The sequence below is a fragment of the Manihot esculenta genome, chromosome 4 (genome assembly GCF_001659605.2).
Source record: "Manihot esculenta cultivar AM560-2 chromosome 4, M.esculenta_v8, whole genome shotgun sequence".
Taxonomy (NCBI): domain Eukaryota; kingdom Viridiplantae; phylum Streptophyta; class Magnoliopsida; order Malpighiales; family Euphorbiaceae; genus Manihot; species Manihot esculenta.
Genome location: NC_035164.2, coordinates 330,002 through 400,132, shown reverse-complemented (window position 1 = coordinate 400,132; position 70,131 = coordinate 330,002). Strand labels below are relative to the sequence as shown.

The window sequence follows — 70,131 nt, the reverse complement described above, 5'->3', positions numbered from 1 at the left end:
TGAAAGATCTAGAGGAAAAACATCAAAGATTGGTGAGGGACGGCGGAGAGCTCACCTTGGCCGAAAATGGGGAAAAGCTCGCCCGTTTTCGGCTAAGGGACCCTTTTATAGTGGCTGTCCAGGCCACGTTCGGGGGCCGAATGTGCCTCCGCATGCATGCCATGTTCGGCGGCCGAACTTGAGGTTCGGCGGCCGAACCTGGACTTCCCTCACTTATGCCTTCGGGGGCCTAAGGCACACCCGAAATGCATGCATGTTCGGCGGCCGAACCTGGGTTTTCCTCCAAGGTTGTTTTCATTCAAAAACTCATTTCCTCTTTACTTAAAATCATCAAAAACATTAAAACATTTTATGAAAACATGTTTCTACCCTACTAGAGGCTTCCGACATCCGAGATTCCACCGGACAGTAGGAATTCCGATACCGGAGTCTAGCCGGGTATTACATTCTCCCCCCCTTAAGAACATTCGTCCCCGAATGTTCCTCAACTAGCACATGCAAGGCATACAACATATCATACACATAAAACACATGAAACATATAAGAAACTAACCTTAGAAAAGATAAGGGTATTGCTGGAGCATGGACTCCCGTGTCTCCCAAGTGCATTCTTCCAAATTGTGGTGGTTCCATAGGACTTTCACCATCGGGATTTCCTTGTTTATTAGCTTTATAATCTGGGTGTCTATGATCCGTACTGGCTGCTCAACATAGGTGACATCCTCTTGGATCTCCATATCAGGCTCACTAAGAACCTTGCCCGGATCTTACACAAATTTCCTCAACATTGAAACATGGAAAACCGGATGGATTCTTGCCATTGAAGCAGGCAAATCTAGCTTGTACGACACATTCCCAATCTTCTGCAAGATTTCAAAGGGTCCGATGTATCGTGGGGCTAGTTTACCTTTCTTCCCAAAGCGAACCACTCCTTTCGTTGGAGACACCTTGAGCAATACCAGATCCCCCTCCTGAAACTCTACCTGTCTTCTGCGGATGTCTGCATAACTCTTATGTCTGCTTGCAGCAGTCTTGATTCTCTCTCTGATTATGGGTACCACCCTGCTGGTGATCTCTACTAGCTTAGGCCCTGCCAAGGCCTTTTCTCCAACTTCCTCCCAGCAAACAGGTGACCTGCACTTCCTCCCATATAAAGCTTCATATGGAGCCATCCCGATACTAGCATGATGGCTGTTATTGTAGGCAAACTCCACCAAAGGTAGATGCTGCCTCCAAGAACCGCCAAAGTCCAACACACACATTCTAAGCATATCCTCGATAGTCTGGATGGTCCTTTCGGACTGTCCGTCCGTCTGGGGGTGGAGGGCAGTACTGAAATCCAATCTAGTACCCATGGCATTCTGCAGACTCCGCCAAAACCTGGAGGTGAATTGGGGCCCTCTATCCGACACTATCGAAACAGGAACCCCATGCAGCCTGACGATCTCATCTACATACACCTGCGTCAACTTGTCCACAGAATAGCCACTCCTGACAGGGATGAAGTGAGCAGATTTGGTGAGTCTGTCCACAATCACCCATATGGAGTCCAATCTGTTGGACGTCGCCGGTAACCCCACTACGAAGTCCATAGCTATATTCTCCCATTTCCACTCTGGAATAGGTAGCGGGTTAAGCATTCCAGTCGGCTTCTGATGTTCCAGCTTCACCCTCTGACACACTTCGCAGGCTGACACAAACTGTGCCACTTCTTTCTTCATCGCTGGCCACCAATAAACTTTTTTCAAATCTTGATACATCTTGGTGGCTCCGGGGTGAACGTTGTATCTTGCATTATGAGCCTCCCTCATAATGTCTCCTTTTAGTCCTATGTCATCTGGTACACACAATCGACTCCCATAGTGGAGGATCCCGTTACTGTCAAATCTGAACTCGCTGTCCGTGCCTGACTGAACAGTCCTGGCAATCTTCACTAACTCTGGATCCTTATGCTGTTTCTGAGCCACTTGCTCCAGAAATTCAGGTGTCACTCTCATCTGGGCCACTAAAGCACCTGTACCAAACAACTCCAACTGTAGACCTTCCTCAACGAGCTTGTAAAACTCCTTCACCACTGGCCTCCTCTCTGCTGATACGTGGGATAAACTGCCTAGTGACTTCCGGCTTAGGGCGTCTGTCACGACGTTCGCCTTACTCGGATGATACTGAATCTTGCAATCATAGTCACTCAGCAGCTCCACCCATCTCCTCTGTCTCAAGTTCAAATCTCTTTGACTCAGGATGTACTGCAGGCTTTTATGATCTGTGAAGATCTCACATTTTACCCCATAGAGGTAGTGCCTCCACATCTTGAGTGCAAAGATTACTGCTGCCATCTCAAGGTCATGTGTGGGGTAATTCAACTCATGCTTCTTTAGCTGCCTAGAAGCATAAGCAATCACCCTCTCATTCTGCATCAGTACACAACCCAGTCCCACACGGGACGCATCACAAAAGACTGTAAAGTCCTCATCACTAGATGGCAGAGCTAAAACTGGTGCTGAAGTCAACCTCTTCTTAAGCTCTTCAAAACTCTCCTCGCACTGGTCGGTCCACAGAAACTTCTGATTCTTCCTGGTTAGTCTGGTAAGAGGAGCTGCTATTTTCGAGAAGTCCTGAACGAACCTCCTGTAGTAACCTGCCAAACCCAAGAAACTTCTAATCTCTGTCACTGAAGTGGGTCTAGGCCAGTTAGCCACAGTTTCTGTCTTCTTGGGGTCCACCTCTATTCCATTTTCTGACACTACATGCCCCAAGAATGAAATGCTCCTCAGCCAGAACTCACACTTGGAGAACTTGGCGTATAAGCCATGTTGCCTCAAGGTCTGCAGTACCAACCTCAGATGATGGGCATGCTCCTCTGCATTCCTGGAATACACTAGGATATCATCTATGAAGACAATAACGAAGTGATCCAGGTACTGGCTAAATACTCTGTTAATGAGATCCATGAATGCTGCAGGGGCGTTGGTTAACTCGAACGGCATTACAAGGAACTCAAAATGCCCATATCTGGTCCTGAAAGCCATCTTTGGCACATCCTCATCTCTGATCCTCAGCTGATGGTACCCAGATCTCAGATCTATTTTTGAGAAACAACCTGCTCCTGCTAGCTGGTCAAATAGATCGTCGATCCTTGGCAAAGGGTACTTGTTCTTGGTAGTGACTTTGTTCAACTGCTTGTAGTCGATACAAAGTCTAAGGGATCCATCCTTCTTTCTGACAAACAAGACTGGAGCACCCCAGGGTGAGGTACTCGGTCGGATGAAGCCCTTGTCTACCAGCTCTTGCAACTGTTCTTTCAATTCCTTCAACTCCGCTGGAGCCATCCTGTAGGGAGGGATAGAGATCGGTCGAGTTCCAGGCATCAGTTCTATCTCGAACTCTATCTCCCTAGCAGGTGGTAAACCTGGCAGCTCGTCTGGGAACACATCCAAAAACTCTCTGACCACCGGCACCGAGGCGGGCTCTCTAACCTGACTGCTAAGCTCTCTCACATGAGCCAAATACCCCTGACATCCCTTCCTAAGCAACCTACGAGCCTGAAGAGCTGATATCAGACCTCTAGGTGTACCCCTCCTGTCTCCTCTGAAGACTACCTCTGACCCATCCTGACCTCTGAACCTGACTATCTTGTCCCTGCAGTCCAAGGTAGCACCATGGGTAGATAACCAGTCCATCCCTAGAATGACGTCAAAATCTGTCAAGTCTAGAACCACAAGGTCGGCGGACAAGCATCTTCCCTCAACAAACACAGGACTACACTGGCAAACTAACTCTGCCACTGATGGATCACACTTGGATCCACTGACCCAGAGAGGACACTCTAACTCAGAGATCATCAACCCTAACCTCTGGACGGCTCTCGGTGCAATAAAAGAATGAGATGCACCAGGGTCCATCAAGGCATACACATCTGAACAACCAATGACTAAGTTACCTGCCACCACGGTGTTAGATGCATCTACCTCCTGCTGTGTCATTGTGAAGATCCATGCTGGAGCTGATGGACCTTCACCTCTGAAACCCGCTGAAGAAGAGGCTGCCCCTCTCCCTCTGCCTCTGCCACTGGCCTGAGTCGTGGCTGGAGCTGCTGGCTGCGCTACACTACCTGAAGCTGTCTACTGGGACTGTGCCATCGGGGCTGCTCTTGGACATTCTCGAGACATATGCCCCTTCTGACCACATCTGTAACAGGCTGTCGTCTCAAACCGACATACTCCCCTGTGTGGCTTACCACACCTTGCACAAACTGCATTATCCGCACCAGAGCTTGAGCCACTCCCTAGTCCCAGACTGGACTTAACCTTGTTCCAGAACTTGTTCTTCTTAGACTTCCTGGGACCTCTGTCCCACTTCTTGCTACCTGAAGCTGCTGCACTCATTGAAGAAGAGCCTGGGGTCTTAGAACCAGAAGGCTGTGCCACTGACTGTTTAACTGTCCCCTGAACGATGGCACTGGCCTCCATTTTCCGGGCCATATCCACTATGGCATGGAAGCTCTCCCTATCTGCTGACTGGATCAAGGAGGAATATCTGGAGTGGAGTTTCATGATATACCTCCTTGACCTTTTCTGGTCTGAGTCAAGGTTTTGCCCTGCAAATGGCAACAACTCCAAAAATCTGTCTGTGAACTCCTCTACACCCATCTCATCAGTCTGCCTCAACTGCTCAAACTCTATCATCTTCAGCTCCCTTGAACTATCTGGGAAAGCCCATCCAGCAAACTTGTTTGCAAATTCCTCCCAAGACATGCTATCCACTTTCGGGTTCACATAATTCTTGAACCACTCTCGTGCCTTCTTGCACTTAAGTGTGAACCCAGCCATCTGAATGGCTCTACTGTCATCAGCCCCAATCTCATCTGTGATCACCTTGACCCTCTCAAGATACACAAACGGGTCATCCCCTTTTTCATACTGGGGAGCACCCAACTTCATGTAGTCAGTCATCTTGGCCTTGCTCCCATTGGCTGAGCTAGGTCTAGAAGGTTGAGCAACTGGGGCTGCTGGTTCTGCTGGAGGAGGAGGAGGTGCAGCATCCCCTGGGGTAGGGTTTGCTGGATTTGGATAGTAAGGTGGGGGTGGATACATTGGGTATTGTGAATATGGTGGATGATAAGGTGGGTATGGCATCTGTGTGGGATAAGGGCTAAAGCTGTGGTAGTCCGATGTGCCTCCCATCGAATACCCAGGGTTTTGTGAGAAGGGTGGGTAGTAAGGTGGCTGAACAAATCCCGAGGCCTGAGTGCCTCCTTGGGATTCTCCCATTCCTTCTTCTGACATGCTAACTTCCAAACTGCCATCCCTCCTCTGCTCTACATCCATATCATCCCCCATGTCCTCTGACGCTTCTCCCTGAACTGTTCCTCTGACTGATCTGCTTCTACCCAGATCCAAAGACCTTCTAGGGTCTCTTACTGCTCTTTCTCTATTAGACCTACTAGACATTGCCCTAGGCAATGCTGGAGGACGGGCGCTCGTGCCTTCATCCTCAGGTGGCACTCCAGTCAATCTTGCTGATCGACGAGTTCCTCTCATCCGTTTTCTGAAAAACAGTACACATCACATAAACATCAGCATCAACTGGTTCATGTGTCAACACATGAACCCGCATCACACATCATAGCATATCTTTAATGCACATGCATATAATCATGGCATTTCACATCATCATGTAAGACAGGACTCCACATCCTATCCTAGTGGACATGACCTTTCCTATTGTGCTTGACCTTCTATAACATCTATGAGCCCGACACTCTAGGTCCGACCATATGAACCTAGGACTCTGATACCATTCTGTAACGATCCAAAAATTCGAACCGCTACCGGCGCTAGGATCCAGATCGGCTTAAGGCCGCCGGGACCCGTAGCAAGCCTGGCATGTAACTTGTAAACCTGTTTAATCCCATACATGATCAACAATCATACATAAAAATTTAAAACTTTTCTTTCATACACCAAACTCAACCTGTGCATGCACTGAACATAGCCATAATTATAAACTTGACCCCTCTGTGGGATCTCATCAATGCCCCCAATGGGTGGCATAACAAGTGTTGAGTTGGCTAAACCTAGTCATCAATAAACATTAAGATCATGTATCAAAAAGGGATTACAATATACTATGGTCAAGCACACTTCTAACCTTAATATCGTTACATTACATATCTATACATCATTATACAATCTGTCATGTCCACATTCTAACTATTACATACATAAGACTTCATTACTCTTCTTGACTTCTCTGTCTAACTCGTACCTGCAAACCTGGGGAAATTGGGAGAGGGGTGAGCTACTAGAGCCCAGTGAGCAGAATCATAAAGCATTTAAAACACATGCTATCATGGAATGCATCACATCACAACTAATTATATCAAGGATGAACTTGTCACCATTTAGCCCTCTACATATTCCAATTATGCCAAGGGCGTAGTGCAGGCCATATCTGGTCTTTCTCTTATACATAACATAACATACATAACGCATGGTGCCGGGGGCGTAGTGCAGGCCACGTCCGGTCTTTCTCTTACATAGTGCCAGGGGCGTAGTGCAGGCCACACCTAGACTTCCATACCATATCATCATGCCATAACATATGAGGGCTAATGGATCATTCAACATTCACCCACATCAACAACATATTATGCAATGCAACATATTCGTGATTTCTAATGCAAACAACCTAAAATATCACATGGCATCCGTGATGCATGAACATGCTCAAAACTGATTTATTTACTTAAGAGCATAAGAATTATTCCACTCACCTCTGGCTAGCTCTGACACTGACTGAAGCAACTGACTCACTGCTGGGGTCCTCGGTTCCTCGGGTCCGAACCTACACAGGTAGAACATAACTCTAAAAAACATCCCCCAAAAACCCCCTAAAATATCATGAAACAACCATAGAAGAACATGCAAAGGAGGCCTGGGAAGGGCACTTTCGGCGGCAGGTTCGGCGGCCGAAAGTCCCTTCAGAGCCGAAAGTCAGGCAGGTTCGGCGGCACCTTCGGCGGCCGAAACTCCCAGACAGAGACGAAACTCATGCATGTTCGGCGGCACTTTCGGCGGCCGAAACTGCCAGACAGAGACGAAAGTCTCCTTTCAGGGGTAGGCTTCGGCAGCCGAAAGGCTTGCCTCCCCAGCCATGTTCGGCGACCGAAAGTCCTTCGGCTGCCGAACCTGGTTTCTGCCAAAGGGCAGAAACTTGGCTCCTTTTGCACATTTCACCTCCAAACCTTCCAAACATGCATCAAACCTATTCTACAACACACAAACACAAGCACACATGTTCCTAGGGGCCACAAATCATCATAAACCCCATCTACAACACATCAAGCACCCACATTGTCCATGAACATACCTTTATACCCATAAACATAACTATAACCTAAACATGCATTCTACCCCCATAGATCTACTTAAAACTTACTTAAAACATATAATAAGCTTAAGATCGGCTCTTACCTCTTGAAGATCGAGAGAGAGACGACCTAAAACTCGGAGGTGGGAGAGATTGGGTTCTTGAACCTCCAAGCTCCAAAACTTTGCTCAAAAGCTCAAATTTTCAAAACAAAGTTAAAACAAATGAAAAACTTGAAAGATCTAGAGGAAAAACATCAAAGATCGGTGAGGGACGGCGGAGAGCTCACCTTGGCCGAAAATGGGGAAAAGCTCTCCCGTTTTCGGCTAAGGGACCCTTCTATAGTGGCTGTCCAGGCCACGTTCGGGGGCCGAATGTGCCTCCGCATGCATGCCATGTTAGGCGGCTGAACTTGAGGTTCGGCGGCCGAACCTGGACTTCCCTCACTTATGCCTTCGGGGGCCTAAGGCACACCCGAAATGCATGCATGTTCGGCGGCCGAACTTGAGGTTCGGCGGCCGAACCTGGGTTTTCCTCCAAGGTTGTTTTCATTCAAAAACTCATTTCCTCTTTACTTAAAATCATCAAAAACATTAAAACATTTTATGAAAACATGTTTCTACCCTACTAGAGGCTTCCGACATCCGAGATTCCACCGGACGGTAGGAATTCCGATACCGGAGTCTAGCCGGGTATTACACCTAACATACATCCTGTTATACCTGATGAAATCCAATACATGATTATACATTTTCATAAAAACTTAAACTTTTCATATACCAAGCATGACCTGTGCATGCATCATAACTGTAAACATAAAAACCCCATACTAGAGCCCTCATCAAATGCTCTGGTAGGGTCAACATCTCATACATCAAGCTTGATTTAACACATCTCATCATAAAAAAAATATTTACATAAAGATCATGTATAAAAGGGATTACAATCTATCAATAGGGCTAAGCACAATACTATCCACAATACATTACATGTCCACTACTAATCTATTACATAGCATATACCATCAACCTTGGTGACTTCATGTGCTATCTCTGACTTGCAAACCTGAGGGTTAGGGGAAATGGGTGAGCTACTAAAGCCCAGTGAGTAGAACAGTAAAAACAATTTAATTAAACATATGCTTTCATGAAATACATCACAACACAAACAATTCACATCACGGATGGACTTGTCACCAGTAACCCTCTACATAATCCAATACATGCCCGGCCCTTGACAGAGCTCCTCAGGACTTCCTCTTAAACATAACATAACATATCCAATTGTGCTAGGGGCGTAGAATGGGCCTCGACCTGGACTTTCTCTTACATCGTGCCAGGGGCGTAGAATGGGTCTCGACCTAGACTTCCATATCATATCATATCATATCATATCATATCGAGGGCTAGTGGTAATCCAATATCCATCCACATCAACAGCAAATTATGCAATGCATCATATTCGTGAATTCTAATGCAAACAACCTATTATATAACATGGTATTCATGATGCGTGAACATGCTTAAAAAATTTAGTACTTAAAAATTTAGAGTTCGGTTCTACTCACCTCTGGCTGACACTGGAACAGCTAACTCACTGCTGGTCTCCTCGGTTCCTCAGGTCCGATCCTACACAGGTGGACTCAAATGAGGGACCAAACATACTCTATCATAACTCTAAACATCTCCCCAACAACCCCCTAAAACATCATAAAACATGCATAGAAAACAGGCAAAGGAAGGCTGGGCAGGGGACTTTTGGCTGCAGGTTCGGCGACCGAAAGTCCCTACAGATCCGAAAGTCATGCACTTTCGGGGGCAAGGTTCGGCGGCCGAAGGCCTTCATAGATCCGAAAGTCACTAACCTTCGGGGGCAGGTTCGGCGGCCGAAACTCCCCTCTAGAGCCGAAAGTCCAACTTTCGGGGGCGAGTTTAGGCGGCCAAAACTGCCTCCCCTGGCAGGTTTGGCGGCCAAACCTTGCTTCGGCGGCCGAACCTGGGTTCTCCATAATGGCAGAACCCGATTCCGCCTCACACATACAGCCTCCAAAACTTCTCAAAACACACATCCAACTATTCTAAAATATGCATATACACTCAACATACATAAGGGATACAAAAAACTAGCCTAAACCCCAACAAACAACAACAAAACATAACATTAAGCATAAAGCTAACATAAACCCTAACATTTTAGATCTAACCAAAACATGCATTATATACTCTTAACCCCCTTTTAAAACTTACTTAAAACATGTAAAAAGGTATGGATCTACACTTACCTCTTGAAGATCGAAGGTAGGTGTGACCCAACTTGGAGATGAGGAGAAAACGAGCTCCGGAGGTCTCCAAGCTTCAAAACTTTGGTCTTAACTTAAAAATCTTCAAAACAAGGTAGAAACTTATAAAAACTTGAAGGATTTGAAGGAAAACATAAAACCAACCATGGAAGAGCAAAATCTCACCTATGCCTGAAAATGGAGAGAGAAAACTCGCCCATTTTCGGACAAGGGGCCTTTTATAGGTGGCTGGCCAGACCACCTTCGGAGGCCAAAGGAGCTTCCGCAACTCCACCATGTTTGGCGGCCGAACATGAGGTTCGACGGCCGAACCTGGACTTTTCCTCCATGGTGTTTTCTTTCAAAACTCAATTTTCTTTCTTTGATTAAAACCATAAAAACATTAAAACATTTTATGAAAACCTTTATTTTCACCCTTCTAAGGGATTTCGACCTCAGGATTCCAACCTCGGGATTCCGGATTCCAATGGAGATTCCGCCGAAAGGTTGGAATTTAGATGCCGGAGCTTAGCCGGGTGTTACAAGTAGAAAAGGCGGATATACCAACCCCCGAAAAGACAAAGGATGAAGACGTCAAACAAAGAACTAGATTGGGTGAAAGATCCTTATTCTTAAATCCACCTAATGTGTTTTACGACAGAAGGATGACAGTCTGCCGGCCACAGGCCTAGGTATCAATCCTATTTTTCAGTAACTATTTTATGACTAAACGGGCATTAAAGAAGATACGCCTTAGGCCTCTTCGTTGACAAAAATGATAGCAACAAAGGAAGCACACAAAAGCATACGAAACAATTAAAAAAAGTTATAAGGAGTTAAGAAAGGGACTTAAATAAAGTCTCCATTATATCAAAAGTCTCTATTACATCAAAATCCTTAAAATATATCTCATCCTATGAGAGAAAGTTGTCTGAAAGGCCATGAGAAGAGCTATCTCTCCGACTCCTTCTTTTCCTTGCCCTCGGAATCAATCTCGCAAAATCCAATCTCCCCAGGGGTTGTGATGTTGAAAAGCCATTATAGTCAGCTGGTTGTAGTCCTCAGCCAATGACACAGCTAAGCAGTATACTTGCACCTTCACGAAGGCCCACCTTCAGTTGTTTTTCGAAAGATATGATGATATTGTTAGTGTATTTGCCCTAGGCCATTATCTTGGACTTTTTTGTATGTCATTTTGGTTATTAATAAAAGAGGTTTTTATTATTATCATTATTATTTGTTTGCATGTTACGTAATAATGATTAACATCCCTAGTTAGTTATTATTATGTTGATAATAATAAAATATAGCTAGTATGATTATTGATTGATAATCATGAGATGATTATGTATATGTTGATATAATTCAATAATCATAGACACTTGTTAGAGAACAAAGTATTGGATGGACCTACATTGAGATCACTACATGGGTTACTATCATAAGTGAATCTCAAAGTAGTTATGTCTTAATCCTTTGACTTGAGATTGTCATAGTTTCCAACATAAGGACTATTATGTTTTGACATAACCAAACATTGTCTTTAATCGGACAGTCATAAAGGTTATGATTGAGCATAATAGAAATTATGTAGAGGATACTTAACAATTAAGATAGGATTTGTCTCTCTCTTTGAGAGAGATATCTCCTGGGTCCCTCGATAAGTGAGACTGAAAAATGCATAGCCGTGCTCAAATGAATTGATAGTGTGATCAATATCATTTGAATTTATCAGTCTACTTAGAGATCGAGAAATCATAAGTTTGAACATTATAAGTTTGACATTGACCATGACTTATGTTCAAACTAGATATCGTGTGACAAAGGTATTAATACATGTTCTATTTATTAGCCTTTATCGGACTATTGATCCTCATATTAGTTGGGTAGTCATAATATCTTGCTAGAGGCCACTTATGACTTATGGGCCTTGTGGGACTAGGCCTATTGCTAATTAATGTGAACCTATTGGGTCACACACAAAAGAACGTTATTGATGTGCTATAACATATTAATGGGCTAAAAGCCCAAAGCCCATTAATATAATTAATAATAATAAAGTGTTATTATTATTAATTATTAATATAATTAATAATAATAAAGTGTTATTATTATTAATATTAATTGATAATAATAAAGTGTTATTATTATTATTAATTATTTATTATTATAAGATAATAATATTTAAAAGATCTGCAGTCTATCTGTAACTGTTACAGATAAAGGACTCTATCACATAAGATATTTGAGTATCTGTGAGATTGTGATAGTGGGCTCTGAACACAACTCTTTTAGGAAAAGAGTTGTGGGAAACAAAAGACTGAAATATATAAATACTCCTTCTACGAATTGTGGAGTGATGATGGTTTTTAGAAAATTCAGTCTAACAGTTGCAGATTGTGGAGCACATAATCTATCCATCCTTGAGAGAGCTAGCATTCTAGAAGGATAGAAGATGTTCGTGTGGATACCATTGAGGGTGTTCGTTTGAAAAGGCAGCACCATCAATTCGGCATTGTATCTTCTCGACGAGATTAACAGGTTAGTCTCATATCCTTCATTTGAAATAAACGAAGCACTCGGATTCTGGAAAAGGAAATAAGAGATTTTTATTTTTCTGCTACGCAATTTGGGTTACAATAATCTCTGGATTTCCCAACATATATCCTCCATACAGATTTGGTAGATCATGATGATATCGTCCACACTGATTTGGTTACCTCAGTCGACAAAGCATTGAATGCCGCACAGAAGATAAAGTGACTATAGGCAAGAGAAACAATGCTCACAACTGAGATCATGCCATGTGTCCTAAATCGGAAAGACAAACAGTCACCTTCAAACTTAAAGAGTCGAAGATCGGCGGAAAACCTCTAATGTTACATAACATTTGCTCAAAGTAAGCTATGAGTTGTCACCACAAAATAGGAACCACGTGGCAGGGATCTGACAAGTGAGAGACGCGGTTCCTCTACAGAAAGGGAGACCCATACATTTTAACACCCGGACCATCATCAAGACTCGCCCTCCCCTGATAGGCTGAGTCTTGGCACATGGTTACCGTTACTAGGTACATTCTTGTTTTGTCTATGATTGTGGGATCACCAACCCATTAGCTGGCGATATCCATTATCGAGCATCTGGCTGCATCATCGCTGGATTCTCAGAAAATGCTATATTTATCTCCATCTTTTTACAGTATAAAAGGGGAAACGATCACAAAGGTAAAAGTACGTTATTCTCTAATACTAAAACTCTAAGCAATTTATTGCATTCTCTCTACTCATAATGATACTGACTTAAGTGTTGGAGTGGCCGCCGTGGACACCCACCACTGCCTCATAATTTTTCTCCCTTGTAGGTTCTAGCCAGTCACAACATAATCCCATTCCGACCACATTATCAATCTAATCTCAGCAACATTAAGAACTAAAGTCTAATTTATCCTTTAGAAAGGGATAATATATATATATTTTTATGCTTTTAGTTGCAAGAAATAAATTGAATGATATATAATTTAAACGATTAATTATAAAGAGATTTAAATATTCAATTCTAAAAATACACCCAAATTCAGAGAATAAAGTATAATTTATCTTAAAATTTTAAGCTTTTATTTGTTGGGATAATTTTTTATTATGAGATTTTTTTAAAAAAAATGGATAATAAGAAATAGTTTTTAGTCAAATTGAAAATTAAATTAAATCTTATTAATATCACTAATTTTATTAATATTCATTGTTTTTCAAAATAAATTACTTTTCATAAGAAAAAATAGAGTATATTAAGTTGAATTTTAAAAAGTATAAATTTAGTTTATCAAATGTTTTTTTTTAGTTTGATTTTTATTCATTTCAAATTCGATTCAAATATTAATAAATATGGTTTTGATTTATTTAGTAAATGAGGTAAAATAAATTGAGATTTTATAAGTTTAATTCTAAATAGTTTATAAATAATTTAATTCATTTAAATTTATAATAAATTTTAATTTAAAATTAATAAATTTTAAATTAAATAATTTTAATTAAATAAATATACATATGTAAACCTATCCGTACAATATGTGAAAAATAAATTCATGAGCTGAACTTCTGCAACCTTTAAGAGTGTAATAAAATTTGAGAGTTTAATTTTAGAAGGCTTAATTTAACTCATGAAAATTTATGCAGAGTCAAGTTTAAACTCAATTCTTTTGTGATATTGAATTTAGACTATTTAACGAATTTATTCATGAGTCTACTCAACAAGTCAATTCATTAATCTATTTATAAGTTTAAGAGTCAAATTTATGAATTTTAACAAATTGAATATTAAAAATTTTAAATTCAGCATAAACGAGACTAAAAGTTGAATTTAATCTTAACTCATTTAGAAAATGAATCGTGCCGACTATATTTTTATAAAGCCAAATCTCAAATAACTTATATTAATTAATTTGAGTTATTTACATCCCTCCAATCATAAAGCTTGTAAAGCTTGTTTTAAAAGTGGGCTTTTTATTTTTGGGTTGATGAACCTTCAACAAAGACAAAAATTGTGAAAGAAAATTGCATGGGCCTTATCTACATACAAAGAAAAGCAACTATCTAGCGGCCCCAAGTTTATGATTTCATTTTAAAACTGAAGCGATCAGAATTGCAGAATTTCAATTTTTAAACGAAATCTATATTTGCCGAAGATCCAAATGTTGGATTTTCCAATTGTAATTTAAAACAATATTAAAAACTAAATATATTATTTTTTATTTGTTTTAATTAATTGATGATGCTCTGTACAAATTTATTGTCAAAATGTTAAAGAAGTTATAAATAAAAAATAAAAAAGGAACATTTCATTATGTTAAATTTTTTTAACCATTATAAAATATAGTCCTAACACATAATAAGAGAAGGCATCTTGATTTAGGGAGCTTCTATGGTAGATTGGTTGAGCTATCACCTTTTCATCTACACTTTCTTATATTAAGCATCATTTAAAGAAGTGAAATCGTCAATCTCTTTCACTGTTAGAATTAAATTATGATAAAACTCATTCCCATAGAAAATGTATTAGTGTAGATTATCATCATAACTATTTAGAAAATAGATATTACTTCAACAATAATTATTTTTATTCTTTTATTTGAAATTAAAAAATTGATAAAAATTCAATTCAATTGATTTTTTTTTATTAATTCTCTTATTTATGGAGGAAGAATTTAATTTTTTTTAACTTAAAAATTTTTTATTTTTAAAATAAATTAAATTTTTATGTGATTTTATAAAAATTTATCTGAATTTATTTTTACTGTGAATTCTCAAATCTAATCTAATAATTATTAAAGTTAAATTTAGTGAATTTTACTATAAAAATACTATTTTTTTCCTAGTAGCATCTAAAATAATATTCCCTTTCTCTAATCTTATTATAAAATTCATTTGGAGTTTCATAAAATATAATAAATTAAAGATGTTGGTGGTGGCGATGGTGATATTTGAAAATGATGAAAGTGATTTTTTTGTATTTAATGGAAATTTAATACTTTTAATGATAATTGATAATACACAGAAGTTTTTTTTACTATAAAAATAATTATTTTTAAGATAAAAATGCCAAAGTTTTTTAATTATTTAATTACACTTGAAAAAAATAAGTCAATTAAATTATCGTACATTAGCATGAAGGCTATAAATATATATCTACTTGATATGTGAGCTATTTTTTTTTTTTTTCATGTCTGTTTGATTAATGTATAAATTTATTTTATAAATTAATTAATATATAAAATGTTTTTAAATATGGATTTTTTCACATAATATTTGGACCTCCTATATATAAATAAATAAAATAAATAAATAGAACCTCCCTCATATTTATATATACGATTTATGTCAAACCTCAGAGCAGCTCATCCTCATCCCAAGTCTTAACAAAATAACCTATTAGTGATCTCGGATCAATAGAGAAAAAGGACCCCACATTATCCATGCAAGTCCAACGTGGCACAAACCCATTGATCGACAACCCATCCATGCAATCTTCCTCTTCCACAAAATCTTAATCATATCTACCAAATTTTCAATAGTTTTCTGTTTTCTGCTTTGTTATTTTCTTCCCATATACCTGATATGATCTGTTCATTCTAAACCAACAAGAAAAAGAAGAAAGAAAATGGCAACTACATTTCCTACCTCTTCAACTTCAACTGTGGTTGGGCTGGGCAGTAGCTCACTGTCATCTCGTAGTCCCATTTCTTCACCCAAGAGAGTCTCCCTTAGCTCAGGTACAATTAGTACAGCATTTCATTTCTAGCTACTTTATATATATGCAAATTAAGATTAATTGTTATATATCTGTCTCAGGGTTTGTGAAATCAGCAGTGACAGAAAGAAACCTACTGAGACAAACAGGTGCTAATGGAGGAAAGTTCATGTGGTACGTAAGTGTTAATTAAATAATTAAACTAATAATGACAAGTTATATTGATAATCGAATTGGGATTTTGTTTGTTGTGTGAGAAGCTTTGAGAGGGATTGGCTGCGAAAGGACCTGAATGTGATAGGGTTTGGGTTGATAGGGTGGCTAGCTCCTTCAAGCATACCAGCCATCGATGGGAAGAGCTTGACTGGTCTCTTCTTCGAGAGTATTGGCACTGAGCTTGCCCACTTCCCCTCTCCTCCTCCTCTCACTTCTCAGTTCTGGTAATTACTTCAATTCATTTCTCTCAGAATTTTTCAAAAATCTTTGATTGTAATATGATTGATTTGAGCAGGTTGTGGTTGATCACATGGCACTTGGGGCTGTTCTTGTGCCTGACCTTTGGGCAGATTGGGTTCAAAGGAAGGACTGAGGACTACTTTTAATTATGTTAATTACTGTTATCTGTATTTGTAATCTCTAATTGCCTGAATCACAATACTTCTCTTCGTTTCCTCTCTCCCATGGGTGTAATGAAATGCCACTTCCACATTAATAATTAATTTAATTTACTAGTATTGTGTCCTACATTAGTACTACAAATTTTTCATATATGATTTGCTAAAGTTTTATTGTATATATATACATAAATAAGTTTTGAAATTGAATTAGATTCATTCATTTTATCAACCATTAAGATGTGTATGACTAATGGGTCCAATCACCAGGCCTATTGCGGTCCAAATTAAAGAGGTTTGAGCCAAGTTAATACGGATCATAGCGCATTCATAGGACAATACTCAGACCAATTAAGATCTGATTCTACAGGCCAAATAAGATTCAATGAGCTCAAGACACTAATAATCAACCTCCGTATTAAAATAAAGTCTACAATAATAAAAATTGTGTCTAAGGGTAAAAAAAATTAAATAGTTATTTAATAAGAATCAAAATATTTTACTTACATAAACAACTTGTATGAAGATAACATACGGATAAGAGTGTAAAACGATAAATGAGAAAGGATGTAGGACGGTGCAAACACGCTCGAAAAGATTTTTCATGTAAACGGGTAAGGGTGTAAAACGATAGATGAGTAAGAATATAGGACAGTGCAGTCCGAAAAAATAAAAAAGAATGAAAATAAAAAGGAAAACGAGTTTATCAAAACACACTTAATTTTAAACTCATTTTGGATCTCAATTATCAAAATACATATTTATATATTGTTAATCCAATTTTTTATGTAGTTATTTAGTTAAATTTAAAGAAATTTTATAATATAATTGTTACATATATAATGATTATATTATAATTATAATGGATTTTATATAGATTCTATAGGGAATATTATAAAAAACCAAATATATGTTAAAAGAATATTAAATTAACAAGACCCTAATTCTAAGATAATTAAGTTTCTAATATCCTAAGTAAGCTTCCAACTAAAAATTTTCAAGAGTAAATTATTAACCATTATTGGAAGAAAAAAAAGTTATATAATGCTATAAAAAAAAACAATACTATTTCCACAGGTAGAATGGGTATGCAAAAACTAAAAAGAGAAAAGAAATACAATGAAATGATATAATTAGTTAAGGATATGTAATGGTTTCCAATAAACAATAGATGTAGAGGGGGCAATGGATTAAACCTAAAAATTAAAAAAATTGTATTATATGTATATTGTACTCTAAAATAATTTTTTTTAAAAGAAAAATTACTATTTAACTAGTCTACCTCAATTAATTTTATCTATTAAATATTTTAAAAAAATTTAAAATGTCTATGATATGAAAAGATTAATTAATAAATTTTTTAAAAATTTGAAAAAATAACTAATAAATTTTTTAAAATCATAAAAATTAAATAATAAAATATTTAATAAAAAATTAATAAAAAAATTAATTTATAAATTTTTTAAAATGCTAAAAATTATTTTAATATAATTTTTTTAAAATTAAAAAATCAATTAGTAAATTTTTTTATACTATAAAAATTAAATAGTATTTTTTTTATTTTTAAAAATCTTAAAAACTAACATTCCACGCTTTAAAATAATCCGAATAAGCATATTATAATTACAAGTCATTAAATTATTTTTAAACTGTTTTTTAACAAAATTTCTTAATTATGTTATATAGTTATAAATTCATCATTTTTTAAATAATTTGATTAAATTGCCTTGCAAGTAATAATCAATAAAAGATTTATATATATATATATATATATATATATATTTAATTTAATTCCATTTTCAATATTTAATAGAAATAAAATGTGAGAAATATTTGTCTTTAATATTGAATGGATTCAAACTCATTAACTTGAGCAGATTCTAAATTCAAAGATAGCTGTTGGATTTGTATTTTGAAGGTCTCGTCTCATTTAGTACTGTAGCAGTAAATAGGGGGATGGGGTCCATGGCATGTGTTCTTGGTAAGAAATAAGGAGATAAAATTGAATTCAATTGGATTACCAATCACAATAACTGCCCTAAGAAAGGGACAACAATGGGGAGTGGTGGGACTGGGGGCCCTATAGCCCTTAATCCAACAACAAGTCACCTGCCCATATCACTTGTTTTCCACTATAATTTTTCAGAGCCGTTAGTGGGCCCCTCTACCTCACTGAAGTTTTCTCTTATTATTTGATTTTATTAACGATGGACTGGCATGGGATGTACTGGCTGTGGCACTCACACCTTCATCAATACAAGCCCAGCTAACAGATTGTTAGTGTTCTTTTTCTATTATAATTTTTATCTATTTTTTACTTTTAAAATTATTATTTATATATAATTAACATATAAATTAACCATTAGAATTTATTTTATTTTATTTTATTTTAAAAATAATTTCTCATTAATTATTAAAATTTAATATTTTAAAAGAATATAATTAAAAAATTAATAAAATATTATCTTTATTAATTTATATAAAATAAAAAATTATAAAATAAAGAGAGCATTATATTTTTTTAAAAAATAACTATTTAATTTAAGAGTGAAATTTATTAATTTAAAAAATTCATTAATTATCTCTAAATTATTAAAAAATCTATTAATTAATTATTTATTAATTTTAAATGTTAAAATATTTTATTATTTAATTTTTATAATATAAATAAAATTAATTAATTTTTTAATTTTATAAAAATTAAACTAATTAATTTCTTTGATGGATATTATTTAAATTTTTTTTAATATTTAATTATTAAAATTAATAAATAATATATAAAAGGTTTTAATGTGTTTTTTAAAATTAAAGAAATAATTATTATTCTTTCTTATTTTTTTTTAATTCAATTAATAAGATGATTGAATACGTACACTCTAATCGTTGTAAAAAAAAAAATCTCATTTTGTAATTGTTATAAAATAAATAAACAATCAAGAATACACATGCACGTCACTGATTGACTGCATTATTCTAGCGTGTACGCCACGTCCCCTTTTCTCTTCTTTTTATGACCGGTGTGCAATTCACAGAGATTACTTCTAATGCTTTTGCATTTTCATTCTTTATTTCCCTCTCAATTTCTCTGAAACAAAAGCCACCAATATTTCCATTCCTCTCTCTCTCTCTTCTTCACTTTCTTTCTTTTTATCTCTACACTGAATCTTCTGTTGCCCCTTTCTTTTTCTCCTTTGAGGAATTCAAGGCAATAAGTTTCGACTTGCCAAAAAGACTCTTCTATCATCATCATCCTGTTTAGCTCCCAAAGTTTCTCCTCTTACCCATTTTGAATTCTTTGCCATTTCCAATCTTCATAAACCTTGAAAGCCACATACCGCGGTTTAGAGAGAAAATCCTTATTGTATCTTCATGAACCTCACACACAAGTTTCCCATTGCAATTCCAAAATTATTGCGAAGCTTTCATATTTACATTAGACCTCAACCTTCTCAGTAAAATTTTAATTATTTGCTAATACTCAAACAGCCATAGGGTCTTCAACTGCTGAATATATGGAGGCAAAAAGCAGAGAGCATGGCAAGATCAGAAAGCGAGGAAATTCCTCCTCCTCCTCCTCCTCGCTAGCCCAAAAGTACAGATTCAAGCGAACAATTCTAGTTGGAAAGAGAGGTGGGTCTACTACTTCTGTTCCAACGTGGAAAACAAGCACCAAGTCTCCAACTTTATCAGTTCCAAATGCAGAATCCACCAAGTGTCCTCTCTCTCAAAGTGGGGACAACGCTAAGGACGCGTCAGTTTCTGCAAGAAAATTGGCTGCCACTTTATGGGGGATCAATAACATTCCTTCTCAGAGAGTTAGAAAGGATTTAGAAGCGAAAGGAGATAATAAAGAGCTGAGAAGCAGAGAAAAAGTTGAAAAGTTCCCAAATTTGTTGGATCCATCTTACACTCAGATTTCTGAGGTTTCGTTTCTGTTTTCTTATATACAATTGGATGTGATCTTGTGTTATTAGTCTAACATATTAAAATCATTGTTTCTGAATTATGCAGAAGATGGATCGATCTAGAGTACATGGTCATAGAAGAAGGGCATCAGTTTCTAGAAAGAAAGTTGAGGTGACTGATTATAATGTGGGAGGCTTGGACTCTCTTAGTAATGTAAGTTTGATGGAGGTATTGTTCTTTGTGAGAATTTACTCAAATATTGTTTATGATAAGGCCCATATACAATGCATCATAAAATGATTATAATAAAATATTACATTTCTCTTTGTGTTGGGTCGTTTTCAAATAATGTTTCATGTTTCAAAATTTTCTAGCATGATTTTAGGATAGAAAGAGGAACATGTCTGTAGTGCATATTTTGATTTATGTTTCTGATAATGGCTCCACCAAAGTTTGTTAAATTTGAGCCAAGTCTAACTCAGCAAAAAATTAGAGAATGTCTAAAGCTCTTCTAAGGCACGTTACCTTATCCCAAACACTCTTAGGTGCTCTATACATGTTAAATTTGAGCAAGTTCTAACTCATCCAAAAAATCAAGGGAGGAGTGTCTAAGGCACTTAGGCACGTTATCCCCTATCCATTTGGATGTGGGATTCAACAAATATAGCTTTCAAATACACTATTATTTCGTCTGATATTTCTTTTTAGAGAACGACTGGTAATCTGAGTTCTTGGAAAATGTTAAACCCTTTTGAATTCCCATGATTGCATTTCATATGACTTTTTACAATTTACACAATCCTGACCTCATAATTCCACTAAAATGCAGACTGAAACTCATACCAAAAGCAAGAGACACAAGGAATGTGTAACTGGAATTAGAGCCCGATTGAAGGATATTAGTAATGGCTTGGTTGCATCTAAAGAGCTTCTAAAAGTTCTGAATCGTATTTGGGGTCTTGATGAGCAGCATTCTTCAGGAATGTCCGTAGTGTCAGCAGCTCGTGTTGAGCTTGATCGAGCCTGGTTACAGGTTGATCAATTGATTAAAGAACAGCGCCCTAACCGCAATGAGATTGAGATCATTGTGATGCATTTTGAAGAAGAAAAAGCAGCTTGGAAAAGCAAAGAACGAGATAAGATTCACAATGCCATAGCTTGTGTTGCAGAAGAGCTTGAAGTAGAGAAGAAATTAAGAAGACAGACGGAGAGGTTGAATATGAAGCTTGGAAAAGAATTAGCAGATACAAAGGCATCTCTGTCCCAGGCCTTGGAAGAGCTTGAGAGTGAGAAGAGGGCAAAGGAGATATTGGAGCAAGTGTGCGATGAGTTAGCCAGAGGCGTTGGAGAAGACAAAGCTGAGGTTGAAGAATTGAAAATAGAATCTGCTAAAGTCAGGGAGGAGATGGAAAAAGAAAGGGAAATGCTTCAGCTAGTTGATGTGCTGCGTGAAGAAAGAGTCCAGATGAAACTCTCCGAGGCTAAATATCATTTTCAAGAGAAAAATGAAGCAGTTGAGAGGCTAAAAGATGAGCTTGAGTCCTACCTCAAAGAAAAAGTACCAGGTAAAGAAAGTTGTCATGGCTTTCCAAATTATGAAGGAATTAAAGAGTTTCAGGCTTATTTGAAAGAAATACAAAATGGATCATCACCAAGGGCTGAGAAAGAACGAAACGAAGGGGTAATAGAAAATGGGGAAGTTCCTGATGGAGATGATTCAGCTGATAGTGATCTTCACTCCATTGAATTAAACATGGACAACAACAGCAAAAGCTACAACTGGAGTTATGCTTGTGATAGTGATGCTTTAGATAATCTGAACCGAGTCTCATTAGATATAAATTTTAAGGGGAGAAAGTCTTTCTGTGAAAATATTCAATGGGGAAGCATCTGTTTACAAAGAAGAAATTCTAATAGCACAGATGGTCCTAATAGGGATTTCATTAGTAAAAATAAGGAAAAATCAGATGTGTCTGACAGGGAAAGGCTATCTGAACTTGATTCCCATTCTCAAATGCAGGAGAATGAAGATGAAATCATGCAACATAGATCGGTGAAGAGCCTTAGAGACACCATTTTACCTGGTTCAAGAAGGCAACCTATACAGATCTTTTCTAGTCCAACAAGGCAGTGGGGGACTTTGCAAGATTCTAAGAGTGCAGTTTCAGATAGTTCACCAGTTCTGCAAGGAGATGCTTTGAAGCCCAGGGTAGTGGGAAAAAGAGGAGACCGCAGGACCTTGACAAGTTCAAGACATTGAAAGTACTCTACCTATTTTATTTGCAGAAAAGTTGTACCTGCATATCTTTAGAAATGTTAGAAGTTAACTATCACCCAGTAGCTAATTCATTTGTAAATGGAATCGCATAGAGCTGTATGGATCTTAGTAGCCAATAGAAGCACTTTATTCATGCTGTATGTGTTCGAATTTTGTTGGTATGGACTTGTTTTGGGTTCACTTACAAAATATTATTGTTACAACGTTGTTTTTATTACATTTTTTTTTCTTGTGAGCTGCAACAGCAAAAGAAAGGGGCCGTTAATCAAGTACTGCTGTATTCCATTTAAATTTTAAGCCACCTCCATAAGACGATGCATTAGGCACCTAGTACTGACAGGAGACACCAACACTTTCACAAATATTATAGATGTGTTATTGTTAGAGTCTTTAGAAATGGATTGAGTTTGAAATTTTCTTTTTGTGATCTATAGTTGCAATAGAACGCTCTTCAGAGAGAACTTGAAAATCTCTTGATGTTGAAGCACTCAAAAACTCATGCCATTTTTCTCATATTTCTTTTATTGAATTATTGTACTTAAATACAAGAGAAAGACATAATTATCTCCTACAAACAAAGAACCATTAAACAACATAAAAGATCACTCTCCCACCACTGAGAAAATGTAAAAACTAACTTGCACTATTTATATCATGGATTAACTACTAACTACGTGACTTTTGAAAATAGGATAACTAATTTGCAAAAAATTAACTTGCATTATTTGCTAACATTACTCTCTCCTCTACTATGTGCTTGTACTCAAGTGCAAACTCAGAAAATTTTTTGGAAACTATTCAGCCAGTAATTGGTCCATTGCAATATCACCTATGTCGTCATCTGCTAAATTCAGCCAGAATAATTTTTTATACTGATGTCCTCGAACAAAGGGTTTATCACGGTTAAAACAAAGTCTTTTTCATCGTCGTTCCTCCATCTCATTGCAGTTCAAGCGCTTAATGATTTAGGTACCTTTTACTTCTATTGTTTGTTGAGATAAATGATTGGTTAAAGAACTTGCATTACATATGGACCAATTTTTCTGTTCATAGTCTTAACATGCTTGTGCCGATAACCAGGTTTGTTGGTTGGTAAAGTTCCACATCCACATCAATGTATTCTTATAACCCGCTAAGATAAAATTGTTTTTTTTTTTTAATCTCGGGTGAGGCTTTCAGCTCGAGAGACAATAACCTCAAATTGTGTTTGGGAGTCGGCAACCGTTTTAATTTTGCTAGCTCCCACACAATTTGTTGTTGTAAAATGAATTTAGATTTCAAAAAATTTTATGATAGTTGAATATTTTATTTATGAGATTTTTTTTTATTGTTGTAGGTTTGATATTTAAATATAATATTAAATTTAATATTTATGATTTTATTATATTATTTTAAAATTTTTATAACAGTTTAAAATGACTATTTTTTTTCACTATAAATAGCATGCATCTTCACAAAGAAAATCACTTACATTTTCTATTTTATTCCTTTCCTTTCTGCTAGATTATAAATTAGAGGTAAATTCTTATCATTTTGATCCTAAAAATTAGAATTCCAGAAAAACATGTTGTATCTTGAGAGTTTGCAAAATAAATCCTTAAAACAGTGTCTAACACAATTTAGATTTTATTATTTTATTATATTTTTTCAATAATTTTAAGAATTTAGTCTTATTCTTTAATGATGGAGAGAATCTTATTCTTTAATGGTGGGTGAAAGTTTTATCCTTCCTTCAATTATGAAAGAGAATTTTATATTTTAATGGCGAGAGAAAATAATTAAAGATCTATTCTAAAATCTCGATTATTAAAAATTATTACTGTTAAAAGCTGGAGTAGACAATAAAGTCATATGAGTTTATTATTATTAATATTTTTATTATTTTTTAAAATTTTTTTAGCCTACTGAATTTGATATGCCTCCATCAAATACTAAATTTATAAACTCAATTTAAAATGAGTTTCAAAAAAAAAATAAAAAAATAAAAAATGGATGATAATGGGATCCATAGAATTATATTTGTTTAAAAAATTAAAAATGATAATCAATATTTTCTTTTAATTTCAAATTATAACAGATTTTTTATAGCATCCGAGAATTAATTTGTAGAATAAATGATTTATTTTTTTAATTATAAATGATTAGGATGACTTTTTTTTTGTTGTTAAGTTGGACATTAAAAAAATTATTTATTTGTTAGGTAATTTAACTTTTTTAAAAATAGAGTTGGACAAAATATTCAGATAAGTTAGATTCAAGGGCAACTACAAACTCAGAAATCAAAGATAAAAATAAAAACTTAACTCTACCTCCCTTACTTCCTCTAAAAATATGTAAATATGGATAGTTGCACCTATTTTTTTATTTGGAATTTTAGTGATCTTTTATTTTTGAAAAGTTTAGAATAATAAATTATTATAAAATGCTATTACTTTTATACATGCTTGCATTTATTTTATTCATAGTAGTATTAAGAGTAATGCAATAGAAAAATACAAAATAATAAATTCATAGACTTCTACGAATTATGAAATTTTTATAAAATTAACCTAAATATTTAAAAGTGTGAGGTATTTTGCTAAAAATTATGTTTATATTTCGTGTGGTATAAGAATTGTCTTATTTCTAATCAAGAAAATAAAATTCTTAAATTTTTATATGGTTTGAAATAAGTACCTAAATGATGATATGAGATATTTCACTAAGATTTAGCTAGTATATATGTTTATAAAATTTATACATAATGAACTTGTGATTATTTGTTCATATGTGAATGATATGCTTATATTTGATACAAATTATAATATAGCATGTGAAATTAAATGTTCTCTTATTCATAAATTTATTATAAAATGTATAAAAGAAGCAAATGTGAGTTGGGTATTAAAATTAGAATGATAATATAATTATATCACAAGAGCAAAAAAATTTAGATATCTCAATGTCAAACTAGTGAATACCCCATATAATGCTAATTTTCAAAGAAGAATAGAGATTATATTATTGCTCAATTTAGATATGCACAAATTAGTAGAAGATTGTTGCATTTATTGAATTTTTTTAGATTTGATATAGTTTATGCTATGTAGACTAAGCAAATTTACATATAATCTAATCATTGTCATTGGACTAGTTTTGAACGGTACTATAAGTTATGATATTCTATATAGTGGATGTCCCACTGTAGTAGAAGAATACAGTAATATTAATTGAAATTTAGATTCAAATGAAATAAATCCACTAGCGATTATGTATTTAATTGGTGGTGCAATTACTTGAAAATCAATTATTATTGTCAAAACCACTATAGATCAGTGTTTGTTACTCTGGAATTAGATGATAATGAGACTTGAGTGGTTAAGAAATTTCTTAATAAATACTATGTTGAAAATAAAATCAATATCATTTATATATTATGATTGTCAAATGATAATAGTTATTGCAAAGAATAAAATTTTCAATAATAAAAATAGACATATTTATCTAAGATATGATATGGTTGAGCAGCTGCTGAGAAATGAAATTATATCCATTAATTATGTGAAGTCATTGAATTTGATAAATTCTTTGACTATTTTTAAGAAAGAAGTTAATAAATGAAACATCATGGAATGAGACTTGAACCAATATGAAATTAACAGTGATAGCAACCCAATCTTTCTAATCGGAGATTCCATGAAAAATGTTTATATGGGTAATAATAAGTTATTTATTAGTTAGTTCTGCTAACACTATTTAATGTTGTCCTTTCCTATAGTGTTTATATGGGTAATAACAAATTATTTGTTTGTTAGTTCTGCTAGCACTATTTAATGTTGTCTCTTCTAATGGTGTGAGAAGTGACAGACATTATTAATGAGAGGATGGGATAAAGTTTTTAATCATATTCATATCCTTTATGGATGGTGTATAAATTACAGTATACACTTGATGATATCACCTATATAAGTGTGGAGTGGAGCAACTTCTATGAGACTGTGGCATAATCTTTAGAGCACTACTAACAGGCTTATAAGTGTGGAGTTGAGCCGCTTCTATGAGATTGTGATATAATCTAGAGTACTACTAATAGGCGTGCGCATGGCCTATTAGCACAAAACAATATTGACAACAAGATTTATAGAGTGTTATAAGATTGATGTGATATTAGCATACAAAAAAGAGTTTTTGATTAATAAAAATAAAAATTTCACCAATTACTCTATATGTTAAGTCTTATTAATTTAAATCTGGTTCATAGTCCAAAAGATACTAATTCGAAACATACACTAAATTTTTAAATTCAGCAATAAAATTTTTTTTGAAATATGTGGGGATTGTTGTAAAATGAATTTAGATTTCAAAAGCTTTTGTGGTCGTTGAAAATTTTATTTGTGAGATTTTTTTGTTATTATAGGTTTTATATTTAAATACAATATTAAATTTGAGCGTTATGATTTTATTATATTATCTCAAGATTTTTGTAACGAACATACCAATTTTCTACTTTATTACTTCTCTTTCTGTTGGGTTATAAATTAGAAATAATTTTTTGTTGTTTTGATCTGAAAATTAAAATTTCAGAAAAACTTGTTTTGTCCTGGAGATTGCAAAATAAATATTTAAGGACAGTGTACGACACGACTCAGATTTTATTATTTTATTTTATTTTTTCAATATTTGTTATTACAGATCAATGACTCAAAACGGAGATTGCATTAGTTTTTGAACTCTTCTAAAGTCGAAAAATTCTGCATTAATGGTAAGAACTACAATTGAGTTGTACATTCCAAATAAAAATAAGTTAGACTGACATTTTCTTCTACAAAGGCTTATTGGTGTTGAAAGAAGTGTTCACACCTACTCAGTCATCTTAATAAATCTTTTTGACCATTGAAACGAGAGAAATCTAATTTGGTAAATTTTGAAACAATCGTACTATTACCTGAATTATCTGAACCTATTGATTCTACTACTCATTTGCCTTTGGATGAGCGAGAGTGGTGCTTTCCCAATCACAGGTACTCGGTTAGAGTTGTTAATGTCACGGGTAAGAGATTCCAACTTAACATTTAGTTCTTCTCGGCGAGCCTTGTTGGCAGCTTGCTGCTATTCCAAAAATAAGGTAAGAATTCGATCAAATTGTTATTGGATTGAGTTACCCATAACCCCTAACTCTGATACCAAAATGATAGAGTCCTTAGAAATGATCGGATTAGAATTTTTTGGGAACGAAATTTTCTTTTTGTGACGTATGGTTGCAACTCTTTAGAAAGAACCTAAAAATCTCTTGAATTGAAGTACTAAAAATCTCTATAATTTTTTTTATTAAATTGTTGCACTTAAATATAAAAGTAAATATAAGAGGGAGACATAATCATCTCCTAAAAACAAGAAATCATTAAATAACATAAAAAATTACTCTCCTACCACTAAGAAAAAAAAAATAACTTGCAAGCGTTAACCACTAAAAACATAACTTAACCATTGAGAACATAGCTAAACCACTAGTTACATGACTCTTAAAAATAGAATAACTAATTTTGCATTTTTTGCTAACATTAATTTTTCCTATTCATAAAGCCTGTGCGACTATGGAATTCATATTTGAATCCCGCATCAAAGAATGTGGACCAGAAGAATTGAATCTATACCAAATAGAAAGGATGTCTGGACTGGAGAACATAACTTTATATGTCAGTGAACATAAATATTGCTAAAAAATATTATGCTTTTTATAAAAACAGGGAATAAAAAGTAAATTTGCCAAAAAGAGGCGAGACGAAAAAAAATTATCAAACAGGGGGCGAAATGCCAGCGGCAGAGGCTAAAATTTGTCAATTTTTTTCCCTCAATTCTGTTTGGCAAAATTTCTTTTCAGTCCCCTACTTTTTATAAAAAGCCTAAGAATTTTTTTATCTTCACCTGAAAACCTTAAAATACATTGACATGTCTATAGTAACAGCAATAAGATGACGTCCAAGAGTTTATGCCTTTTGGTTCAATAAGAGCGTCTATAAGGGAGTATGCAGCTAGGCTAATATATGAGCATAGTTATTGAAGTCCATTATTATGTTAGAGATGATGTTTAAAAACTCCTAATATTCATTCGACAAATTTTTAGTAGTCTTCGATGAAGCTACAATAAAGTTAATATACATATCGTTAGAAAGCATCCAAGAACATGTTTGGTGAAGTTTGTCTGCATTCTAGATAGCCAAATACTACCGTTCAAGTTTCACTTTTAATTTTTGTTTGAACCGAAAAATATTACTTCCTAGCTAATAATTTCAAATGTTTGGTTCGGTTCAATTGCAAGTTGTAAGCAGGGCCACAACTTGGCCATATGAAGCTTCAGGGTTTGGTGGGTTTTTCACGGTTTCTCTCTTTTGCCATGTATTGTTTGTTTAGGCAAGCACATGGTTGGCTCCAACTGACGTGAATTATTCTCACTTGTGGTTGAAATTTAACCGTTCTACATAGAAAGGTTCCAATGACACGGAACAACTAGCCTTGGATTTTATGGCAGACTTGGACCGGTGCTAACTTTTATATTTTAATTATTATTTTGGATATTTTGGGTATTTTTATAATTTTGCATATTAGAGTTTTATTTCTATTGTAAATAGCCTCCCTTGGCTATTAGGATTTTAGACTCCTATTAGGATTAGGATTATTTTTGCATATTAGGATTTTATTTCTATTGTAAATAGCCTCCCTTGGCTATTAGGATTTTAGACTCCTATTAGGATTAGAATTATTTTATTTCTATTGTAAATAGCCTCCCTTGGCTATTAGGATTTTAGACTCCTATTAGGATTAGAATTATTTTATTTCTATTATAAATAGCCTCCCTTGGCTATTAGAAACTTTTTTTTCACTTTCCAATTTTTAAGAAATTTCAATAAGACTTTTCGTCTTTTAGCCTATCTTTTCTCTTATTTCGTCTTAACCAAACGATATTGGTTGAAACTCCTGACGGAGTCTAAATAGTCCTGTATCAGATTGGTATCAGAGCGAAGTTCGACCATGGCAGATAACCAAGAGGCGCGACTTGCTGCGATTGAGGCATCCTTGGCAGAATTGAGGGAGATGATCGGACAGCTGACCCTGCAACCAACCCGCCGCCGCCGCACATCCCCATGTGGCCGCCAATCCTGAAGTCACCTATGTGGTGAAGAAATCTTATGTTCAACAAAACAGGAGGATGAAACGCAAAGGATGAAGATTTTTCAAGCAAAGTGTCGAATAGGAGAGGCAATTTGCAGGCTAATTATAGATAGCTGCAGTTGTGAGAATCTGATAGCTAAGCAATTGGTGGAGAAATTGCAGTTGCCTACACAGCCGCATCCTTCGCCATACAAAGTCGGATGGATTAAGGAAGGTCCGACAATTGAGGGCAACAGAATCTGCAGCGTGCCTATCTCGATCGGTAAATCTTATACTGAACTTGTTAATTGTGATGTTGTGGATATGGATTGTTGTGGAATTTTGCTAGGCCGCCCTTGGCAGTTCGATGTTGATGCTTTGTATAAAGGGAAGGAGAACTCATACATGTTCACGTGGAATCAAAAGAAGATTACTATCTTGCCTTCCGGTTCTGCGAAACATTCTAAAGTGAAAGAGAAGAATGTTGTTGCTATTTCTACGGGAGTGCAGAAGCTATCAGGCGCAGTTGAGAAATCTGGGGGCACACAGACTTTATTGGTGAAAGAAAAAAGTACAATGGAGGATGCACCATCTTTACCACCGCCCGTCAAAGAGTTGTTGAAGGAGTTTCCTAAGATAGTGGAGGAATCATCAAAGCTTCCACCCCTGCGGGATATCCAACATCAGATTGATCTCATTCCTGGATCAAAATTACAGAATCTGCCTCATTACAAGATGAGTCCAAAGGAGAGTGAAATCCTCCAAGAACAGGTGGAAGAATTACTGAAGAAGGGGCATATTCGGGAGAGCATTAGCCCCTGCGGAGTACCTGCCCTATTAGTTCCAAAGAAAGATGGGACTTGGAGAATGTGCGTGGATAGCAGGGCCATCAACAAAATTACAGTTCAATATCGATTTCCTATCCCACGATTGGATGACATGCTAGATTAGCTATCCGGGGCTAAAGTCTTTTCTAAAATCGACCTCAAAAGTGGCTATCACCAAGTTCGGATCAAGGAGGGAGATGAATGGAAGACTGCCTTCAAGACTAAGGAAGGCTTGTATGAGTGGCTGGTTATGCCCTTTGCTTTAACAAATGCACCTAGCACTTCTATGCGACTCATGAACCAGGTTTTGTATCCTTTCTTACGCAAATTTGTGGTTGTTTATTTTGATGACATTTTGATATTTAGTCGCAGTGAGGAAGAACATCTTTAGCATCTCCGTCAAGTCATGACGGCCCTACAAGAAAGTGAGTTGATTATTAATCTTAAGAAGTGCATCTATATGACGGAGCGCGTTCTGTTCCTGAGATTCGTTGTTAGTGCAGAAGGGATACATGTTGATGAGACGAAGGTAGAAGAAATACGAAATTGGCCCATCCCCAAAACTATTTCTGAAGTTTGCAGCTTTCATGGCCTTGCCACTTTCTACCGACGGTTTATCAGAAATTTCAGCAGCATTGTTGCCCCTATCACAGATTGCTTGAAGAAAGAGAGAGTGCAGAAATTTGCATGGACTGAAGCTGCCAACAAGAGCTTTGAAGAGATTAAAGATAAGCTTACTTCTGCCCCTATTCTTACTCTACCTGATTTTGATAAACTGTTTGAGATTGAATGTGATGCTTGTGGAGTTGGGATTGGAGGAGTATTGTCACAGTCTAAAAGGCCTATTGCCTTCTTTAGTGAAAAACTGAATGAAACTAGAAAGAAGTGGTCTACTTATGAGCAGGAACTATATGCAGTATTCCGAGCTTTTAAAACTTGGGAGCAGTATTTGATGGGACGAGAATTTATTATTCACACAGATCATCAATCTCTGATCCATTTTAAAACTAAAAAACATGTGAATAAGATGCATGCCCGATGGGCAGCTTACTTTGGAGCCTTTCATTATGTCATCAAACATAAGGCTGGCCATAGTAATAAGGTGGCAGATGCTTTGAGTAGGAGGGCTGCTCTGTTGATTACAGTTAATCAGGAGGTTGTAGGTTTTGAATTCCTAAAGGATTTATATGCTACAGATGATGATTTTGCTGATATATGGGCCAGAGTCCAGACTCACCAGCCTACTGATGGGTTCTTGATACATGATGACTTTCTTTTTAAGGAGAACAGGTTATGCATCCCTCGATCTTCCTTGCGGGAGAAGTTGATTCGCGAGATCCATGGAGGAGGTTTGAGTGGTCATTTGGGGCGTGACAAGACTATTGCTGGGTTGGAGGAGCGTTTTTACTGGCCTCAATTAAAAAAGGATACAGGTCGAATGGTTCAGAAGTGCCCAGTGTGTCAAACTCAGAAGGGACATTCGCAGAATACATGCTTATACACTCCACTGCCTATTCCAGCCCATCCTTGGGAGGACTTGTCTATGGATTTTGTTCTTGGTCTTCCACGTACTCAACGTGGATCTGATTCCATTTTTGTTGTTGTTGACAGGTTCTCTAAAATGGCGCATTTCATTCCCTGCAAGAAAACTAATGATGCTTCCCACGTAGCAAAACTGTTTTTCCAGGAGATTGTTCGCTTACATGGTGTCTCCAAAACCATTACTTCTGACAGAGATGTGAAGTTTCTAGCTCACTTCTGGGTGACTTTATGGAAACGCTTCGGGACTGAACTTCGATACAGCAGTGCTGCTCACCTCCAAACTAATGGACAAACTGAAGTGGTAAACCGCACACTTGGCAGTCTTCTACGCTGCATCTGCAGTAACAAGAAAACTGCTTGGGATCTTGCTCTTGCCCAAGCAGAATTTGCGTACAACAGTGCGATTCACAGCTCCACAAAGATGTCACCATTTGCTGTTGTGTACAGGAAAGTCCCAGCGCATACAGTTGAACTTATCGCACTTCCCATAGGTTATCACAACAGTCTTGCAGCAAGCAACCTGGCAAAGCAGCACGTGGATATTTTCAAGCAAGTACAACAATGCCTTACGGAAGCCAATGACAAATATAAAGTTATAGCTGATAAATATAGGCGTTTCAAGTCCTTCAATGTCGGTGACCAAGTTATGGTGTATTTACGCAAGGAGCGTGGTGGAGGACAGAAAAAGCTTGACGCCAAGAGGATTGGTCCATTCCGGATCATTTAGAAGATCAATGACAATGCCTATGTCCTTGACCTCCCACATGAAATGAAAATTTCCAAGACGTTTAATGTGGCATATCTATTTCAGTACTACCCTGCTGATGACAACTCGAGGACGAGTTCTTTACAAGTGGAAGGGAATGACACGGAACAACTAGTCTTGGATTTTATGGCAGACTTGGACCGGGGCTAACTTTTATATTTTAATTATTATTTTGGATATTTTAGATATTTTTATAATTTTGCATATTAGAGTTTTATTTCTATTGTAAATAGGCTATTTATAATAGAAATAAAATAATTCTAATCCTAATAGGAGTCTAAAATCCTAATAGCCAAGGGAGGCTATTTACAATAGAAATAAAATAATTCTAATCCTAATAGGAGTCTAAAATCCTAATAGCCAAGGGAGGCTATTTACAATAGAAATAAAATCCTAATATGCAAAAATAATTCTAATCCTAATAGGAGTCTAAAATCCTAATAGCCAAGGGAGGCTATTTACAATAGAAATAAAATAATTCTAATCCTAATAGGAGTCTAAAATCCTAATAGCCAAGGGAGGCTATTTACAATAGAAATAAAATCCTAATATGCAAAAATAATCCTAATCCTAATAGGAGTCTAAAATCCTAATAGCCAAGGGAGGCTATTTACAATAGAAATAAAAATCTAATATGCAAAATTATAAAAATACCCAAAATATCCAAAATAATAATTAAAATATAAAAGTTAGCCCCAGTCCAAGTCTGCCATAAAATCCAAGACTAGTTGTTCCGTGTCATCCAAATTCTCAATGTAAATACTAACCCCCCCGGGTTCATGAGGGTGGATTCCATGTATAGCAAACACAATATCTATCCCATTGCCATCCTTTTCCAAGTATCCTCACTTAAATCATTCAATTTTTTAACTGTATTAGTGAAGCCACTCAAAATTTTGATGCTACTGTGACCACTAAGAAATGGCCTAGTAAAATTTAATATAGATCTCAGGAATGCCGTTCCTTTTTTAACTCAACTGAGAATGATATTCAGGCATAGATTGCCTGTTTGATCATATGGAGCTGCTAAGCATAGCTGCGGAGAAGCTGTTAAATATTGGAAGTGGACAGTTCCTGTCCTGTGCAACAACCTTGGTTATTCGCGCTTGGGACTGCAGCATACCAGGCTACTGAGTTTCATGTCATGGTCAGTCAGCACACATTTAGAAATATGTTGATAAAGAAAGGAGAAAGAGCAATTTTATTATGCATTTTTAGGTTATTTATGGTGATCACGATGTACATCCAATAACCAGAAGAACAAGCAATATTTCCAAGTAAGAAAGACTCTTGTCAATAAAAAACTGGCACAATAGCGTTCACATCTTTAATCACTCTAAGGAAGATGGTGTGCCAATTCCATTATTATTGAAGTTGTCGCTTCGTTTTGTGAAAAATCTGGCTGGCAAGGCAACTATCTATTAGTGCCTTCAGTTTTTGCTGCTGATGATGTGAAGGTAACCGCATTTGTTGGATGGTCCCTTACATTCAAGCTTAGAACTTCAGGCCTTGCATAATGCCCAACCACATCAAAGTCAAACTTTGCACGAGCTATTTCTCCAAGATCTAGGCATAATTTAATGTTATCAGAGTCAGAGCTATGGTAGCACAATGAAAACAAAACCAACATTAATCCTATTCTACGTCAAGCAACATTAATGTAGCATAGGACGTTAAATAATACCCTCAATTATGAGCTTTCAATAGACATTCATATTTACAAGATTACTTGGACAAGGACAGGCACGGAACGAAATTCTGGCCCATTATATCATACTTTTAGATAACAGTTTATGTTTATGCCCAACTTTTTGCAGCTAACAGTGACAGTGAACTGATATTGCTACATACCAGTGTACCAAATAACCAAAAATGATATTCAGGGACAAATTGTAAGACTCTTAAAATTGCCCATTTTCCTTCAAGATGGATGTTCTGTCCATGTCTTTGGAGCAACTTTCATCCCAAAGTACCATGTCTGTCCTCCACAATTGTTCTTAATTGAAATGTTCTTTTAGTACTTGAAACACTCAGAAAATTAAGTGTTGGAGGAAATTCTGCAAATCTACTAAGTCCCAATTCCCAGTGCATGTGAGACGTTGGTGCACAGATACATATAAACTACCTAAAAGTGAGAACAGTGGGCATACCTAGGTCTGCTGAGATCAGTGCCTCCTCATCATAATTGGGTCCTGATAAAACATTCCCCAGGGGTGAGATAATGACACTGCCTCCAGCACAAACAACAGAATCTGGTGTAAGGTCTTCTTCTATTCCGGAAAATATATACTCTGGAGGAGAAGGGTAATCTTTCCTTCGGCAGAACTGATTGGCAGATAGCACAAAACACCCACCCTCCAGAGCAATGTGCTTCATTGTTGCTTGCCAAGTGTCTCTAGCATCAGCAGTTGGTGCACAGTATATCTCAACACCTAAAAATTAAATGATCAGAAATTAAAATGGAATCATGTAAAAACCTAGGGATAAAAGAACAGAGAAGTCTAATCCCAGCCAACATAATGTTATGCATATCATAATCATATGTCAAGCAAATAATTAGTCTGCTTTCAGCCTACTTCAATTATTAAGAAGTAAGAAAAAGATTGTATATCACTTAATAGCACAAATGCAAAACTATTATGGATATAAAATTTGTTAGCTACTGCAGATTTTCATGATCCAACTTCATACAGATAAACATGCAAAAAGCAGATAGATGGAAAGATGGCATTTTTGCATGCTTAAACAACAGACAAACAAATACTGAGACCCATTTGAAAGAAATTTGAGCAAAAATAAAAGCCAACAGAGATAGAGCTAGTATATATAAGAACTAAACCAGGAAACGGCACAGTATTAACCTTGAACTGCTTGCTTACATTAATGATAGGCATGGACAAATGGTAAAGAAAACATGCCTCGGATGCCAAATGAAAGTATGAAGATAGATACTGATTACGTTAGGAATAAATACACACACGAAGTAATTGCTTGCCAATTGCCAAAATAGCAGTCTTATGGAGGAGCTATCTTTCATATGATGCAGAACTCCTTTCGTCCAGTTCACATGCTCACAAAAGGTTCAAAATACAACACTGGATAAAGGGAAAACAACAGAATGCAATACCTGATAGAGAAGTCGACAAAGTTTGATAAGCCAAGCAGCGTGAAAAATGACATAGCAAATTGCTGCTACGGCCTTATAATGATATTAATAAGTTAACTGAATGGTTTTACTGAAAATAGCTTACCTTTACCATACATTGCTGTCCTTAGAAGAGGCATTCTATTTTCCCAGCAAATAGCACCTCCAATTTTTCCAATTGGAGTGTCAAGAACAGGAATTGTTGATCCATCCCCGAATCCCCAAACAATACGCTCGGTGGCGGTGGGCATAAGTTTTCGGTGCTTTCCCAGGTAATGACCTTGAGAATCAAAAAACAGAATAGTGCAATAAAGAGTATATCCATCCCTCTCTATCACACCCATTACTAAATATATTTTATACTTTCCAGCCATAGCTGCCAAGCGATCCACTTCAGGGCCTGCAATTAGTAGAATCTTAGTTATCCATATAGAGATTCGTAAAGAAGTTTTCCTCTAAGACTGATATGATTGCAATGGAAGAAGCAACAAGAAGTCAACAAGGAGAGTGAAAAAGAAAGGTTACTACTTACTACTTACCAGGGACATTAATGGCTGAAGCATGATACTTGCGGAAATCTTCTCTGCCTTTGGGAGTTCTATTTCCAATGGCAGCACCAAAACTGGAACCACGAGGGTAACCGCCAACGAATGCTTCAGGAAACACAACCAATTGGGATCCGTAACCAGCTGCTTCTGCCAATAATCTCTCCGCCTTATCTGTACACAGAAAAGTATATGCATCAGAATTTAGATAGAAACAACCAGATAAAGCAAAAAGGCTAGTGAGTGAAGATAGCAAGTACCAAGGGTGGCCGGAGTGTCATAGAAGACCGTGGAGGCCTGGACGACGGTTGCTCGGATGGTTGGTGCGGAGGAATCTGCTCCCATATCGATCTCCGGGAAAAGCGGGGCGTCGGGTGGTGGTTCTGCGACAAGCGCCATGCCCACTTTGGTCGAGTTGTTTTGGTCAATTGTGGTGGGCTGCCTGATTTCTTGCCTTTCTGGTCTTTAAATCGAATGTGGAGTGTGGATAGCGCAGTGATGTCTGGACTTGCCTTCTATTTATACAAGGGATTTAATGATTTATGCTAATTTGTGATTTTATTTAAATATTTTAGTTTTAAATTATTCAATTTTAGAATATCTTAAACTAAAACTAAAGAATAATTAATTCTTTTTTATTTGAAAATTTTTTCACTTAATAACAAGTTAAAATCATAGGTTTCATTTACACTTAAAAAAAAAAAAATCATAGGTTTCATTTATATTTTTTCTTATAAACTCAATATGTCAAATAAATAGTCAATAACTTATTTATATATTTTTAATTTTTTTTATTATCAACTATTATAATAATTCAAAAATTTTAATTAAAATATTATTATACTTTATGTATTTTTTAATTTTATTTTAAAAATAAAGATGAAAATTTTCAAATTATTCATATTTTAATAGATACATTCCATTATAAAAATTAAATAATTTACATTCTACTAACTATTTAAGTTTATTTATATCTTATTATTAAACTTATCATTAAATTTAATAAAAATATCACGTTATCATTTTAATTAATATTAAAAATTAATATTTTAATATAATTTTAAATAAATAATTGTTTAAAAAAATCTTAAATTTTATTAATTTTAATAATTATACTCTAAATCATTTTTTAATAAATATATTCTAAAACTAATTTTTTAATTTGATTTAATTTTTAATTTTAATTAAATTTACTTATAACTTTAAATAATAAATTTTTAAAAACTGATAACTATTTTTCTATTTTTTTATATAGATAAATAAAACTTTTTGTGTAGTTATAAGTTATAAATTTTATGACAATATAACTTCTGAAAAATTAAGAATCATTGATTATTGCTAATTATAAAATTAATCATATTTATTATATTCACTCTAATTAATTAAAAATCAATAACTAATCTAATAATTTAAAATAACTAAATTTATTAGACATTGATACATCTTATTTTCCTCTTACTCCATTTTTTCTTCTTAGTCCATCATATGGGTCTCTCAATATTCGATTTGATGAAAGGACCTGCAAAATAAGAAAAGATGGTCAGGGGTCTACCGGGGATACCCCCAGTAGAGACCTTCCGACGTTCAAGTCAGATTCATGAACTAATGTAGTATAAATAGGCAAGAGTTGCAGAGAAAAATAAAGTACAAATATGGAGCCGAGGAAGAAGCCGGAAGAAGAAGAAGGAAGAAGGAAGAAAAAGACCCCCTTCCTTTTTACCTGCTCCTCACGTTTTTTTGCCTCCCTACTATTGTGCTACCTGTCTATGTTACTCAGGCCCGTACGTACGGATGTGTTAGACCCCCTCTCCACGCCAGGCGGCCATTTAATTCTCTCGGGGTGCTTGCGGGCAGGGCTGCGAAGTGACTGGACCAGCTCCTCTCCCTCACATCACATCACCGGGCTGGACTTCTTCCTACTAGGTTTGAGCTCGCAGGTAACCCATCCAGCTCGGTGTGTCTGGGTCGAGGTCTGAAATGCTGAGTTGGTCAGCCTAAGGAGGGCTCGAAGGGCTTTGGGCCATTGCTCTCCTCTTGGGCCCAGGCCCGGCCTCGCCGAGGGTAGAGGAAGCCCGTGGGTCATCAATTGCCCATTTACCTCCTCGGCAGTTATTACATGAGTGGCGAGGGGGTAAATCCTTAAACTCTATTTAAGGCCACGTGGCCCGAGAACTGCTCTTGTCAAAAGTGTCCTTTCCTTGCCTTTTTATTTCTTTGTCTCTTTACTTTGATGTTTGAATGTATGGCGATCTGGAGATGTGTATTTGATGATGAATGATATTTCACCTCGGCCTGTACCTCATTATTATTTTTTACTCAGACTGTCTTCTGGCTTTGTTAATTTTACTTAATTGATGGACCGAGCTATCTCTACTGGGACTTTGCTAGTCGAACTGACCCGGGCTAAGAGCTCGGCGTCTGGCTAAGCTTCTGACTTGCGAGTTTTTCTTATTCTCATGAGGGCATTTCTGTTTTTGGCTCATGACCTCGTCAGTGCTGCGAGCTCGGATATATAATGTAACGACCCGAAAATCGGACCGCTACCGGCGCTAGGATCCAGATCGGCTTAAGGCCGCCAGGACCCGTAGCAAGCCTGACATAACCTGAAAACCTGTATAATCCCATACATGATCAACAACATGCATAAAAATTTAAACTTTTCTTTCATCATCCAACTCAACCTGAACATACATGCATAACCATAATCATGACCCCTCTGTGGGATCTCAACAATGCCTCAACGGCGATACAACATGAGATGAGTTGGTTTAAACATAAACATTTTAAAACAATTTCTATAGATCATGTCTCAAAGGGATTACAATACTCACATAGTCAAGCACATCTATAACCTCAATATACCTCATTACATAACATACTGAATCTCTTACATTACATCATAGTACAATTGTCATGTCCACAATCTAACTATTACATACACATACTTCAAAACTTTGGCTAACCTCCTGGTCTACCCTGTACCTGCACATCTGGGGTTAGGGGAGAGGGGTGAGCTACAAAGCCCAGTGAGCAGAATAGTATAAAACAATATATTAAAATTTCATGCTTTCATGGAATGCAACACAATACAACAAATCACATCTCGGATGGTATTGTCACCTATAGTCCTCTACATAGGTCCAACTGTGCCGGGACGTAGAATGGGTCAACCGGTCTTTCCCTTATCATAACATATCATATGGACCAACTGTGCCAGGGACGTAGAATGGGTACAACCTGGACTTTCTCTTACATCGTGCCAGGGACGTAGAATGGGTACAACCTGGACTTCCATACCATATCATGCCATAACATCATCATATCATATGAGGACTAAAGGGTCATCCAATAACCAATCCACATCAACATCAAAATCATAAATGCAATGCAACATATTCGTGAATACTAATGCAAGCAACCTACTATATCTCGTGGCATTCATGATGCATGGATCATGCTCAAAATTCATATTTCATCTAATTTAAAAACTTAAGGTTCATTCCACTCACCTCTGGCTAGCTCTGACAAACTCTGTAGCAGCTGGCTCACTGCTGGGGTCCTCGGTTCCTCGGGTCCGAACCTACACAGGTGGACTCCAATGAGGGACCAAACATACATAAACACAACTCTAACGTACTCCCCAAAAACCCCCTAAAACATCATAAAACAACTACATAGAAACATGCAAGAAATGGCTGGACAGGGCACTTTCGGCGGCAGGTTCGGCGGCCGAAAGTCCCTCCAGAGCCGAAAGTCAGGCAGGTTCGGCGGCACCTTCGGCGACCGAAACTCCCAGACAGAGGCGAAACTCATGCATGTTCGGCGGCACCTTCGGCGGCCGAAAGTCCCAGACAGAGACGAAAGTCTCTTTTCGGGGGCAACTTCGGCAGCCGAAAGGCCTGCCTCCCCAGCCATGTTCGGCGGCCGAAAGTGCCTTCGGCTGCCGAACCTGGTTTCTGCCAAAGGGCAGAAACTTGGCTCCTTTGTGCATTTTCGCCTCCAAACTCACCAATCATGCACATACCTCAGTTAAATCATGCATACAAGTTCCTAGGGGCCTCAAAACATCAAATACCCCAACTACAACACTTCAAACACACAAAATCAACATACATTATCCAAAACATCAAGATTAACCCATAACTCCACATATAACCTAACATGCATTTCTACCCATAGATCTAGCATAAAAACTTATTTAAAACACATAAGGAGCTTAAGATCGGCTCTTACCTCTTGAAGATCGAGAGGGAGACGACCTAAACTTGGAGATCCACGAAAATGAGCTCCTGGGTTCCCAAAGCTCCAAAACTTGTTTCAAAAGTTCAAAACCCTCAATGCAAGCTTAAAACTCGAGAAAAATGGTGGGGATTTGGAGGAAAAACACTAGATCTGGGGAGAGGGAGGTCGGAAGCTAGCTATGGCCGAAAATGGGAGAAAGCTCGCCCATTTCGGCTAAGTGACCCTTTTATAGTGGCTGGCCAGGCCACGTTCGGGGGCCGAAAGTGCTTCCGCATGCATGCCATGTTCGGCGGCCGAACTTGACTTTCAGCGGCCGAACCTGAACTTCCCTCACTCATGCTTTCGGGGGCCTAACGTGCCTCCAAAACGCATGCATGTTCGGCGGCCGAACTTGACTTTCGGCGGCCGAACCTGGGTTTTCCTCCAAAGACTTTTCATGCAAAACTCATTAAATTTTCATACTTAAAACCATGAAATACCTTAAAACATTTTATGAAATCATGATTCTACCCTACTAGAGGCTCCCGACATCCGAGATTCCACCGGACGGTAGGAATTTCGATACCGGAGTCTAGCCGGGTATTACATTCTCCCCCCCTTAAGAACATTCGTCCCCGAATGTTCCTCAACTAGCACACATAGCAAGCATGGCATAAAACACAACATACTTGCAAAACACATAAACTCACAGGGAACTACCTCAGAAAAGATAAGGGTATTGCTGAAGCATGGACTCCCGTGTCTCCCAAGTGCATTCTTTCAAGTTGTGGTGGTTCCACAGGACTTTCACCATTGGGATTTCCTTGTTTCTTAACTTTCTGATCTGGGTGTCTATGATCCGTACTGGCTGTTCAACATAAGTGAGATCCTCTTGGACCTCCACATTAGGCTCACTAAGAACCTTGCTCGGATCTGACACAAACTTCCTCAACATTGAAACATGGAAAACCGGATGGATTCTTTCCATTGAAGCAGGTAAATCCAGCTTGTACGACACATTCCCAATCTTTTGCAAGATTTTGAAGGGTCCGATGTATCGTGGGGCTAGTTTACCTTTCTTCCCGAAGCGAACCACTCCCTTCATTGGAGACACCTTAAGTAGTACCAGATCCCCCTCCTGAAACTCTAACTGTCTCCTGCGGACGTCTGCATAGCTCTTCTGTCTGCTTGCAGCAGTCTTGATTCTCTCTCTGATTATGGGTACCACCCTGCTGGTGATCTCTACTAGCTCAGGCCCTGCTAAGGCCTTTTCTCCTACTTCCTCCCAGCAAATAGGTGATCTGCACTTCCTTCCGTACAAAGCTTCATATGGAGCCATCCCGATGCTAGCATGATGGCTGTTGTTGTAGGCAAACTCCACCAAAGGTAGATGCTGCCTCCAAGAACCGCCAAAGTCCAGCACACACATTCTGAGCATATCCTCGATAGTCTGGATGGTCCTTTCTGACTGTCCATCAGTCTGGGGGTGGAAGGCAGTACTGAAGTCCAACCTAGTACCCATGGCATTCTGCAGACTCCGCCAAAACCTGGAGGTGAACTGGGGCCCTCTATCCGACACTATCGAAACCGGAACCCCATGCAGCCTGACAATCTCATCCACATATACCTGCGCTAACTTGTCTACAGAGTAGCCACTCCTGACAGGAATGAAGTGAGCAGATTTGGTGAGTCTGTCCACAATCACCCATATGGAGTCCACTCTGTTGGACGCCGCCGGTAACCCAACTACGAAGTCCATAGCTATATTCTCCCATTTCCATTCTGGAATAGGTAGCGGGTTAAGCATTCCAGCCGGCTTCTGATGTTCCAGCTTCACCCTCTGACACACTTCGCAGGCTGACACGAACTGTGCCACTTCTTTCTTCATTGCTGGCCACCAATACACTTTCTTCAGATCTTGATACATCTTGGTGGCTCCGGGGTGAACGCTGTATTTCGCATTATGAGCCTCCCTCATAATGTCTCCTTTTAGCCCTATGTCATCTGGTACACATAGTCGGCTCCCATAGCGGAGGATCCCCTTGCTGTCGAATCTGAACTCACTATCATTGCCTGACTGAACAGTCCTGGCAATCTTTACTAACTCCGGGTCCTCATGCTGTTTCTGAGCCACCTGCTCCAGAAACACGGGTGCCACTCTCATCTGGGCCACCAGGGCACCTGTACCAGACAACTCCATCTGTAGACCTTCCTCAATAAGCTTGTAGAACTCCTTCACCACTGGCCTCCTTTCTGCCGATATGTGGGATAAACTACCGAGTGATTTCCGGCTTAAGGCGTCTGTCACAACATTCGCCTTACCCGGATGGTACTGAATCTTGCAATCATAGTCACTCAGCAGCTCTACCCATCTCCTCTGTCTCAAATTCAAATCTCTTTGACTCAGGATGTATTGCAGGCTCTTATGATCTGTGAAGATCTCACATTTTACCCCGTAGAGGTAGTGCCTCCACATCTTGAGTGCAAAGATTACTGCTGCCATCTCTAGGTCGTGTGTGGGGTAATTCAACTCATGCTTCTTTAGCTGTCTAGAAGCATAAGCAATCACCCTCTCATTCTGCATTAGTACACAACCCAGTCCCACACGGGACGCATCACAAAAGACTGTAAAGTCCTCATCACTAGATGGCAGAGCTAAAACTGGTGCTGAAGTCAACCTCTTCTTAAGCTCTTCAAAACTCTTTTCGCACTGGTCGGTCCACAGAAATTTCTGATTCTTCCTGGTTAACCTGGTCAGAGGAGCTGCTATCTTAGAGAAGTCCTGAACGAACCTCCTGTAGTAACCTGCCAAACCCAAGAAACTTCTAATCTCTGTCACTGAAGTGGGTCTAGGCCAGTTAGCCACAGTTTCTGTCTTCTTGGGGTCCACCTCAATCCCATTCTCTGACACTACATGCCCCAAGAACGAAATGCTCCTTAGCCAGAACTCACACTTAGAGAACTTGGCATACAAGCCATGTTCCCTCAAAGTCTGCAAGACCAACCGCAGATGATGGGCGTGCTCCTCTGCATTCCTGGAATACACCAAGATATCATCTATGAAGACAATAACGAAGTGATCCAGGTACTGGCTAAACACCCTGTTCATGAGATCCATGAATGCTGCAGGGGCGTTTGTTAACCCGAACGGCATTACAAGGAACTCAAAATGCCCATATCTGGTCCTGAAAGCTGTCTTTGGCACGTCTTCATCCCTTATCCTTAGCTGATGGTACCCCGATCTCAGATTTATTTTGGAGAAACAACCTGCTCCGGCTAGCTGGTCGAATAGATCATCGATCCTTGGCAATGGGTACCTATTCTTGGTAGTGACTTTGTTCAACTGCCTGTAGTCGATACAAAGTCTAAGGGATCCATCCTTCTTTCTCACAAACAAGACCGGAGCACCCCAAGGTGAGGTACTCTGTCGGATGAAGCCCTTCTCTACCAGCTCTTGCAACTGCTCTTTCAATTCTTTTAACTCGGCTGGGGCCATCCTGTAGGGAGGGATAGAGATCGGTCTAGTTCCAGGCACCAACTCTATCTCGAACTCTATCTCCCTAGCAGGTGGTAAACCTGGAAGCTCATCAGGAAAGACATCCTGAAACTCTCTGACAACTGGCACCGAGGCCGGCTCCCTGACCTGACTGTCTAGCTCTCTCACATGAGCTAAGTACCCCTGACATCCCTTCCTAAGCAACCTACGAGCCTGAAGAGCTGATATCAGACCTCTAGGTGTGCCCCTCATGTCTCCTCTGAAGACGACCTCTGACCCGTTCTGATCTCTGAACCTGACTACCTTGTCCCTGCAGTCCAAGGTAGCACCATGGGTAGATAGCCAATCCATCCCTAGAATGACGTCAAAGTCTGTCAAATCTAGAACCACAAGGTCGGCGGAGAGGCATCTTCCCTCAACAAAAACTGGACTGTACTAGCAGACTGACACTGCCACTAACGGGTCACACTTGGGTCCACTGACCCATAAGGGACACTCTAACCCAGAGACTATCAGACCCAACCTCTCAACGGCTCTTGGAGCAATAAATGAATGAGATGCACCCGGGTCCATTAATGCATACACATCAGAACACCCAATGACGAGATTACCTGACACCACGGTGTTGGATGTGTTAGCCTCCTGCTGTGTCATGGTGAAGATCCTGGCTGGAGCTGATGGACCTTCACCTCGGGAACCAGAAGAAGAGGCTGCCCCTCTCCCTCTACCTCTGCCACTGCCCTGAGTTGTGGCTGGAACTGCTGGCTGTGCCACACTACCAGAAGCTGTCTGCTGGGGCTGGCCCATAAAAGGCGCTCTAGGACAATCCCGAGCTATGTGTCCCTCCTGTCCACATCTGAAACATGTATTGGTCCCAGCTCGACACACTCCCCTGTGCGGTCTTCCACATCTCTGGCATTCTGTACCATCTGAGCCTGAGCTCGAGCCACCGCCGAATCCCAGACCGGATTTCAACTTGTTCCAAAACTTATTCTTCTTCGACTTCCTGGTGGTGTTATCCCACCTCTTCTTTCCTGAGCTCTGAGAAGAGAAACCTGGTCCTCCTCTGCCTGGGGTCTTAACCCCTGAAGACTGGGTCACTGACTGCTTCACTGACCCCTCAACTATAGCACTTGCTTCCATTCTTCGCGCCATATCCACCACAGTGTGGAAACTTTCTCTCTCAGCTGACTGAACCAACGAGGAGTACCTGGAATGCAGCTTCATAACATATTTCTTGGCTTTCTTCGTATCTGTATCTAGAGCTTGCCCTGAAAAAGGCAATAGCTCCAAGAATTTATCCGTGAACTCCTCTACACCCATGTGCTCTGACTGCCTCAGTTGCTCAAACTCAATCATCTTCAGTTCTCTAGAACTGTCTGGAAAAGCCCATCCAGCGAACTCATTCGCAAATTCTTCCCATGTCATGCCGTCTAGTCTCGGGTCCACATAACACTTGAACCACTCCCGTGCCTTCTTGCACTTCAAAGTGAACCCTGCCATCTGAATGGCCCTGCTGTCACTTGCCCCTAGCTCATCAGTTATTGTCTTCACCACTCTCAGATACTCAAAGGGGTCATCCCCTGACTTGTATTTGGGAGCATCTAGCTTGAGGTAATCTGTCATCTTTACCTTGCTCCCATCAGCTGAGCTAGGTCTAGGAGGTTGAGTAACTGGGGCTGCTGGTTCTGTAGGTGGTGGAGGTGGAGGTGCAGCATTCCCCGAGGTGGGGTTTGCTGGGTTTGGATAGAAGGGTGAGGGTGGATAAGCTGGGTACTGTGTGTAAGGTGGATAGAAAGGTGGATAGGGCATGTAGGTAGGGTAGGGGTTAAAGCTGGAGTAATCCGATGTACCTCCCATCGGATACCCTGAACCCTGTGGGAAGGGTGGATAATGGGGTGGAAAACCAAACCCCGAGGCCTGAACGCCTCCCTGAGACTCCCCTGTCCCTTCTTCCTCCATGCTCACATCCAAGTTCCCATCCCTCCTCTGATCCTCTCCTGTAACCTCCCTCACATCTGAAGAACTTCCTCCTCTATCTGTCCCCCTTCTGCTAGCATCAAAAGACCTTCTAGGGTCCCTTGACACTCTTTCTCTGTTGGCTCTACAAGACATTGCCCGAGGCAATGTAGGAGGACGGGCGCTCGTGCCCTCATCCTCAGGTGGCACTCCAGTCAATCGCGCAGATCGACGAGTTCCTCTCATCTTATTCTCTGAAAAACAGCTCATAACAAGCAAACATTAGCATCATATGGTTCATGTGGGCACACATGAACCCTCATCACATACATCACATAGCATAGCATATCATTAATGCACATGCATAAAGTCATGGCATTTCACATCATCATGCAGACAGGACTCAACATCCTATCCTAGTGGACATGACCTTCCTATTGTGCTTGACCTTCTAGAACATCTATGAGCCCGACACTCTAGGTCCGATCCTATGAACCTAGGGCTCTGATACCATTCTGTAACGACCCGAAAATCGAACCGCTACCGGCGCTAGGATCCAGATCGGCTTAAGGCCGCCAGGACCCGTAGCAAGCCTGACATAACCTGAAAACCTGTATAATCCCATACATGATCAACAACATGCATAAAAATTTAAACTTTTCTTTCATCATCCAACTCAACCTGAACATACATGCATAACCATAATCATGACCCCTCTGTGGGATCTCAACAATGCCTCAACGGCGATACAACATGAGATGAGTTGGTTTAAACATAAACATTTTAAAACAATTTCTATAGATCATGTCTCAAAGGGATTACAATACTCACATAATCAAGCACATCTATAACCTCAATATACCTCATTACATAACATACTGAATCTCTTACATTACATCATAGTACAATTGTCATGTCCACAATCTAACTATTACATACACATACTTCAAAACTTTGGCTAACCTCCTGGTCTACCCTGTACCTGCACATCTGGGGTTAGGGGAGAGGGGTGAGCTACAAAGCCCAGTGAGCAGAATAGTATAAAACAATATATTAAAATTTCATGCTTTCATGGAATGCAACACAACACAACAAATCACATCTCGGATGGTATTGTCACCTATAGTCCTCTACATAGGTCCAACTGTGCCGGGACGTAGAATGGGTCAACCGGTCTTTCCCTTATCATAACATATCATATGGACCAACTGTGCCAAGGACGTAGAATGGGTACAACCTGGACTTTCTCTTACATCGTGCCAGGGACGTAGAATGGGTACAACCTGGACTTCCATACCATATCATGCCATAACATCATCATATCATATGAGGACTAAAGGGTCATCCAATAACCAATCCACATCAACATCAAAATCATAAATGCAATGCAACATATTCGTGAATACTAATGCAAGCAACCTACTATATCTCGTGGCATTCATGATGCATGGATCATGCTCAAAATTCATATTTCATCTAATTTAAAAACTTAAGGTTCATTCCACTCACCTCTGGCTAGCTCTGACAAACTCTGTAGCAGCTGGCTCACTGCTGGAGTCCTCGGTTCCTCGGGTCCGAACCTACACAGGTGGACTCCAATGAGGGACCAAACATACATAAACACAACTCTAACGTACTCCCCAAAACCCCCCTAAAACATCATAAAACAACTACATAGAAACATGCAAGAAATGGCTGGACAGGGCACTTTCGGCGGCAGGTTCGGCGGCCGAAAGTCCCTCCAGAGCCGAAAGTCAGGCAGGTTCGGCGGCACCTTCGGCGGCCGAAACTCCTAGACAGAGGCGAAACTCATGCATGTTCGGCGGCACCTTCGGCGGCTGAAAGTCCCAGACAGAGACGAAAGTCTCTTTTTGGGGGCAACTTCGGCAGCCGAAAGGCCTGCCTCCCCAGCCATGTTCGGCGGCCGAAAGTGCCTTCGGCTGCCGAACCTGGTTTCTGCCAAAGGGCAGAAACTTGGCTCCTTTGTGCATTTTCGCCTCCAAACTCACCAATCATGCACATACCTCAGTTAAATCATGCATACAAGTTCCTAGGGGCCTCAAAACATCAAATACCCCAACTACAACACTTCAAACACACAAAATCAACATACATTATCCAAAACATCAAGATTAACCCATAACTCCACATATAACCTAACATGCATTTCTACCCATAGATCTAGCATAAAAACTTATTTAAAACACATAAGGAGCTTAAGATCGGCTCTTACCTCTTGAAGATCGAGAGGGAGACGACCTAAACTTGGAGATCCACGAAAATGAGCTCCTGGGTTCCCAAAACTCCAAAACTTGTTTCAAAAGTTCAAAACCCTCAATGCAAGCTTAAAACTCGAGAAAAATGGTGGGGATTTGGAGGAAAAACACTAGATCTGGGGAGAGGGAGGTCGGAAGCTAGCTATGGCCGAAAATGGGAGAAAGCTCGCCCATTTCGGCTAAGTGACCCTTTTATAGTGGCTGGCCAGGCCACGTTCGGGGGCCGAAAGTGCTTCCGCATGCATGCCATGTTCGGCGGCCGAACTTGACTTTTGGCGGCCGAACCTGAACTTCCCTCACTCATGCTTTCGGGGGCCTAACGTGCCTCCAAAACGCATGCATGTTCGGCGGCCGAACTTGACTTTCGGCGGCCGAACCTGGGTTTTCCTCCAAAGACTTTTCATGCAAAACTCATTAAATTTTCATACTTAAAACCATGAAATACCTTAAAACATTTTATGAAATCATGATTCTACCCTACTAGAGGCTCCCGACATCCGAGATTCCACCGGACGGTAGGAATTCCGATACCGGAGTCTAGCCGGGTATTACATATAATACCTAGAGGAATGTCTTATTTACATGAGTGCCCCGCATTAGACGATTTTAAATCTTGTTCTTATTACGAGCTCAAACGTCTTGTCCCTCTAGATGTAACCTTCTGTCGGTCAGTGCAGTCTGAGCTGTGTGCTCCGCTGGGATAGGGAGCTTGGTCTTTTGTCGTCTTCCTCTTCCTGGGTCATCTTTGCTAAGTGTTTGTTTACTATGGGTGTAACGACCCGAAAATCGGACCGCTACGGGAGCTAGGATCCAGATCGGCTTAAGGCCGCCGGGACCCGTAGCAAGCCTCACATACAACCTGTATACCTGTTTAATCCCATACATGATCAACACATACATAAAAATTTTGAACTTTTCTCATTCATTTACCAAACTCAACCTGTGCATGCACAACTCATAGGCATAACCATCAACCCCATACTAGAGTCCTCATCAATACTCCAATGGGGTAACATAACATATTTTAAGTTTGGTTAACATAATATCATAAAACATTTCATTAAAAGATCATGTAACCAAAAAGGGATTAACAACATACTAGGGTCAAGCACAATTCTAAACCTCAATACTCATCATTACATTACATAACTATTTAATACTATTCATTACATTACTGAACTATACATTACATTTCAACACTTATCATGTCCACCACTAGCTATTACATAAACAGGACTTTACTCTAGCTGACCTCCTGGTCTATCCCGTACCTGCATACCTGGGGGATTAGGGAAATGGGGTGAGCTACTAGAGCCCAGTGAGCAGAATAATAAAACATTTAATTTAAATCACATGATCTCATGGAATGCATCACATCACAAACAAATCACATCAAGGATGGTTTTGTCACCAATAGTCCTCTACATATCCAATAGTGCCAGGGGCGTAGAATGGGTCTCGACCTGGTCTTTCTCTTAACATAACATAACATAACATAACATTCCAATAATGCCAGGGGCGTAGAATGGGCCTCGACCTGGTCTTTCTCTTAACATAACATAACATAACATAACATTCCAATAATGCCAGGGGCGTAGAATGAGCCTCGACTTGGTCTTTCTCTTAACATAGTGCCAGGGGCGTAGAATGGGCCTCGACCTGGACTTTCATACCATACCATATCACATCATATCATACGAGGACTAAAGGATCATCCAATACCCATCCACATCATCATCATATTATGCAATGCAACATATTCGTGAATTCTAATGCAAACAACCTAATATATCTAATGGCATTTGTGATGCATGAACATGCTCAAAATTTGATTTATTTGCTTTGAAACATAAAGAGTTATTCTACTCACCTCTGGCTAGCTCAGACAAGACTCTGAAGTAGCTGACTCATTGCTGGGGTCCTCGGTTCCTCGGGTCCAAACCTACACAGGTGGACTCAGATTAGAGACCAAACATACATGAACATGACTCTAAAATACTCCCCAAAAACCCCCTAAAACACCTTAAAACAATCATAGAAATCATGCAAAGAAAGGTTGAACAGGGCACTTTCGGCGGCAGGTTCGGCAGCCGAAAGTCCCTCCAAAGCCGAAAGTCATGCACCTTCGGCAGCACTTTTGGCGGCCGAAGGTTCCTTCCAGAGATGAAACTCATGCATGTTCGGCGGCACCTTCGGCAGCCGAAACTCCCTTCCAGAGCCGAAAGTCCACTTTCGGGGCAGGGTTCGACAGCCAAAGGCTAGCCTCCACAGGCAGGTTCGGCGGCCGAAAGTCCTTTCGGCTGCCGAACTTGAGTTCTTCCAAAGGGCATAACTCAGCCTCTTTCATGCACAAATGCCTCCCAACTCATACAACTCAAACACAACACTTCTACAACATGCATACACACATACATCAGCTCCTAGGGGCTTCAAACTATCTTAAACCCCAACTACAACACATCAAACATACATATACAACTCACATTGCTCATAAACACAACATAAACCAAAAACTCAACATAAACTTATACATGCATTTCTACCCCAAGAAACTTCATGAAACTCAACTAAAACATGAAAAGAAGTGTGGATCTACTCTTACCTCTTGAAGATCGAGAGGGAAGACGATCCAACTCGGAGATGGGGGAGATCTCGCTCCTTGTGTCTCTAAGTTCCAAAACTTTCTCTTTTGCTCAAATATCTTCAAACCAAGATAAAACTTGTTAAAACATGAAAGATTGGAGGAAAAACATCAAAAACGACCATGGGAGAGCATGGACTCACCGTTGGCTGAAAATGGGGAGAAAACTCGCCCGTTTCGGCTATGGAGCCCTTATATAAGGCTGGCCAGACCACCCTTCGGCAGCCTAAAGTGCCTCCAAAACTCATGTAAGTTCAGCGGCCGAATATGAGGTTCGGCGACCGAACCTTTGCCTCTTTTGGAAGCCTAACTTGCCCCCCTAAACTATCCCACGTTCGGCGGCCGAACCTGGAAATGCCTCCTTAGTCTTTTTCATTCACAACTTAATTTCCTTCTTACTTAAAACCATAAAATACATTAAAACATTTTATAAAAACATGATTTTACCCTTCTAGAGATTTTCGACATCCGAGATCCCACCGGACGGTAGGAATTCTGATACCGGAGTCTAGCCGGGTATTACAATGGGTTAATCCGAGCTGTGAGCATGACCCTTCACTTTCGTTTATCCTTTTGTGCGTTTCGCATTGGCGGGCCTTTTCATATAGGGAGCTCGGCTCTCTGTTGTTTCTTCTACACTGATCAGTCCAAATTTAGACTACTTTATCATGATATTATTAATATTAATTTATACTTTTTCTGCCTAATTTTGTGATTTTGATCTTATTTTGCAGAAAATGGTGTAAAGAGATAATTTGGAGAAAAAACCTTTAAAACTGCCTAAAATGGAACAAAGGAGAGTAATCATGCCAAGTTGCAACTAAAGAGGAGATAAATAAGGAAAGTAATTTGAAATTCAAATTTCAAATCTTCAAGAGCATTTAAGATTCAAAATTCAGCTTGTTTAGGAAGCCAAATATCAAGAAGACATACTTGCCTCTCAAGCCTTACACATTCAAAATTCAAAAAGAGGCTCCACCTCATCAATACAACTTGGGCGGCAAGGGCAGCAAGGAAGACCAACTTGGACAGCAAGTAAAAGACTTAGGGCAGCACATAAAGGTTATAAATACCTCTCTTCAAGTGCTGCACAAGGGCTCCCTCTCCTCTCTTCAGATTCGGCGCACACTCACTCCAAGGCCTACCGCCTACCGCCTGGCACTTTTCCTTCTTCCTTTCTTTTATTTTCTTGTTTTGTTTCAGCCATGAGTGGCTGAAACTCCTTTTTCTAGTTGAAGATTGGTTGATACTTTAGTTGTTTTATGGATTGGGAGATCAGAATACACATTGTTTAACTTTTGTTTTTCAATATTCATGCAATCTCATACTTAATTCCATTGTTGTTTTGTTATTTTGATCAATATGGCCAATTGATTCTTGATTGCAAGGTAATAAATTGTTAGTTTGGATAGTTTTAAGTCCCTAATTGCTTGGATTGTTCAAACATAAGATACACTTGGTGTAAAAACTAAGGAAATTGCATGATCTAGCGATATCACCATGCGTTTGGGTAGCTAGAATTAGGTCTCTCTATTTTCTTAATGCAATTGATAGTTGTTAGATGCCTAAGGCCCAAAGACGTTCATTGGCAACTTGTTGATTAGTGATTAGTTAGAGGACGTTCCCTAATTAATTTATGCTTAAGGAGAGATATGGTGGTGAGAAGCATATTCCATCTCCATAACTAATTTATTGAATCAAACAAAGGAACCTAAGTATCAATGATCAATCTTAACAACTGAAGTGGATCCAATTCTTCAACTAGAGCTTTTCTCATAATTGAATCTCTTTATTTTTATTATTCTCTTACTTTATTGGTTTCATCATTAGTTTAATTGAATCAATCTCAAACCCCTCTTTTTACTTTACTTGCAATTTACTTTTATTTTACTTTCAGTTTGTTTTCTTGGTCTTGATAAGAAAGATAGGTAAGTATCAATTCCCTGTGGATTCGATCCTTTTACCACTATCTGCAGTTGTAAAATTGTTGATAACTGAAAATGTTATTTTTGACCGACTTTGACAACCGCACAGTAAAAAATTGACGCTGTTTCCGGGGAATTGATTTAAGTAATTTATTTTTTTTCATGACCAGATATGGACACAAGGAAACTTTGCCTTACGATCCAGAAATTGAGCGAACACTCAGACGACTTGGGAAGCAAGTCACCACCGAATCTGCCATAGAGGAGCCTGCCATCGCAGGAACTGATTCATGGCTAAGGTAAGTACATCTACTTTCTCTTCTCAAATTTCTGAACTAACCTTTGCTGTGAGATGTCTTGTCATAGGTCAAGCTCAACAAGCTCAACAACTTCAACAATCTCAACTATGTGGGATTTGTGCACATGTAGGACACCCAACTGATCAATGTCCTATACTTCATGAGGATGACCAGCCAGTACATTTAATTGGAGGATTCAATGGACAGCCGAGACATGATCCCTACTCTAACACATACAATCCAGGTTGGAGAGACCATCCGAACTTTGGCTATGCTAGGGATAACAACTACCAGAACTATCAAAGAAATCAAGCCCAAGCAGCACCTCAAAGTTCCAACATGCACCTCAAAGAGATGATAAAATCATTAGCAAATTCTATCCAAAGTCTCGAACAACAAATGGGTCAAATAGCCACCTCAGTGAGCAAGCTTGAATCTCAGAGGAAGTTGCCATCGCAAACAGAGGTGGATCCCAGACAAGATGTAAGTGCAATCATATTAAGAAGTGAGAAAGAGCTTTAAGATGTCAAGGCTGATGATGGAAGTTCGCAAGTACAAGGACAAGCTGCTAAAGAAAAACAACCAGAAAACTGTTTGTCCAAACAAACTGGTCAAACAGAACCTGTTTATGGTTTAGATATCATTGATTGTTTGAACCAAGAAGTTTTTGATATAAATCATTAGCTAAAGTCTACAGCATTCAGCTGATGGACTGCGACCAAACGCAAAAAGACAAAGGCCCGCCCGCACCTCTTCAGCTCAATCCATAGATAAGCCATGGACCACCCGTCCCACTTCAAAAAGTGGAAGTGAAATTGACTCGCGGTTGTTGAAGCCGGTCAAAAATAACCTTTCTGGTTATCAACAATTTGCAACTGCAGATAGTGGTGAAAGGATCGAATCCACAGGGAATTGAATACTTACCTATTTTTCTTACCAAGACTAAGAGAATTAACTGAAACAAAAATAAACTGAAAGATAAATAAACTGAAAGCAAAATAAAACTGAAACGAGATAAAACTGAAAGCGGAATAAACTGAAACGAGATAAAAATGAAAGCGAGATAAACTGAAAGAGAAATAAACGGAAAGCAAAATAAACTGAAAGTGAAATAAACTAAAACGAGATAAACTGAAAGCGGAATGAAAATATATTGTAGTAAAAGTAAAATGGGGGATTTGAGATTGATTTAATTAACAAACTACTGAAAGCAATTAAAATAAGCGAATAATAAAATAAAAGAGAAATAAATAAATAATAAGAAAGCTCTAGTTGAAGAATTAGATCCACTTCAGTTATTAGGATTGATCATTGACACTTAGTTTCTTTTGATTGATTCAATAGATTAGTTATGGAGATGGAAGACGCTTCGCACCACCATGTCTCTCCTTATGATTAAACCAATTAGGAAACGTCCTCTAATTAATTACTAATTAACAAATTGCCAAGGAACGTCCTTGGGCCTTAGGCATCAAATAATTGTTAATTGCATGAAGAAAGAGAGAGATCCAATCCTAACTACTCAAACGCATGAGATGTTACTAGATCATACAATTTCCTTAGTTTTTATACCAAGTGTTCTTATGTTTGAATAACTCAAGCAATTACGGACTTAAATCATCCAAACTAACATATTATTACTGTAATACCCGGCTCGAGTCCGGCCTCGGAATTCCTGTCATCTGGTGGAATCTCGGGTGTCGGAACCCTCGAGAAGGGTAAGACATATGTTTACATGTGTGTTTTAAGAGTTTTGAATGTTTTTACGTGTGAAAGGAAATGAGTTTTGAAAGAAAAGCAACAAGGGAGAAATGCAAAGGTTCGGCCGCCGAAGGTCACTTTCGGCCGCCGAACATTGCATGGTTTCGGATTCACGTTCGGCTGCCGAAGGTGGTCTGGCTAGCCACCTATAAAAGGGCCAAGGGTCGGTGGAAGGAGGCTATTTCTCCTCCACTTGCAGCCAGAGGTGAGTTCCAGCCTCTCTTACGTTGACTTTCATGGTTTTTATGATTTCCTTCAAATCTTTCCAAGGTTTTAAGAGTTTTGATGATTTTTGAAGGTTTTAAGCAAAAAGAACAAAGTTTGAAGCTTGGAGAGTTTGAGAACGGATTTCTCTCTATCTCCACGTTAGGATCGTGTAATCTCTTGGTTAGAAGAGGTAAGTACAGATCCTGAACTTTCTTTGTTGATTTTTGAAGGTTTTATGAAGTTTGTATGGGTAGTATGCATGGTTAGGTTTAGGTGAGGTTTTTGGTGGTCTTTGATGATCTTGCATGTGTAAGTGTTATGTGCTATGTTTGTTTGGGGTTTATGATAGTTTGAGACCGCTTTGTGCATATATATGTGTATGTGCTAGTTGGGAGTAGTTGATATGCATGTTGTAGGTTTTTGGGCAAAGTTTGCATGAAACAGAGCAAGGTTCTGTCCCCTGGACAAAACCAGGTTCGGCCGCCGAAAGAAGGTTCGGCCGCCGAACATGCTTGGAGGCAGTTTCGGCTGCCAAAGCTTGCCCCCGAAAGCTAAGCTTTCGGTTTAGAAAGGGGCTTTCGGTTTAGAAAGGGACTTTCGGCCGCCGAACTTTTCGGCCGTCGAAAGGATGTGAGTTTCGTCTCTGGACGAGACCTTCGGCCACCGAAGGTGCCGCCGAACATGCATGAGTTTCGTCTCTGGAGAGGGGTTTCGGCCGCCGAACCTGCCGCCGAAAGTGCCCTGTCCAGCCTTCTTTTGCATGTTTTCTGTGAATGTTCTAGGATGGTTTAGAAGGGTTTTGGGGAGTTTCTTAGAAATGTTCTTGAGTGAGTTTGGTCCCTCATTTGAGTCCACCTGTGTAGGTACGGACCAGAGGAATCAGGGAGGTCAGCAGTGAGTCCAGTTTCAGAACCTGCAGAGTCAGTTCAGAGTCAACCCGAGGTGAGTGGAACTGAACTTAGTATGTTAATATGAAAAACGAGTATTTTAGCATGCTTCATACATCATGAATATGCTATAGGGTGAGTGCATTAGTGTACACGAATATGATGCATTGCATTTCCTTGATTCTATGACTGTATGGACATAGTAAGGATTCAATAGCCCTCAGAGGAAAGACCTGGAACAGCCCTACGGGGACCAGGCATAAAGACCTGGAATAGCCCTACGGGGACCAGGCACAAAGACCTGGAACAGCCCTACGGGGACCAGGCACAAAGACCTGGAACAGCCCTACGGGGACCAGGCATATGGTATAGAGGGAGTGTTGATCCGTCCATGCTGAGATGTGATTACTTGTGATGTGATACATTGCATGAGAGCATGTTTTATCACCTGTTCTTTATTACTGTTCTACTCACTGGGCTATAGTAGCTCATCCCTCTCCCCTAACTCCAGTTGTGCAGGTTCAGAATTCAGAGGGAAGTCAGCAGGGTACAGGAAGAGTATATAGTTTGTAATAGTTAGTTAGTGTGGACATGTAACTGTAAATGTAAAGAGATAATGTATGTGTACAGTGTATAGAATGGTGCTTGATTATAAGAGTTGTAATCCCTTTTTGTGTTTTCACATGATCAGTTTATGTTTATATATTGTTGTATGTTTATGAGAAAACCAGGCTTAACATTATGAGTTTTATCCGCCTAGAGCAATGAGGAGCTCTAGTAGGGATTGGTAGAGAACAGAGATAGTGCATGTAATACCCGGCTAGACTCCGGTATCGGAATCCCTACCGTCCGGTGGGATCTCGAACGTCGGAAATCTCTAGAAGGGTAAGAACATGTTTTATAAAATGTTTTCATGTATTTTAATGTTTTAAGTATAAAAGAAAATGAGTTTTTACATGAAAATAGCATTGGAGGAAAACCCAGGTTCGGCCGCCGAAAGGCAAGTTCGGCCGCCGAACATGCATGCGTTTTGGAGGCACGTTAGGCCCCCGAAAGCATAGGCGAGGGAAGTCCAGGTTCGGCCGCCGAAACTCACGTTCGGCCGCCGAACATTGCATGGATGCGGAGGCATGTTCGGCCCCCGAACGTGGCCTGGCCAGCCACCTATAAAAGGGGCACTTAGCCGAAATGGGCGAGCTTTCTCCCATTTTCGGCCACAGCAAGCTTCCGACCTTCCCTTTGCAAATCTTGTGTTCTTCCTCCAAATCTCTTCCATTTTCCTTGAGTTTTAAACTCACATTGCAAGTTTTGAGCATTCAAACCAAGTTTTGGAGCTTTGGGAACTCAGGAGCTCATTTTCGTGGATCTCCAAGTTTAGGTCGTCTCCCTCTCGATCTTCAAGAGGTAAGAGCCGATCTTAAGCTCCTTATGTGTTTTAACTAAGTTTTATGCAAGATCTATGGGTAGAGATGCATGTTTAGGCTTATTGATGAGTTTATGGGTTTTGATGCTTTGATGGACAATGTAGCTTGTTTTTGTTGATGGAAGTGTTGTAGATGGGGTATATGATAGTTTGAGACCCCTAGGTGTGATGTATGTGAAGTATGCATGTTGTAGAGCAAGTTTTTGCATGATTTGAGCTTGGGAGGCGAAATGGGCATAGAAGAGCTGAGTTTCTGCCCTTCGGGAGAAGCTCAGGTTCGGCCGCCGAAGTGACTTTCGGCCGCTGAACCCCCTTTGTGGAGGCAGCATTTGGCTGCCGAAGTTGCCCCCGAAAAGAGACTTTCGTCTCTGTCTGGGACTTTCGGCCGCCGAAGGTGCCGCCAAAAGTGCCTGACTTTCGGATCTGTCCAGGACTTTCGGCCGCCGAAGGTGCCGCCGAAAGTGCCCTGTTCAGCCATTTCATGCATATTTCTATGTGATGTTTTCCTGATGTTTTAGGGGGTTTTTGGGGAGTTTATTAGAGTTATGTTTATGTATGTTTGGTCCCTCATTGGAGTCCACCTGTGTAGGTTCGGACCCGAGGAACCGAGGACCTCAGCAGTGAGATAGCTGCTTCAGAGTCTGTAGAGCTTCAGCCAGAGGTGAGTGGAATGAACCTTAAGTTTTTAAATAAATGAAATGTAATTTTTGGAGCATGTTCATGCATCATATATGCCATGTGATATCTTAGGTTGTTTGCATTAGTATTCACGAATATGTTGCATTGCATAATATGATGTGGATGCGGATTGGCTATTGGATGATCCTCTAGTCCTCCTATGGTATGATATGATGATGATACGGTATGGATTGCCAGTGAGGCCCATTCTACGCCCCTGGACTATGTTAAGAGAAAGACCAGTGAGGCCCATTCTACGTCCCTGGCATATTGGAATGTTATGTTATGTTATGTATGTAAGAGAAAGACCAGTGAGGCCCATTCTACGCCCCTGGCACGATTGGATTATGTTGAGGACTATAGGTGACAATACCATCCTTATGTGATATGTTTGTGATGTGTTGCATTTCATGAAAGCATGAATTATTTAATATATGTTTTCTCTATTCTGCTCACTGGGCTTTATAGCTCACCCCTCTCCCCTAACCCCAGATGTGCAGGTACAGGGTAGACCAGGAGGTTAGCCAGAGTATGAAGTGATGTTATGTAATAGTTAGATTGTGGACATGAAAATTGTATTATGATGTAATGTAAAAGAGTTTTAAGTTATGTTATGTAATTTGAATATTGAGGATAGAGTTGTGCTTGACCAATACAGATTGTTAATCCCATTTGTATGTACATGGTCTTTATGATATGAGATATGAGGTTATGTTTCAACCAAGCTTATGTATGATGAGATACCCCATTGGAGCATTTGATGAGGGCTCCAGTGGAGGTTTATGTTATGTTTATGTTTATGTACAGGTTGAGCTTGGTTGTTATATGAAAATGTTTACAGGTTTATGAGTACTGTTGATCATGTATGGGATTAAGCAGGATTACAGGTTATGTCAGGCTTGCTACGGTTCCCGGCGGCCTTATGCCGATCTGGATCCTAGCGCCGGTAGCGGTCCGGATTTTCGGGTCGTTACAGAATGGTATCAGAGCCCTAGGTTCATATGATCGGACCTAGAGTGTCGGGCTCATAGAGGTATAGAAGGTCAAGCACAATAGGAAAGGTCATGTCCACTAGGATAGGATGTAGAGTCCTGTCTTGAATGATGATGTGATATGCCATGATTATATACATGTGCATAAATGATATGCTATGCTATGTGATGTTTATGATGAGGATTCATGTGTGCCCACATGAACCATATGATGCTGATGTTTGTGCTATGTGTGGTTTTTCAGAAGACAGGATGAGAGGAACTCGTCGATCTGCAAGATTGACTGGAGTGCCACCTGAGGATGAGGGCATGAGCGCCCGTCCTCCAGCATTGCCTAGGGCAATGTCTAGCAGGTCCAACAGGGACCGAGCAATGAGAGACCCTAGAAGGTCTTTGGATTGGGACAGAAGCAGATCTGTGAGGGGAACTGTACAAGGGAGAATGTCAGTGGATGTGGAGGACAGTGTGGATGTAGAGCAGAGGAGGGATGGCAGTTTGGGGGTTAGTATGTCAGAAGAGGGAATGGGAGAGTCCCAAGGAGGCACTCAGGCCTCGGGATTTGTTCAGCCACCCCACTACCCACATTTCTCGCAACACCCCGGGTATTCGATGGGAGGCACGTCGGATTACCCTAGTTTTAGCCCTTACCCCACACAGATGCCATACCCACCATACTACCCACCATACCCACAGTATCCTATGTATCCACCACCACCCTATCACCCAAATCCAGAAAACCCTACCACAGAAAATGTTGCACCTCCTCCACCACCTACAGAACCAGCAGCCCCAGTTACTCAACCTCCTAACCCTAGCTCATCCAGAGGGAGCAAGGTCAAGATGACCGACTACATGAAGCTGGGTGCTCCCCAATATGATAATGGTGATGACCCATTTGTGTATCTGGAAAGGGTCAAAATGATAACAGACGAGATAGGGGCGGATGACAGTAGAGCCATTCAGATGGCTGGGTTCACCCTAAAATGCAAGAAGGCCTGATCAAGCATAATTTAGCCACATTTTTATTATATTTTCTACTGTTTATTTACACATTTTTCTAGCTTAATTTGTGTTTTTGATATGTTTTTACAGAAAAGGAAGAAATTGGAAAGTTAGAGAAAAAGTGAAGAAAAAAAGCTGGAAAAGTGATTGGGTCAAAGTGATTTGCCCAAATCACTCGCAGAAACTGGCCAAATCACTCGCAGAGACAAAAACAGAAACTGGACTGAACCCCAAGAAGCGATTGGGGCAAAATGAGCAAGTGATTTGCCCAAATCACTCGCAGGATTTGCCCAAATCACTTTAATAGCAGAAAATACAGCAGAGGCGGGAAAAGAGCAGAAATTAGAAATTCAAAGAAAAGAAGTCCAAGTCCACTTCAAACACCACAAGATCAGTCCCAAGAGCCACGCCCTTCACTTAGAGAGTTCCATTCTCAATCAAACACAAAATTCAAAGAGGAATCAAAGACTACAAAGAAGACCAAATCAAATTGAGATTACAAAACCCTAATCAAATTGGACTTGGGACTCTCCAGCTATAAAAGGGCAGCATCAAAAGCAACTCATTATCTCTTTTCAGCATCTGCCATCCTCGGAAATTCTCCAGCAACACAGCAGAAATTATCCTTCTTTTCTTTCTTCTTCCTTTTGTGATTTTGTCCACCATGAGTGGCTAAATCCAACCTTTTCTAGTTGAAGTTGGTGAATTTCAGATTTGTGATGAATTGGGAGATTTAAATCTCCATTATTAAACTTCTATTTATTTTCAATATTTATGCAATTTGATCTTTCTATAATTGTTGCTTTGCTTTTAGAATCAATTTAGGCCTATTGCTTTTAATTGCTTGAGTAACAATTGTTTGAATAATTTAGGTCCGTAATTGCTTAGATTATTTAAACACACATTTAATCAAGTTGCATAATCTAAACTTGACCACGCGGTTGGCAAGGTTAGAATTAGGTTTCTCTAAGTCTTAATGCAGTTAACAGTTGTTCGATGCTACAATGCCCCAAGGACGTTCCTTGGCAACTTGTTGATTAGTGTTTGATTAGCGAACGTTTCCTAATCAAACTAGAACTAAGGAGGAATTTGGATTGTGAGAAGCGTCTTCCACATCCTAAACTAATTTATTGAAATAAATAGGAGTATCGAAAAGATCAATGATCAATTCTAAACAAACTGAAATAGATCCATTCTTCAACTAGAATTCTTCTCCTATTGAAATTCTCATCTATTTAAATTATCGCTTTCTCTTGCTATTTAGTTTTAATCATCAAAACAAAACCCCCCTCTTTTAATTTCTTATTATTCACTTGTCCAAGTCATTAGTAGGAAAATCCGTAGTGTCAAATCCCTGTGGTTCGACCCTATTGCCACTATCTACAAGTTAATTGTTGATTGTTTAATAGGTTTATTTTTGACGGCTTCGACAACCGCTTATCAAAAATTGGCGCCGTTGCCGGGGATTTGATTTAAACTAACGTATTTTCCTTTTATGACCAGGGCTGATCGTAAAGAAGCTCTTCTTTACGATCCTGAAATTGAACGCACTACCAAGACCTTACAAGCATGGCTACAGTAAGTATGTCTTTTCTCTCTTGTCAAATTTCTGAACTAACCTCTCTTGTGGATAGTTATGTCAAAGGTCGAGCTCAACACTTTCAGCCACCAAGATCATGTAGGATCTGTGGATATGTGGGACACCCAACTGATCAATGTCCCACACTTTATCAATATGACCAACCAGTGCATACATATGGAGGATTCTATGAACAGCCAAGACATGATCCGTACATTGACACATACAATCCATATTGGGGAGATCAGCCGAACTATGGCTACACTGAGGCTAACAACTACCAGGACCACCAAAACTATCAAGCCCAAGCAACACCTCGAAACTCCAATATGGAACTTGAAGAGTTGGTAAGGAAGTTGGAAATTTCTGGGAAAATCCTCCAACATCAAGTGGATCAAGCGGTCAACTCAATGAATGCACACATATTAAGAAGAGAGGAAGAGCTTCAAGATCTATGGGACGATGACAAAAGTTTCCAAGAAACTGAACCAGCTGCTGAAGATAGGGACAGCAATTGCTGTCCACCTGCTGAAAATTCCACAATTACATCAGCAATTGCTGAACCTGCTGTCCAAAAATCAGCAAGTGTTGAATCTGCCACCATTGCATCCCTTATTGCTGTCCAAACACCAGCAACCTCAGAAATTGACACAACTGAACCAGAAGTTGTTGCACTTGCTGAACCAGCAACATACACCACTGAAATAGCTCCTGAACAACCAGCAAAGAAGCAACAAGTGGGACAAATGGCTTCATCCTTGAGTAAACTTGAATCACAAGGAAAGCTACCTTCCCAAACTGAGATAAATCCAAGGAAAAATGCTAGTGCCATCACATTGAGGAGTGGAAAAAAGCTGCAAGATAGTAAGGCTGAAAAATTGAAGAAACAGGCCATGGAAGAAAATCTGCCAGAAAGTGATCAGGGCAGTGATTTGCCCAAATCACCCAGGCAATCTGCCCAAATCAACCAGCAGACAGAAATGACAGAAGGAGATCTGCCCAAATCAACAGATGATCTGCCCAAATCACCTAAGCAAACAGACCCTGTCTTGCCCAAATCACTAGAGCAGACAGACTTGGTAGAGAGTGATTTGCCCAAATCACCCAGACAATTTGCCCAAATCAGTGAGCAGACAAACATGACAGAAGGCGATCTGCCCAAATCATTAGTGCAAGCAGAATTCAATTTGCCCAAATCACCAATGCAGACAGACACGATAGGCAGTCGATCTGCCCAAATCATCAGCGATGATCTGCCCAAATCAATCAGCAGACAGCAGACAGAGTCCTAGATAGCAGCTGCACCAGATCTGAAGCCCTTGCCCAGCCACCTCAAATATGCCTACTTGGAAGTTGAAAATACACTTCCAGTAATTATTTCCAACCAACTCAGCAAGGAGGAAGAAGAAAAGCTCCTTGATATGTTAAGGAAACACAAGAAAGCAATTGGGTGGACCTTGGAGGACGTAAAAGGCACCTCAAGACCCTTTGGTGGAGGCTCATCTCACCAGAATCAAGGACAGAATGCAGCATATGGAGCACTTGTTACAGCTGCTGGTGGACCATTTTTCTGCCAACAGACCAGCCACGACAGTGATTTGGCCGAGTGATTTGCCCAAATCACTTGGCCTAATCACCCACATCTCAGGCAGTCCCTTTCCTTCTCCTTATTAATTTTTTCATATTTATGTTTAAACATTGAGGACAATGTTTGGGATAGGTGTGGGGGTATTTACTGCTAGGTTATATTTTTGCATTGTTTACATTATCTTTTTGCTTTCTTTTTTGTTTCATTTTGCATCTTTTTGCCCCATAAACACACACCAAAATTTTTTTTTTCACACATTTTTTTCACACACACACACAGAATTTTGACTTAACTTTTGCTCTACTCAGCATAGATAACAAGGTTAAAGAGCTTCCTATCTCATGACCCCATTGATTATCCAACCCTTTAAACCTAAATTGAACCATGCACAGTGTGTAGCCTTTACTTAGGAAGTTTTTCTTCTTGAATTGAGTTCTTGAAACTGCCGTGGCCAATAGGAAAGGAAAATAAAATACATGCAATAAAAGTTAGTGTAATTCTCTTTGAGTTGATTTGCCCAAATTGATATAAAAAGGAAAAAGAAAAAGAAAAACTCAGCAAATCAAAAAGCACAACCTGTTCCTATGATCTAAGGCTATGAACTGAGCTGATAGTCACTTGGACAAGTGACCAACTGAGTAACCTGAGGTGTATTACCCATGTGCACCGTCGCGTAAAAAGGTTGGTGACTTTTCAAGCATAAAATAAAGTTTCGATGGTCTAAGATTATGAACAGAGCTAGTAGCCACTTGGACAAGTGACCAACTGAGTAACCGGGGGTGTATCACCCATATGCACTATCGCGTAAAAAGGTTGGTGATTTTTTCAGGCAAGGATAAAAAGTGCTGGTAATTAAAAATGCTTAAAATAGGGCAAGTCACTCTTAAGGGATTGCATTAAACCTAATATAAATTAATAAGCATGATCAAATAAAAAACTTTCCCTTGGCCATGGTGAGCAATAGGAAACAAGGAAAGAAGGGGACAACCTTAGTACATGCATCCTACACTGTAGTGTTTCAATTTAGGAGTCTAGGGGAGGCTGATTAAGTGGTACTTAGGCTCAAAAGAAAAAGGGGCTTGATTTACTAAGTTATTTATTGCTTGAGGACAAGCAAAAAGCTAGGTGTGGGGGTATTTGATCAAGCATAATTTAGCCACATTTTTATTATATTTTCTACTGTTTATTTACACATTTTTCTAGCTTAATTTGTGTTTTTGATATGTTTTTACAGAAAAGGAAGAAATTGGAAAGTTAGAGAAAAAGTGAAGAAAAAAAGCTGGAAAAGTGATTGGGTCAAAGTGATTTGCCCAAATCACTCGCAGAAACTGGCCAAATCACTCGCAGAGACAAAAACAGAAACTGGACTGAACCCCAAGAAGCGATTGGGGCAAAATGAGCAAGTGATTTGCCCAAATCACTCGCAGGATTTGCCCAAATCACTTTAATAGCAGAAAATACAGCAGAGGCGGGAAAAGAGCAGAAATTAGAAATTCAAAGAAAAGAAGTCCAAGTCCACTTCAAACACCACAAGATCAGTCCCAAGAGCCACGCCCTTCACTTAGAGAGTTCCATTCTCAATCAAACACAAAATTCAAAGAGGAATCAAAGACTACAAAGAAGACCAAATCAAATTGAGATTACAAAACCCTAATCAAATTGGACTTGGGACTCTCCAGCTATAAAAGGGCAGCATCAAAAGCAACTCATTATCTCTTTTCAGCATCTGCCATCCTCGGAAATTCTCCAGCAACACAGCAGAAATTATCCTTCTTTTCTTTCTTCTTCCTTTTGTGATTTTGTCCACCATGAGTGGCTAAATCCAACCTTTTCTAGTTGAAGTTGGTGAATTTCAGATTTGTGATGAATTGGGAGATTTAAATCTCCATTATTAAACTTCTATTTATTTTCAATATTTATGCAATTTGATCTTTCTATAATTGTTGCTTTGCTTTTAGAATCAATTTAGGCCTATTGCTTTTAATTGCTTGAGTAACAATTGTTTGAATAATTTAGGTCCGTAATTGCTTAGATTATTTAAACACACATTTAATCAAGTTGCATAATCTAAACTTGACCACGCGGTTGGCAAGGTTAGAATTAGGTTTCTCTAAGTCTTAATGCAGTTAACAGTTGTTCGATGCTACAATGCCCCAAGGACGTTCCTTGGCAACTTGTTGATTAGTGTTTGATTAGCGAACGTTTCCTAATCAAACTAGAACTAAGGAGGAATTTGGATTGTGAGAAGCGTCTTCCACATCCTAAACTAATTTATTGAAATAAATAGGAGTATCGAAAAGATCAATGATCAATTCTAAACAAACTGAAATAGATCCATTCTTCAACTAGAATTCTTCTCCTATTGAAATTCTCATCTATTTAAATTATCGCTTTCTCTTGCTATTTAGTTTTAATCATCAAAACAAAACCCCCCTCTTTTAATTTCTTATTATTCACTTGTCCAAGTCATTAGTAGGAAAATCCGTAGTGTCAAATCCCTGTGGTTCGACCCTATTGCCACTATCTACAAGTTAATTGTTGATTGTTTAATAGGTTTATTTTTGACGGCTTCGACAACCGCTTATCAAGGCCCGTGAGTGGTTCAAGAACTACATCAAACCGAGGGTGGACAGTCTTCCATGGGAGGATTTCGCAAATGAGTTTGCAGGATGGGCTTTCCCTGATAGTTCAAGGGAATTGAAGATAATAGAATTCGAGCAGTTGAGGCAGACTGATGACATGAGTGTAGACGAATATACTGACAGGTTTATGGAGTTGCTGCCATTTGCTGGGTAGGACCTTAGCACAGACCAGAAGAAGTCGAGGAGGTATATCATGAAGCTCCATCCCAGGTATTCCTCCTTGGTACAATCAGCAGATAGAGAGAGTTTTCACACCATAGTCGATATGGCTAGGAGAATGGAGGCTAGTGCTATCATCGAGGGAAAAGTCAAGCAGTCAGTGGCACAGCCTTCCGGTTCCAAAACCCCAGGTAGGGGAAAAGTGGATCCTTCTTCCTTAAGTTCAGGTAGTAAGAGGTGGAGTAGTACCACCAAGAAGCAGAAGAAGAACAAGTTCTGGAGCAAGATCAAGTCAGGTCTGGGATTTGGAGGTGGCTCGAGCTCAGGTGCAGACAATGTAGCATGTGTGAAGTGTGGTAAGCCACACAGGGGAGTGTGCCTCTATGGATCCAGAGCCTGCTTCAGATGTGGGCAAGAGGGACATATGGCTCGGGATTGTCCTAGAGCAGCTGTTATAGCACAGTCCCAGCAGACAGGTTCAGGTAGTGTAGCTCAGCCAGTAGCTCCAGCACCAACTCAAGCCAGCGGCAGAGGTAGAGGGAGAGGAGCAGCCTCTTCTTCAGCGGGTTTCAGAGGTGAAGGTCCGTCAGCTCCAGCAAGGATCTTCACAATGACACAGCAAGAGGCGAACACATCCAACACCGTGGTGGCAGGTAATCTCATCATTGGTTGTTCTGATGTGTATGCATTGATGGACCCTGGTGCATCTCATTCTTTCATCGCTCCGAGAGCCGTGCTGAGGTTAGGGTTGATGGTCTCTGAGTTAGAGTGTCCCCTCTGGGTCAGTGGACCCAAGTGTGACCCGTCAGTGGCAGAGTCAGTCTGCCAATGTAGTCCAGTTTTTGTGGAGGGAAGATGCATGTCCGCCGACCTTGTGGTTCTAGAGTTGGCTGATTTTGACGTCATTCTAGGGATGGACTGGTTATCTACCCATGGTGCTACCTTGGACTGCAGGGACAAGGTAGTTAAGTTCAGATGTCAGGATGGGTCAGAAGTCGTCTTCAGAGGAGACAAAAGGGGTACACCTAGAGGTATGATATCGGCCCTACAGGCTCGTAGGCTGCTCAGGAGGGGTTGTCAGGGTTATCTAGCTCACGTGAGAGAGCTAGACAGTCAGGTTGGAGAGCCCGCCTCAGTGCCAGTGGTCAGAGAGTTCTTAGACGTGTTCCCAGACGAGCTTCCAGGTTTACCACCTGCTAGGGAGATAGAGTTCGAGATAGAGTTAATGCCTGGAACGAGACCGATCTCTATCCCTCCCTACAGGATGGCCCCAGCTGAGTTGAAAGAGTTGAAAGAACAGTTGCAAGATCTAGTAGACAAGGGCTTCATCCGACCGAGTACCTCACCTTGGGGTGCTCCAGTACTCTTTGTAAAGAAGAAGGATGGATCCCTTAGACTTTGTATCGACTACAGACAGTTGAACAAAGTCACTACTAAGAATAAGTACCCATTGCCAAGGATCGACGATCTATTCGACCAGCTAGTAGGAGCGGGTTGTTTCTCCAAGATAGATCTGAGATCAGGGTACCATCAGCTGAGAATAAGGGAAGAAGACACACCAAAGACAGCTTTCAGGACCAGATATGGGCACTATGAGTTCCTTGTGATGCCGTTCGGGTTAACTAACGCCCCTGCAGCATTCATGGACCTCATGAACAGAGTGTTTAGCCAGTACCTGGATCACTTCGTTATTGTCTTCATAGACGATATCTTGGTGTATTCCAGGAATGCAGAGGAGCATGCCCATCATCTGAGGTTGGTTCTACAGACCTTGAGGGAACATGGCTTGTATGCCAAGTTCTCCAAGTGTGAGTTCTGGCTAAGGAGCATTTCGTTCTTGGGGCACGTAGTATCAGAGAATGGAATTGAGGTGGACCCCAAGAAGACAGAAACTGTGGCTAACTGGCCTAGACCCACTTCAGTAACAGAGATCAGGAGTTTCTTGGGTTTGGCAGGTTACTACAGGAGGTTCGTTCAGGACTTCTCAAAGATAGCAGCTCCTCTGACCAGACTAACCAGGAAGAATCAGAAGTTTCTGTGGACCGACCAGTGCGAGGAGAGTTTTGAAGAGCTCAAGAAGAGGTTGACTTCAGCACCAGTTTTAGCTCTGCCGGTTAGTGATGAAGACTTTACAGTCTTTTGTGATGCGTCCCGTGTGGGACTGGGTTGTGTGCTCATGCAGAATGAGAGGGTGATTGCTTATGCTTCTAGGCAGCTGAAGAAGCATGAGTTGAATTACCCCACACACGACCTTGAGATGGCAGCAGTAATCTTTGCACTCAAGATGTGGAGGCACTACCTCTACGGGGTTAAATGTGAGATCTTTACGGATCATAAGAGCCTGCAATACATCTTGAGTCAAAGAGATTTGAATTTGAGACAGAGGAGGTGGGTAGAGCTGCTGAGTGACTATGATTGCAAGATTCAGTATCATCCGGGTAAGGCGAATGTCGTGGCAGATGCCCTAAGCCGGAAGTCACTAGGCAGTCTATCCCACATCACGGCAGAGAGGAGACCAGTGGTGAAGGAATTTTACAAGCTCATGGATGAAGGTCTACAGTTGGAGTTGTCTGGTACAGGTACTTTGATTGCACAGATGAAGGTGACACCCGTGTTTCTGGAGCAGGTGGCTCAGAAACAGCATGAGGACCCGGAGTTAGTGAAGATTGCCAGGACTGTTCAGTCAGGCAAAAATGAAGAGTTTAGGTTTGACAGTAAGGGGATCCTCCGCTATGGGAACAGATTATGTGTACCAGATGACATAGGGCTTAAAGGAGACATTATGAGGGAGGCTCATAATGCAAGATACAGCGTTCACCCCGGAGCCACCAAGATGTATCAGGATTTGAAGAAGGTTTATTGGTGGCCAGGATGAAGAAAGAAGTGGCACAGTTTGTGTCCGCCTGCGGAGTATGTCAGAGGGTGAAGCTGGAACATCAGAAGCCGGCTGCAATGCTGAACCCGCTACCTATTCCAGAGTGGAAATGGGAGAATATAGCTATGGACTTCGTAGTGGGGTTACCGGCGACGTCCAACAGATTGGACTCCATATGGGTGATTGTGGACAGACTCACCAAATCTGCTCACTTCATCCCTGTCAGGAGTGGCTATTCTGTGGACAAGTTGGCGCAGGTATATGTAGATGAGATAGTCAGACTGCATGGGGTTCCTGTTTCAATAGTGTCAGATAGAGGGCCCCAGTTCACCTCCAGGTTTTGGCGGAGTCTGCAGGATGCCATGGGTACCAGGTTGGATTTCAGTACTGCCTTCCATCCACAGACGGACGGACAGTCAGAAAGGACCATCCAAACCATAGAGGATATGCTCAGAATGTGTGTGTTGGACTTTGGCGGTTCTTGGAGGCAGCATCTACCTTTGGTGGAGTTTGCCTACAATAACAGCCATCATGCTAGCATCGGGATGGCTCCATATGAAGCTTTGTATGGAAGGAAGTGCAGGTCCCCTGTTTGCTGGGAGGAAGTTGGAGAGAAGGCTTTAGCAGGGCCTGAGTTAGTTGAGATCACCAGCAGGGTGGTACCCATCATCAGAGAGAGAATCAAGACTGCTGCAAGCAGACAGAAGAGTTATGCAGACGTCCGCAGGAGACAGTTAGAGTTTCAGGAGGGGGATCTGGTATTGCTCAAGGTGTCTCCAATGAAGGGAGTGGTTTGCTTCGGAAAGAAAGGTAAACTAGCCCCACGATACATCGGACCCTTTGAAATCTTGCAAAAGATTGGGAATGTGTCGTACAAG

General features: G+C 39.6%; 3 protein-coding genes across 6 annotated transcripts; 2 read left to right on the top strand and 1 right to left on the bottom strand.

The window, feature by feature from the left end:
- Nucleotides 1-15,532: 15,532 nt before the first annotated feature.
- On the top strand, nt 15,533-16,636 carry LOC110613111 (photosystem I subunit O). The gene is made up of 4 exons (XM_021754062.2): nt 15,533-15,914; nt 15,994-16,066; nt 16,153-16,332; nt 16,404-16,636. The coding sequence occupies exons 1-4, from the start codon at nt 15,803-15,805 to the stop codon at nt 16,492-16,494; spliced, it is 456 nt and encodes a 151-aa protein (XP_021609754.1). The 5' UTR covers nt 15,533-15,802; the 3' UTR covers nt 16,495-16,636.
- A 2,893-nt stretch (nt 16,637-19,529) lies between these two features.
- On the top strand, nt 19,530-22,909 carry LOC110612966 (uncharacterized protein At5g41620). Of its 4 annotated transcripts, none has more exons than XM_043955570.1 (3): nt 19,530-20,378; nt 20,518-20,640; nt 21,242-22,909. In XM_043955570.1, exons 1-3 carry the CDS (start codon nt 20,019-20,021, stop codon nt 22,670-22,672), a joined length of 1,914 nt encoding a protein of 637 aa, XP_043811505.1. In that variant the 5' UTR covers nt 19,530-20,018; the 3' UTR covers nt 22,673-22,909. The 4 variants fall into 4 exon arrangements, with proteins under 4 accessions (XP_043811505.1, XP_021609535.1, XP_043811506.1 ...); XM_021753843.2 differs by having other exon boundaries at nt 19,530-20,429; XM_043955571.1 differs by having other exon boundaries at nt 19,531-20,378; nt 20,518-20,625.
- Nucleotides 22,910-34,127: 11,218 nt separating this feature from the next.
- LOC110613972 (bifunctional nitrilase/nitrile hydratase NIT4A) lies at nt 34,128-37,144 on the bottom strand. Its single transcript, XM_021755414.1, has 5 exons — nt 36,904-37,144; nt 36,638-36,817; nt 36,205-36,498; nt 35,104-35,385; nt 34,128-34,519 (listed from the first exon to the last, which is right to left on the bottom strand). Exons 1-5 carry the CDS (start codon nt 37,040-37,042, stop codon nt 34,368-34,370), a joined length of 1,047 nt encoding a protein of 348 aa, XP_021611106.1. The 5' UTR covers nt 37,043-37,144; the 3' UTR covers nt 34,128-34,367.
- Nucleotides 37,145-70,131: the final 32,987 nt, after the last annotated feature.

Bases quoted from the DNA above. Each gene is read 5' to 3' on its own strand.
- LOC110612966 (XM_021753843.2), top strand. From the start codon at position 20,019: ATGGAGGCAAAAAGCAGAGAGCATGGCAAGATCAGAAAGCGAGGAAAT. The intron at 20,430-20,517 runs GTTTCGTTTCTG...TGAATTATGCAG, and splicing joins CTTACACTCAGATTTCTGAG to AAGATGGATCGATCTAGAGT. The intron at 20,641-21,241 runs GTATTGTTCTTT...ACTAAAATGCAG, and splicing joins GTAATGTAAGTTTGATGGAG to ACTGAAACTCATACCAAAAG.
- LOC110613111 (XM_021754062.2), top strand. From the start codon at position 15,803: ATGGCAACTACATTTCCTACCTCTTCAACTTCAACTGTGGTTGGGCTG. The intron at 15,915-15,993 runs GTACAATTAGTA...TATCTGTCTCAG, and splicing joins GAGAGTCTCCCTTAGCTCAG to GGTTTGTGAAATCAGCAGTG. The intron at 16,333-16,403 runs GTAATTACTTCA...TGATTTGAGCAG, and splicing joins CCTCTCACTTCTCAGTTCTG to GTTGTGGTTGATCACATGGC.
- LOC110613972 (XM_021755414.1), bottom strand. From the start codon at position 37,042: ATGGCGCTTGTCGCAGAACCACCACCCGACGCCCCGCTTTTCCCGGAG. The intron at 35,386-36,204 runs GTAAGCTATTTT...TTTAATTTTTAG, and splicing joins GACAGCAATGTATGGTAAAG to GTGTTGAGATATACTGTGCA. The intron at 34,520-35,103 runs GTATGCCCACTG...AATTATGCCTAG, and splicing joins ACTGATCTCAGCAGACCTAG to ATCTTGGAGAAATAGCTCGT.